This window comes from Lemur catta, chromosome 5 (assembly GCF_020740605.2).
Source record: "Lemur catta isolate mLemCat1 chromosome 5, mLemCat1.pri, whole genome shotgun sequence".
Classification (NCBI taxonomy): domain Eukaryota; kingdom Metazoa; phylum Chordata; class Mammalia; order Primates; family Lemuridae; genus Lemur; species Lemur catta.
In genome coordinates this window covers 52,464,932-52,537,020 of record NC_059132.1, presented here as the reverse complement: position 1 = coordinate 52,537,020, position 72,089 = coordinate 52,464,932, and the positions used below count along the sequence as shown (strand labels likewise).

Sequence of the window (72,089 nt, the reverse complement as noted above, 5' to 3'; positions counted from 1 at the left end):
ATCAGGGAACCCTTCAGATAGCATGAGACAGAAGGTGGACAGAGGAAGGCTCTGTGGCAAAGGCAGGTGATGAGGCTGTGGATTCACTGTACTTGCTTCTTTGTATTTATTTGCTGGCGTCCTTAAGAGCAGAATCTGAGACCTGAGCACTGTAGCATGACCTGGTCTAATGGCTAACCTTGGACTCGGAAATGAAACATTGGGATGTCAGTTGGAATTCAAATAGTTTCTCGTTAAACGACCTTGAGAGGGTTGTTCCATTTCTCTGAAAGTCTCATTTTTACAAGTGTAAAACAATGCCTCTAGTAGGAGGATTATGATATTAATATTTATTTGGTAGATACTTATTGAGTGTTATATGCTAAGAACTATTCTAAGTGCTAGAGATATAGGTGTAAATAAAACAGATGAGAATCTATTTTCATTTTCCTCAAAGGTGACATTGTTACCTTTCTCAGCTGAAAGTAATCAACTGATCTGCTTAAATTTAGTCAACATACTCCACAAAATTTAGCCTTTATGCATTGCATGTTCTTGGTAACAGAGCCTTTCACTACGGCAAACTCATTAGCCAAATCAAAAGATCCTTCTCTGGGCTTATCCATTCAACAAGGCACTATTTCTCCAGCCTTATATTACGGGGGCAGTGCTAAAATTAGAAGTCATCATTTCAACACACACTGAAACCCTCCCTACCTTTTTTCCTCCCTTCCTTTTACCTACAACAGTGCCCAGAATAAGCATCTAGAACAGCAACGGGCACATAGTAGGTACAAAATAAATTTTGATTGATTAAATTTCTACAAATATTTGTTGTTCAAATTTTAGGCACTAGAATAGCTTTTGGGTATACAAGGATAAATAAAATGTGATTTCTGTTTTCTAAGATCTCATATCTAGTTAAGACATTGGCATATCAACCAGGAATATGACGAATGCTATGAGAATTATGTGCAGGGGGTGTCTACTTCCATCTCCCCAACTAATATTGCTGTTCCTTCTTTTCCATCTTCTGTTCAACCTACGCCAGACTTCTAAATTGATCTAAAATTGGCAGACCAGATAAGTCAAAACGAATTTGTGTGTATATTTGTTTTTTGGGTGAATCAGAGATTACATTTTCTATCCTTTCAAGAGTGTGTTTGGAAGCAGCATTGGTAAATGTTTTATACTTGTTTGCAAAGCCGGTATAAATATTTCAGGAGACAATTGAGCTTTTCTCATTAAATCCCATTTTCCTGTCTCTGTATGCAGAAGTTTCTAGCTGTAGAGAAAAAGTACTATTTAAAATAATTGTGAAGATCTTAATTCCATAGCAACCGTGACAAATGGACTTTTTCTGCTCTAATAGGTTTTCATGAGCTTATTTTTAGTTAAAACAATGATCATTTTTGTTATTAAAATCCCTTATAACCTAATTTGATCTCTATTTTTAAATTTGTTCCCAGTTAAAGGCTATAGTGGGTTAGACAAATCAGAATCAATTTATTTTTCAAACCAATAGCACAATCTGAATCACTGTTCTCAGACAGATTTGATATTTATAGCAAGGTTGCTAGATATCCTAAATCTTCCTTCTTATATTTCTGCGTATCAGGGAAAACAATGAGTAAACAAAAAGCTTCTTTAGTACTTTCCATAGAATTACATTTAAATGTGCCGTAATGCATGTGTGAAATTTTAATTTCCCCTTAGGTCACTTTTAATGTTCTACCCATAGATGGCAGCAAGTGACCAGGCTGCTAAACCACCAGCTCTTGTCAGTCCTTATCGGGTGATTTGTTGCAAAACCTTAGTAAAGGGAAAAATGGGGAAAAGAACAGATCACCTCACTCTGTTGTTTGAGACGTGGCTCTTCTCTTCAGATCTGGAAAACTTTGTTCTGTTTTGATTCTTCTTTCTGAAGCTTAAGAGAAGAATCCCAGTAGCATCCAAGGAATGGCCAAGGCCGTCCAGGAAGGGCATGAAGAGTAGGGCTTCTGTGGTTTGCCCAGTGCCGTCTGCCTTGGTTCCTTCACCTCTGAGTATTATGAACTGGAAGTTCTCCTGAAAATTCAGCCTTTTCTATTTGGTCCCTGTGGGTCTGGAGTTCCTCTCTTTTTATTTTTCAACCTCCTAGCAAATTGTGTTCTTGGTCAGCCCTTATTTGAGTCCTGCTATGCCCCTTTGGGCCCCATGAAGTTGGAGAGTCAACCTGCAGATGACTTTCAACAGAATAACTTAAGGTAGGCATCAACTGGCTAATAGGTATATACACATTCATTCTGTGCTTATTATTTGTCTAGTGCTGTGCCATACGTCATCTCATTTGTTCCTCACAAGTGCTTTACAAATTAGATTTTATGAATCTCATTTGACCAAGGAAGAAACGAAAGTAACTTAATTTGTTCACAGTCATAAACCCTGTTTAAACTGCTTTGGCTACTTTTAGGAGGCTCCTTCTTAGGATGAGGTATGACTTTGACCTTCTCAACCAGTTTGTACAGATTACTGCCATGTGTATCATGAAAGATACGAATGTTCCTTACCCTTGAAGACTTTATAGTGGGAGGGCCTATGCACATGAAAAAGACATCAAGGCAGCACAATTTGAGAAAGCCCAAATTATGATAATTTGGGGCCTTTGGAAGATACTGGAATAAAAGGGTTGTGATAGAGTTTCTAGGTTTTCATAGGAATCAAAGAAGCCTGGGTAGAAACGGAAGCTAATCGGAGTCCTGTTTGAATTCAAGATGTAATATCCTACTTTTCCAGTTTTCCTTGATTGGTATAATATCACGAACTTGGCTAGTGTCCTCACATTGCAAGGGCCAAGATGTAGTCAACTGGATCTTCAAACTCTCCAGGAAAGCTGGGATCTGGATCTACTCTCAGAGTGTCTCTGGCTCCATAAGGTCTCCTGAAGCACCAGCAATAGATATTTTATAAGAATCCATAGTTTACAAATTGCCTACAGACACATGCAAAAATGCTCAACAGCATTAGTCATTAGGGAAATGCAAATCAAAACCACAATGAGATACTACTTCACACCAACTAGGAAGGCTAGAACCCAAAAATCAGATAACAACAAAATACTGGTAAAGATATGTAAAAACTGGAACCCTCATACACTGCTGGTGAGAATGAAAAGTAATGCAGCCACTTTGGAAAACAGGTTCTTCAAACGATTAAACATAGAGTTACCATAGATGGCTGCAATTCCATTCCTACCTTTATACTCAAGGGAAAAGAAAAAGTATGTCCACACAAAAATTTGTACTTGAATGTTTATAGCAGCATTGTTCTTAATAGCCAAAATGTGGAACCAACCTGAATGCCCATTGACTGATGAATGGGTAGTGACTCATGCTACACATAGATGAACTTTGAAAACATTATGCTAAGTGAAAGAAGCCAGTCACAAGAGACCACATAGTGTATGATTCTATTTATACGACATCTCCAGAGTAGGCAAATCTGTAGGGACAGAAGGTAGATAAGTGTTTGCCTAGAGCTGGGAGTGGGATTAGAGGGATAGGAAGGTGATAGCTTAAGGATATGGGGTTTCTTTCTGAGGTGATAAAAAAGTTCTAAAATTGATTGTGGTGATAGTTGCCCAATTGTGTAAATACACTAAAAACCATTGAGTTACACTCTTAAAAGAGTGAATTATATGACATGTGAATTATATCTCAATATAGCTGTTAAATAAAAAAGAATCCATAATCTGCTACAGGTACTTATGTAGAACTTATTTGCCAGGTACTGTTCTAAGCACTTTGCATATGTTAACTCTTTAAATCTCCCCCACAATCTCACCAGGTAGGCAGTTTAATCTTGCCTGTTTTACAGACATGGAAGCCAAGACAATGGGGCGTGAAGGATCTTGCCCAAGGTTACTTAGCTTACAAGAGAGGCTGCATTAGAATCTCTTGTGTAGAACTGGGAGGCCTCCAGAATTCCTGCTCTTAATTATAGGCCATACTGCCTGTGAGAGAAGAGTTCTTTGTGTGTGATCACCTAGTTAAACCCTCCCTCGTTTTATATATGGGAAAATGAGGCCCACTTAGGGGGGAGCTGGCATAGAGCCAAGCCTACTGCTCCTGATCTGGAACTCTCTCCATGTCACCACATCACCTTGGTGCTAAAGGGTTAGCCAGGACAAACTCGGAGCCATCCATGTGCACAGGAGACAGTTTTTTCTTAGAATTAATTATTATTTTTGAATCTGAGAGATGAGTCAAGTCAAAATACGTAGATGGTAGTGGAGGGGTGTTACAAAGAAGAAAATGAAGGAGCAGATGATAAAATTGGTTGGGGATTTGGGAGTTTATAGAGGTAAAGAGAAATATGCAACCATGTCCATGAAATATTGCCTATTTCATTCTTCATTATGTACCATCAGAAGATTTCAAGGGAACTAAATCTGCAGAAAAATCTTGCTTTAAGTTAGAGTGGTTCTTTTTTATATGAGCAGCTATTGAGTATTCCATATTCCACTTCTGTTTCACTGTTAAGTCTCGTGAGAAAGGAGTGGGATGGCAGGCTATGGAGAAAGGTGGGGAAGCAGAGAAAAACCTGGACATTCTACTAAAGCGACTTAAGGTCACAGAGCATCAAACAAGCCTTCAAAATTAAGCATACGATCAAGTTCTCCACCATTGTTCTTACTTACCTAAATCTGCCTTCTTCAGCAGACCTCCTGTCTCTTTACAGTATTGACAGTTAATTTGCCCCAAGGTCTGCTGAGTTTTTTTTGAGGCTGAGCTATCTTTCTGTTCCCTGGCATTTCAGTCATCCTTCTTGAATTGCTCAATTGCTCTGTTCATTCTCACTGCTATCTCTTAAATGGCTCAAAACGGAGCACAGCTTCAAAGAGCACTCTGATATTTGTAGTCTTACATGTGATTTGTAACCTTGAAGGTTTCCCTCAGAGGAATTTATATGTCCATGGGCAATGTTAGATTACAATATGTTTGAAAGAACATTGCAGTGAACGTGTGAATGCAAGACATTGGGGAAGAGCAAACCCATGCAAAAGTAAATAAAATAAATTTCGGGTGAGAAAGAACAGCAACAATAAAAACTAAGGATACAAGGAGGCCTACTGTGAAGCGGTGATAAAAGATAAATGACAGCTGTAGTCTGGCTAGCAGGAAGTGATAAAGGTTGGGTGACTCAGTTTGAATGAATGAAAGCTCATGGTGATGGGTGGATTGAGAGGAATTTTCCCACAAAGCAGAACGAGGCTCCAGGTCCCATAATCATACATCAGCCCCTATTTCATTTAGCGATCAGTATGACAACAAGGAATAGGGATAGCCTTTCAGCTTAATTTAGGTGAATGTAAGATAAATGTTTTCAGTCACTGTGTGTAAAAATATTCAGGACAATAAAACAAACTACAGCTTAAATCAGGTGGACAGTCTTGGTGTTTTAGATTCAGCCTTGCATCATCATTCCTTTTAATGAGAATAATAATAAAGACAACAGTGGGTTATTATTGTTATGTGACAGGGTTTGGATTAATCTACATAGAACGTCTTTTGTTTATTCCTACTGATTTACTGCCTGTAAGTACCTTGTTGGTATTGAACTAGACAGAGAATAGTAGATAGCACTGTGCAGGAAGTGGGTTGCCTGCCCAACAACCATTTCCCCCTTTTCTTACTCTCAGAACTCCATTTTTTTTTTCAGCCTGGCAGTGTGCCCAGCCCCAAGAGTGATGTGATTGGCTTATGCCAATCATCAGTTCAGAACTTCACTTTGACACTGATTGGCTCAGGGATGAGCATGAGACTCAACTCAGTCTATGGAGACTTTAGCCACGGATGGATTCTGGGGAAAATGTTGCTCCCTGATTAAACAGAGTAGCATGATATGAAATGCATTTTGTCACATTCCATTTCTTCCTGTTTGGATGTAGTTGTGTGAAAATGTGAAGTCTGCAGCCATGCCAGCCATTCTGTGCTTGTGAGTTGGGGTGGGAGAGGTCCTGCCAACTCACCGAGAGAGCAGAGCAGAGAGACAGCAAGAGCCCAGCCTTTGCTGATACCATGAGCTGCTAGAATCGCCTCCAGACGTCATCGTGTGAAATAAATACCTATTATTGAGGCTGCTTTTAGTCAGTTATTTCCTTCCTCGTAGTTAAAAACATCCTACGTGATATGAGTGCTTTAATATTAGGTTATTAAATATGAAATGTCCGATTCCAAATCAAAAGTGTAGTTTATTATATCTCAAACAAGAAGCAGTGCAATGAATCAAAGTATGAGCCTAAATTATCAACACAGTTTTGCCATCTTAACAGTAGCTTGTTTATGCCAGCAGTGAAGAATAAACAAGCTACTGTTAAGATGGCAAAACTTGGAGAGCGAGTGGTGATGAAATTGAGAAAGGCGGTTTCCACAGATTGTTGAAAATTGAGTATTTTTCCTTGCAAGAAGTGGTCCAAAGCCTGGAAGAAGTGGTAGTCAGTTGGTGCAAGGTCTGGTGAATACAGTGGATGACAGAGAGTTGTTGTTTGTGCAACATGTGGTTGAGCATTGTCTTGCAAGAGGATTGGCCTGTCTTTATTGATCAATCTCTGCTGCTTAATCATAAGCATCATCATCATTTCATCCAGTTGGTTGCAGTAGACATCCACTGTAATTGACCAGGTTTCGTGAAGTTGTAGTGGATAATATCAGTGCTGGACCACCAAACAGACACCATTAGCTTTGTTTGATGAATATTCAGTTTTGGACTGTGTTTCAGCACTTCATCTTTATCCAACCATTGTGCCAAATGCTTGCAATTGTCAAAAAGAATCCATTTTTCATGACACATAACAATACGGTATAGAAATGGTTCGCCTTTATGTCACGACAGCAAAGAAAGGCAAACTTCGAGACGATTTCTCTTCTGACGCTCATTGAATTCATTCAGAACCCATCTATCCAGCTTCTTTACCTTGCCCATTTGTTTCAAATGGTCCAATATTGTTGGAATAGTAATGTCAAACCTTGCTGTTAAGCCACGCATAGGTCAAGATGGATTCACTTCTACTACAGCTTTTAGCTCATCATTATCAACCTTGGTCTCAGGTTGCCCACATGGCTCATTTTCAAGATTAAAATTACCAGAATGGAACTTCTCAAACCATCAGTGTACTGTGCATTCATTAGCCACATCCTTCCTGAACACTTCGTTGATATTTTGAGTTATCTGCATTGTATTGGTTCCATGACAGAGCTCATATTTGAAGATAACACCAATTTTTGACTTACCCATAGTTTCACAAAAATTGCTCTTAAAAAATTTGAATGATAATCACAAGCCAAATCACGCATTTGAGAGACTGAAGATGTACCTTCACAATAAAAATAAAACAAGAAGTGTCAAAGTGAAATGTCAGAGATATCAACTGTCAAACTTAGTACTTAAGGAAATCAGACATTTCATACTTAACAACCTAATACTTTAACATTTGTTGCCACGAATGTGAAAACAGCCAATACGTCCATCTGGGGTGTATGCAGTGCGTTTGTCCCAACATCCCCTGAGGCTGAGCTGGCTGGCTTTCTGCTCCCTGGCATTTCAATCATTTTAATCATCTGATTTTGTGCACATGCATTACAGTTTTACAAATAAAGTCCCTGAAGAGAAAAACAAAACCAAATTAAAAGTTTGCTTAAACAAATTGGTCCTGTAAAATCCTTTTGGAGTAAAAGCTGATGAAACAAATGTTTCTCTAGTGCTAGGGTGTTCAGGACTGTTAAACAGGGCAAAAGTCCAAGAAAGGAAAAAAAACTTCCAACAAAAGCAGCACACGTAAGTGATTAGAGACTCGGGAAAGGAAGCTCAGAGTGCAACTCCAAAGCTATGCTTTTGTGCCAATAAGAGTGCCTTCAGAGCAAAGAGGCAAGTTAATTTCCAGGCCACATTTTACAAATTGGCACCTCTTCAGTTTGCCTTCACCCAAAACCCCAAACAACCAACCACCACCTCCTACACAAAATAGAAAGACAAAACAAACCTTTGATACACACTCTCACTTAGCTAAACATAACGCCACAGCAGTGACCCTGATGGAAGTCACATTGGGATGGGAGTTCTCTGTGGGACGAAATACTTGACGAATTAATTCACCAAACTAACTGCCAAGGGAAGGCAAGGCACCACGCTAGGGACTGCATGGGATTCAAATATAAGGCACCAAACTTTGTGGTGTAGAAATTTTTATTCTTGAGGTATGCAAATTCCACTCGGGCACAAATTGTAAGGTTATAAGCGCTACAAGAAAGATACAAGATTATGTGCTGTGGGAAATACCAGATGAGAGACATTCTGTCTCACCCAAAGAATGAGAGATTGTTTCGTGAAAATGTGGGCGTCTGAAGTGAGCTTTGAAGAGTGGATAGTACTTGAACCTGAGCAAGTCAGAGAAAAAGGATGCTCCAAGCAGAATAAACATGTTGCTACTGAAGAATACTGTATTTTAATTTAGCCAAGGCATGAAGACAATGTAGTGGATGTTACCATGGGAAAAACAGAAAGAGCAAAAGAGTTGGGTAAGGTTGTCATTCTATAGGCAGTGGGGAGTCATGGAGTGTTTAAGAGCAGGGCATGACATGTTCAAAGCTGTACTTTAGGAAGATCAAACAGCAACAGTGAGAGGTCTGTCCAAAAGTGGGGACAGACTGAAAACCACATGACCAGTTGAGAAACTGTTATGATAGTTCAGATAAAATAAAGTCCTTACTAGGATTATGGAAATGAAAGCAAGTAGGAGAGTGGATCTGAAACCTAAAAATAGAGTTAATAGGATACAGCAAATGGCCAGAACAGGGAGAAAAAAATTCACCCAGCCTTTTGTCTCTAATGTGAGTTTCTGAAAGGATAGAGTACCCTCCCAGTCTAAAGGTTTTGTTTTCGTTAAAATCAAACTGTTCTAGTGAATATCTTTCCCATTAAATAAAGTTAACTGAAGCCCCTTTGTGAGTCTAAGATCTTCGTCAGCCAACTCAACAGGCAGCTTTGGGGGATTCCTGGCCCACTGCCTCTCCCTGGCAAGCTGTCACTGATGAGGCTAACAGTGGCGCTGGTCTTGGCGAAACTGTATATCCGTCCGTGGGAACCAGGCCTGGGACCAGCAGCCCTCTTAACTTCCAATGCACTTCATTATTAATCACATTCAGCTTTAATATTTGCTAAGCTTCTTCGAAGGCAGTCTCATAAAGAATGTCAAAGAGCATTTGAGAAAGGGTGGGTGCGTGTGTGTGTGGTCACCTAGGGAATAAAGTCCCAGCTCTTCAGCTCAAAGGACAAGAGGTCCCTGAGGCAAGCTCAGGAATGGCAGCCCAAGTATTGAGAACTTCCAAGGGGAAGTAAAATCTAGGAGGAAGCAGAGTCATGTTATGGTTGCCAGTGAAGTATTTTTCCAGGGCTAGATTTTTCTATCCTGGGTTTTAATCCTACTAAGGGAAATGACTTTTCCTCACCCAGGTCCACACAATCTGGGTCCTTGCTACCGGCCTGATACCATTTCCTTCCATCAGCCCCTGGGCTCCCTGGACTCTGGCCCTGTGGAATTGAGCCTCTGAACTTGATATGCTGGCTTGGATCTCCACGCCTCGCATCTGTTGAGAAGGAATGACCTTCTCCCTCCCTTTGTTGCCTCAAAAGCCAGTTTGAACAGTACCTCCTCAATGCCCTGTAGGGCCCCAAGAGTGAGCTGCCACTGCCACAGGGCACTTACCACCTGCCACAACTGTTACCCTTACCTTCTCTGCAGACTGTCTTCCCTCGGGGCCAGGGGCTGCTCCTTATTCATCTCTGGATCTCTGGCCCAGCCCAGAGATTGTATACAAAAGGGAGGCAACACTGACAGCATGAAGGAATACAATCTTTGAATTGGCTAATGATCATCAACAGGTAGTAGGCTAGTAACTTACATGGTGGATTTTCCTTCTCCAGATGTATCTGTTCTAACATTTACAAACCTGTGGCTCTTGTTATTAGAGGCTGACCTAGTTGATATATTCCCTGGCCTTCATCCAGCCCTTCTGCTGACTTAGATTCCTACGTGTGCTCTGGTTCAGCCCTTTTGTTGGTAAGGAAAAGAAACCACTCAAAAAAGATCAAGGAAAATAAAAAGTTATTTTAAGGACATGGCTATTTTATAGCATCCAAGGGCAGGAACAATAGACAGCTGCCTCTCTGTGAACTAGAACTAGAAACTGGGAAGCCATCCGTGTACCCCCTCACCAGGTGTTTACTGAGTGCCCATTGCACCTGGTGCTGCTCTAGAGGCTGAGGAGTCAGCACAAAAACGCCACGCAAGTCCCCAAATCTGGTAGCTCATGTTCTAGATGGTGTGGCTGTGGACAAGGACAACATACATGTAAGTGAATGACAATGTCAGAAGATGCTAAGTATTGTGAAAACTACAAAAGAGGGTAATGTGATAATGAGAAACTGTGTGCTGTTATAGACTGGGTGGTCAGAAAAGTTCTCTTTGAGTTGGTGACATTTGAGTGCAGAGCTGAGAGGCCCAAGAGAGACAGTCTTGTGAAGATCTTCGGGGAAGACCATTTTAGGTTAGGGAATGGAGGGGCAGGAGACTCAGAAGGGAATGTATCTGATGTGTTCCAAGAACAGAAAGCCCGTGAGGCCACCCTTGCAGACTCTGAGCGGCCATAGAGCTCTGGTCTCTGTTTCTCTCTTTGTAGTTGCTTATCTTCCCCCAGCCCAGGGATCAGCGGGCAGTCAGCCTTCATATCATGACATCTCAGCCATATCCACTTCTGCCAACCTACAGTCTCGCCTTCTAGGAACGATCATCGATCATCAAATCTGCTCAGCTTTTTCGCTTCACACACAGTCCTTCGGCAGGCCAGAAACCCGAGAGGGATTCTTGCCACTTTCCTCTGCCTTCTGTCCTGGAGGAAGCCCCTTATCATGACCTCTCCATTCTTCTTCCAAAATGCTGCTTCTGTCTTCCTATTTCTCTCTACCTTCACTGTCCCCCACGCCAACCCATTATTATCTCTCGCCTGATCTATTGAACTTGTCTATTCGTGGGTCTCCCTGTTTTCATCTTGCTCCCCATGAATACACTCTCCATAAAATAAAATGGTCAAATTGCTAATTGAAAGGATGGCCGTGGTGGTGGTGCATATTTGGGGTGGATTTTTTAGATTCTACCTCCTTGTTGGGAAATTTGATACACCTCTGGGGACATATAAAGTGTTATGTTACTGATTGGAGAGTTTGCATCTGTGAATAGCGTGGAGGCAGAAACCTCCCTTCCTAGCCCATTGTTTTGGGACTCATTGTCCATTTGCTCCTGCTAGCATGGCCTTGATCTTGTGCCAGTTCTAGAGCGGGAGACGAAGAGTACAGTTACTAGACCTTTGCTGACCACTTATCTGCACTACTATTATTAGCCACCTACTATTGTGTTGATCTTGTTATGCTCACTAGGACAGGTACTTCCTAGGATCTGCATCTACATCTGTTGAAATCCGCACTGAGCTCCCTGTCAAGCGTTGCTCGATTTAGCAAATAACACAGGATGCCCCAGTTAAATTTGAATTTCAGATAAACACAAAAAATAAGTGTTTTAGTATTTATATGTCCCAAATATTGCATGTTCTGTATTTTATCCGGCAACTCTACCCTATCTCTGGCTAGAGTCCCCCCACCCCACTGAGCAGAGCTTATTCCAGATCTTCACTCTGGCCTAGTTTGCCATGTCTGGCTGCAGTTCACGAGCCCATGTCTGGGTATTTCCTGTGATCTATGCCTATCTAGCAAAGCAAGGTACACTCTCAACCGGATGGGAGGTGTCAGTGGAAAATGCTGCCGCATATCTTTCCCTTGACACACTGAGTGCCTCATCCCCAAAGAGTCTCTCTGGTCCCAACACCCTTGGCTTGCCTTTGATGGTGTAGAATTCTTCATTTATAATGTTCAAAAGATATAGTCACAAAGGGGCCTTTAAAATAGCTTTACTATGATAATGATGTGTACAGCGTACAATTTCCTTTTGATAGCCCTTCTAGTCTCGCACTCCAGTAGTTTACAGCATTAGAGTCTCATAGAGCCTTTGATCAATGAGCTTTACTGAACAATCTCATTCAAATTTATGAAATCTTTACTGGAGATAAGGACAGGCCTCAACACCCTCATTTTATAGATGAGGAAACTAGAAACAAATCCTTTCCATTCTGCTAAGAGCTAATTTGCCGCTGTGTCGGGGATCAACAAGTAAATACACAGATAATGAAATTTAAAATAGATAATATTGAAACTAGTTCATATTCCGACACGTTTCTGCCACTGAGATGAGACAAGCTGTGAGTGTGAGGAAGGTCAGCTGCAGAGGGGCTGGGAAAGGAGATGTGAGCCTCTACGTAATGACCCAAGGAAAGGAAACGATATCTTTACACTAACTTTCTGAATACAACATTTTTCAAGACTGCCAAAGTTATTTCTTTTTTTTTTTTTTTTTGAGACAGAATCTCACTCTGTTGCCCAGGCTACAGTGCCGTGGCGTCAGCCTAGCTCACAGCAACCTCAAACTCTTGGGCTTAAGCAATCCTCCTGCCTCAGCCTCCCAAGTAGCTGGGACTACAGCCATGTGCCACCATGCCCGGCTAATTTTTTCAATATATATTTTTAGTTGTCTGGTTAATTTCTTTCTATTTTTAGTAGAGACGGGGTCTCGTTCTTGCTCAGGCTGGTCTCGAACTTCTGACCTTGAGTGATCCTCCCACCTCAGCCTCCCAGAGTGCTAGGATTACAGGTGTGAGCCACTGAGCCCTGCCCTAAAGTTAATTTCTTTAAAACAAAAATTTTCTTAAGCCAGATTAAAGTATGTCAAAAGTTTACTTGACTGCAATCTGATCAATATCAAATTATACTTTCAGCTCAGATGTTATGTTGGATGTCTCCATAGGGAGCTCTTGGTGGAGAACTGTAATGTATTAGTTTCTTTAACTCTGTTTCCATGCCATTTTCCCCAATGGCAGATAATATATATTTTTAAATGGGCTGCACAACAAACACAGGGAACAATAAATGATGAATAAGACAGTGCTTCTCAATTCCATTTACTTTTGGCTATATTTTCCAGGATTCTTAGGGGATAATTGTGGCAACTTTTCTCACACTCAGATTGGTGGGCCAGATAGCTTAGTAGTTCAATGTATCTCCACTACCAATTATTGACAATATTTTTCACAACTGGTTTAGTAGCAAGGATATTTCAAAATCATCTTATCTTTGTGGAATGGATTGCAGAGAGAAGGTAGTCTCCTTCAGTTCTGTACACAATTATGGGGCTGTGTAGCATTGTTAAGAAAGCCAGATGTCCTTTAGTTTCTTTATTGCTAACGCCATTAAGGTAGACCATAGTCTTTTATAAATTAACACATCATACATAGAACTCATTTCAAATTAGGTAAAATTCTTGTGAGTTGGATGAATCTTATTTCTCTAAGAAATTCACTATGATGAAGGAATTGAGAATGTCAATTGGGTACCTCTTGGAGCCTTTGAAACAAATATGATTTAAACTCCCCTCTATGGTCACAGGTTCAAGGGTCCAACATACCTCCTTCGAACAAGGATGCCCAAACCCCTTAGGAATAGTATGTGAAGAAGTGCATTTTTCTCCACTTGCAGGGATATGATAGTCAATATTTGCCTTTCAGAGCAGATTTGCCTGTGCCCTAGGGGGGCTATTGAGAAGAGAGGAAATTGTGAGTTCTGAATTTCCAGCTTCTATAGACTCAGCTGAGAATGTGATTTTCATTTTCAACCCTTCCAAATGGCTGAGGATGGGTTTTTTCCAGTCAAATTCAAAAACTATTCATGAAGAAAACTAATTTTAAGACATAAACAAGTAATTTAAGATAAAATCTAAGACATAAACAAGTATTTTTTAATGTGTTTTTTGCATGTGTTGCTATCACCTCATTAAACAATGTCAGAACATGGCCAGAAGGCAAGGGTCGAAGGAGTCGCTGCTTAATGAGATTGTAATGAGGGAACATTGAAGCTTGCTTTTTCCCTCTGCCTATTCCAAAATTCATGACTTAATGGGATAAAGCATATTGGAGTTCAAGCTCTCAAATAATTTAAAGATATTTCTTAGGATATTTGCTTTTCCTGTTAATGTTTGGTTGTGTCAAGACATAAAAGTTAATAAATGTTCTTCTCCCTTTTAGTGAAGCTGTAGTGTGTAGTGGTTAAGAGTTTGGTAATTCTGCTGCTAAATAACTGTGCGACCTTGGACACAGTGTGCAATACATATCAGCTATAATTATGATTTACAACTGAGAAAAATACAAGGATTTGGATAGACAAATTCCAAAGTATAGAATAGGAAAATTTTTATATAAACGCTTCAGTAGGGATGTCTTATTTACTTTACATATTAGGGATTTGACTGTAATAAACTGATTGTAACCCACTTGAGGATATTTGCTGCATTTTGTTAAACCTGGAAAATTTAATATTTATCAGGATGAAATTACTGTAAGTGTTGACCTGATAATTTAATTTTTTGATTAGTGTGTATGTGTATATGTATATGTATATATACACTAAGCTGAATTGAAGGTTAATAAAATAAGTGAGAGATCCAACACAGTATAATAATAAAAACAATAGTTTAAATTTATTCATCATTGTCTATTATGAGGCATCCTCTTAGAGCTTTACGTGCATTCATCTACATTTTTACAACTCAATGAAATACTATTACAATCCCTATTTTACAGATAAGGAAACTGAGGAACAGATGTGCTAAATTGCTTGCTGAGGTCATGTAGTTGATAAACAGTAGCACTAGGATTCAGGCCCAGGGAAAGATATTTGATAGGTATTGCCAAATTGTTTAATGGCCTGTCAGAAAGACCTTGTCTTTTGATATCATCTGGAAGTACCAATATTCCCATTACAGGAAAGTGACCAGTCTTTCTAAGGAACAAGCTATTTTCATTTTTCTCCATAAAATAGATCTTATATTTTCATTAGTTAATAATGTGGCTTCAATTGGTAACAACATCGTTCTGCTTTGTGGCTTCTCAAATAGGTCTCAGAAAACATCAGGTACCCAGAATTTTATTATAAGTTATTGACATTCCTTTGGTGATACACAAATTCCAGAAAACAAATGCCATGAGCCCCAGGGTTTAAAGAAAGACACTGTCCATTCTGGATTCAGTAACTGATGTTTCAAGAAAACATAGCACGGAGTGATGACACTCACCCCATGGTCCCTGCCCTCTAGCTCTGTCCTTCAGAGGAAGCACGACCAAGGGTCTGCTAGTACTTTTCCCAACCTCTCTAAGAATTTCCTCAGGAGAGGATGCTATAATAGCACGTGCCAAGGTTAGCCTCCCTTTCTCCTTTCCTGGGTGGTATGGCCTGCAGTACAGGGTCGGTCCTTGGCACAGTCACTCAGCGCTCTTGGTAGGTGCCAGGAGCTGCGCAGTGTGGCAACCGCTGAGATTCACACTGCAGCCTGAAAGTTGTGTTTCAGCCTGTGAGGTTACAAGTGTATCCTGTGTTTATAATCAGAAATAAAGCCCCCTTTCCCCTCTCACCTACAGGATCCCTCAACAAGACAGAAAAAACGATTTCGGTGGACTGAGACCAGATCCCATGGAGGGAGGAGGAGGAGGAGGGACGTGTCCCTTGGCAGCTCTGTGCATGCTGCGGCAGAGGCAACAGGAGCAGCGAGTGAGTACCAGTTGCTCAACACTTTATCACTTTGCCTTGCTCTTTCTTCTCCCTTAAGTGAATTTCCATTCCGGGAGTGCAGCTCCACAGACGACAGGTGCGGTGGTGGTGCGTGCGGGGAAGCGGGGAGGTTTGGAATGTCCAGTGTGGGAAAGCACAGAAGTGCCTACTAGGATGGAAATAAAAACTGGCCCCGGGCCGGCTTCTCTCTGCTAGCCTGCCCCTCTTGCTGAGGAGAGGTTTGTGCGGGAGACTGAGAGGGGTGTATGTTTGTGCTGGGGGCGGCTCACAGGGGGTCCTTGTCCCCTTGCAACACCCAGACTGCTGAGGAGAAGCGCGAGGGGCCCGGGCGGCGGCGGCGGCCCGGCCAGGTCCCGGACCCTTGGTGCCGGGGATTTGGGGGGCGGGGTCCCCCCTCGGCCCCGGCCCCCGGCGGTTGCCATGGTGACGCAGGGTCGGCGGCTCAGCGCGGCGGAGACAAAGCCGCCCGCCCGCCAGCCCGCTCGCTCCTCGCCCGAGCTCCTCCTCCGCGGGCGCCTCCCTCCCCTCCCAGGAGCCGCCGCCGCCGCCGCCGGAGCGGCTCCCGGGCCCTCGGCCGCCGCGGGCCAGGTAAGGCGAGCGCGCCCGCGGCCGGGCAGGGGTCGGCGGGACGCCGGGGAGGCGGGGGTCCGCCCGGCGAGGGGAGGGAGGGGCGCCCGCGCCAGGCTGCGCCCGAGTCTCCGGGGCGCGCGTCCCCACCGGGAGACGGCGAGTGTCTGCCCCCGACGCCGCCGCGGCCTCCCCCGCGGCGCTGGACGGCGCCGGGCCGCCCGGGCGCGCGAGCACAGGGGCGGCAAACTTTGGGCCGCGCGGCGTCGGGGTGGGCGCGCGGGACCGTCTCCCGGCTCCAACTTGAGGGGCTGCGCGGCGGGGGCCGCTCCCGAGCGGCGGCTCTGGGGCGCCTACTTCCGAGAGCCGCTGCCCTCCCTCTCTCCCTTTTTCTCTTTTTTGGCATCGAGGCTTTTAGGGAAAAAAAAAAAAAAAGGTATGAAAATATTTACCTTTGGACTTTCATATTTTATGGTTTATTCTCTTTGAGGAGGGAATGGAGGGTAGTAGGGGGAACAAACGAGAGATTTTTCCAAATCTCTGAAAAGTGAGCCTGCTCTTATTCCTGTGGCCGAAGCATTTTGAGGAGGCTTCTGAAGTTCGTTTGGATTTTGACTCTAACGACCTTTACCTTGGGGGGGTGGTGTTGCACCTGTAACTAGATGGGAAAGGTAGCCCGGGTTTCCCGACATCCAGCAATAGCAGAGTTTATTGCAGGACCGAGACTTTGTCGATGAGATGCTTGGCACCAGTGTCATTGCTTTTGTTTCTGGGAGGTCTTGTGTTCATGCTTTGAACTGGAAAATGCCTCGTGTTTTTATGTGTAAGGAAGCAATCCAGAGCGCCTCTGAGGGCAGGCAGCTGGGCGGTGTTGGCATCAGTGTTTGGGAGTGTGATGACGGGGGTCACGATGCAGTTGCCAAGGGCATTCGGGTACTGGATAGGGAATTGCTCAAGTTATGGGTACCCTTGTGTTTCCTCAGTGGCCCCAAGCCATGCAATCATTTTGTGATATTTAGTTTGTTGCAGACACAAATAGTAAATTAAAATTGTGATTGTGAAGACTTGTTTTTGGATACTTAGATATTATCTTATGGGCAATAATGTGAAAGAAAGCATTCATTTTCAGAAATACAGCTGATCAGTTCAGAAGGAAATTGTGTATATGTTAATATGATTTGTTTTAAATCGTATATAAACAATATGAGGTGGCATATTGATAACTGGAAAATGGCCAACTAATTGAATTGTATAACCAACTTAGTAAAATAATGTGTAAGTCAGAATAGGTCATTTAGAGAACATTCTATGGAATGAAAAATTGTATTTTTGCTAGAAAGTAATTAATGAAAAGAAACTGGCGCTGATTGTTTTGAAATGCAGTTAGGTTGACTGGAATTCTGGATATTACAGCTACTTGAGGTGTCAGGCATAGACTGATTATCTAATATTCCTCTTCCCTCTTCTGGGATTTCAGCACCTTGTTAGCCTGATTACGAGATTTCTCAGGCTGTTCATATTCGCTAGCAATTTTAAGTAAAGTCACTTCATTAGAAGATTGTATTGGAAACTAAAGGGTTTAAGTTGCAATAATGATTTGCAGATTATTTCACAATTGGGTTTGTTTTTAAACTGAATTTTACCTGCTGAGGATTCACAGATGCTCTGCTAAATACTATTTGATGATAGTAATGAAATGGTGCATTGATTAAAATGAAGTAGATCAGTTTTGGGAAGATAACCAGGAGAGAAAATAAATATTTTCTCATTTAAGCATGAAAGGCAAACAGGATATTGAAGCCTAGGCACATAGTATAGACACCGAATATAGTTTCATGTTTTGTACTAAAAGTAAGTTATTTTTGTGTTCTTTCTGAGGTACCAAGAGTGCAGCTTTCTTCAGATCTTTGTTAGCAAATCTAACGTTCAAGTGCAAGGACTCTGTACATGCTTTCAGCCGGATGAAACCCACTCTCTGAGTTCTAGCATACATATTTGTGTTGTGGCCCATAGGCTGAGTGTTGAAGCATGGAGATGTCCTTTGTTAATTTAGCACAGTAAAGCCTGATGTTTTGCCTTTGCTGCTAGCTCACACAGGCACAAGATTCAGTATAGTTTGGCATCTTCAAAACTATCATTTTCTGCCAGAAAATAAAGTCATTAAACAGAAACCAACAGTCGTGTATTGCATGCACTGCTTTGTTGTAGTGGTTTATTTGTAAAAGCTCTGAAGCATGCAATGAAGCTTGTGTCAGTGGAGTGAAAAACAAGAATCTGGCATGTTTATTTGTGTTACTAGTGTTTTGAGGGATATGCATAACCGGATAATGAAGGAAAAAATACTATAATGTCCACAGTATCTCCTTAGGAAATATAAGTGGAAAGTGTGCTTTATGTGCATGGTTTAGATTAGCCACCTGGTGGAAGCAGGCAATAGCACTACACATCCTCAAGTATAAAATACTAGTCATCACTTGCTGATTCACAGAAGCGTGAGTCTTTTCCTGAATTTCTAGCCTTAAGAGTCTTAATTTGCTGAAGTAAAACTGATTCTTATTTTTGGTATAAGTTTTAAAATATGGTCTGATATGATAATTGTCACCATAGTCATGTTCTACCTGAAGAATTCTGTAATTTAACTTATGAAGCATATCTAAAGATATAAAACGAGCCAAAAATGTCGTTTATGTTAGGATTAACCTTAAATTGTGCCATTGTAAATCGGCTGTTTGTAACTATATAAGCCTACTTGGGCAGCCTAAAGCCACGGAAGCCGTTATTGGCGGTTTCTGGGTCAACATTCTCTTGCAATTTCTAGTTGCACTGTGATAACATGATTACTGGTTGGTAATTTAGCATCTAGTATAATGTGTTGTAGCATTTATAAAAGCACATTTGTGAAGGATGGTAGTTTTTTTAGTGATTTCTTTATTACCAGAACACTTAGGTTTAGATTTGTGACTGGGAAAAATAATGTGGCCCTGAGACCTCAAGGAAAAATGCTGTAAATATAAGGTATTGTTAACTGACCTGCTGTGCATGGTAGGTATTGATCATAACTGCTGTGCTGAGAAAAGGCATGGGAGACACATGGCCATGGTGACAGGAAGTGGTGTTTAGTGACATGTATTATTAATAGTGATTGATAGAGGTTGAAAAACTTTTGTGGGCATGTGTTTTGTTTTTATGCTCTCAATTAAAATGAACATAAGATGAAGCCATTTTGCAAACCACAAGTACTTGGGGAAAATGTATATATTTATACTGTCTGGTACATAATTTGAGTGATATAGCATAGCGGAAGGTAAAGTATTGATTTCCTATGTGCCAATTATTTTGTAGTAGTTATATAATATAGTTTTGGACATCAGTCAACAGATGTTTTTCAAGTATTTCCTTCTATATATTTCATATTGCTCCATGAAAGTTATCTCTCAACCGTAAGAGTCAACCTCTTATGGTTGAAGAATTACTTGATTTCCAACTGTTATGCTTATTTCTTTCATTTTATGTGTAACTCTTTACATACTGTACCCAAATATTCTCCTTTGGCCTAGTTTTCAGCCTGCTTTTTTTTCAGGGGAAAAGTTACCAATTAGTTTTGTAATGGTTTAAAAAGATTTTTGTATACCCAGAGCTTGTTTTAATAATATGATTTGGTTAATTTGTAATTCAACCAGAAAAATATTAGAAATTTAGATAGTTTATAATAGTGTACATTAAAAAAACACAATAATCGTTATATTTTACATTTTGGACATTTATAGAGGTGGTATGTTGGATAGGAAAATTTGGGATCATGTTAGGTGATTCCTAATTTCCCTAAGTGTCTTGAACTCCATCCCTGCTTCTTTACCTTATAACCAGTTGAAGTGAAAACCAAAGGACTAGGAGGTGGAGGTGGCAGAGAATGAAAAGGTGTTTAAAAGGGAGATTGGTACATACCAAGAGGCTGCAGGCTCAGTAGGTTGGGGGAGAGACTGTGATGGCTCTAATAATCTCTTTGACACTTTATGGTCCAGATCCTAAAGCAAAGTACCTGAGGTCTGTTTACCTAGTAACAGTTTCCAGAGGCTGGCCAGTCATGCCGCAGTGATGCTGGTCCTGCTCACTCATCCCCACTTTTCCTCCCAATTAACTAAAAAGTGACTCCCTTGAACTGTGGCTTAAGTGCACTTTGAACTTTGTAAACCACAAATTAAGGCCCAAGAATAAAGGTTTTCCGCGTTGGTAATCTAATTGGTCATGTACATGATTTAGATAATTAAGACAGTAATGGAACTATAAAATAAAACTGTATGTCTGATATATTTGAATGAGAAGTTATGTTTCTGAGTATGTCTATTGTGAAACAATTTCCCTCTCTTTGTAACTATGGTCATTCAAAGCAGATATGGTGTTCTACACAATTTGATCACTATGTGATGTGTCAGGCACAGTTATATTGAAGAATTGTTGTTTACTCAGACTCTTGAATTGTGAATCTGTAATAGGTTTCTCTGTGGTCTTATTTGGCATTTTCTCTTGTTATATATTGATTTTCTGAGACCCTTTTTAGTATGATTGCAGTAATTTTGATTTCCATTTCTTTTTTATCAGATTCTTACTAGTGCTTCCTGTGAGCTAGGTGCTGTTCTAAGCACTTCACAAATATTAACTCATTTAATCCTCACAAGAACCCTATGAGGTAGGTACTATTATCACTATTGTATATGAGGACACTGATGAGATCTCTCTCTGTTACATTAACCTAAAGGTACAAAAAATATGTCAGAATCCTAACTTCATGTCAAGGAATGCAGCAAACTTTATTTTCTATTCACTGATATGTACTAAGTGTAGAAATAATGGCACTAATTATTAGGCTTTTTTCTCTTATCTTATTTTCTCTGTCTTTTTAAATAAAAAGAAACAAAACCTAAAGTGATAAAACAAGAAGCATTTCTTCATAGCATATTGTGACATGTACCAGTATTCTTTTCTATACATAGAATCTGGAATAGATTAATTTACAAAAAAGATACTTTCTGAAGGTAGTTCTTTGATTGATTATTTTTATTCATATATTAAAAGAATACAGTCAGCCCTGCATATCTATGGGTTTCACATCTGCAGATTCAACTGACCATGGATTGGAAATATTTGAGAAAAAAACAATAAAAAATAACAGTATAGCAATAAAAAATAATGCAAATTAAAAAACACAGTCTAATAACTATTATAGCATTTACATTGCATCAGGTATTATTAGTAATCTAGACATGATTTAAAGTATATGGGAAGATATGAATTGGTTATATGCAAATACTGTACCATTTTATATGAGGGACTCGAGCATCCTGGGATTTTGGTATCTGAGGGGGTTCTGGAACCAATCTGCCGTGGGTACTGAGGGATGACTACATATTTTCTGTGGTGTTGGCCTTGCTGTATACATGTAAATCTATCTTGGAAATATTTATCCATTTACATTGCCTCATGGGGTTATCCTCAATCTGGGCTCACCTGTTCTTTCCTTGGCTACCTCTTACCTGTGCAAAGGGCTAAATGATACTACTTTCTCACTCTCTTTCTCCCAATAGAATTCTGTGTGTCGCACCTCCCCCCGCAGTGTAACACATGTTCTCACTATCTCTGTAAAAGAATGATTAAACATTTTAATTCCAAGGTCCTTTCTTATTTAAGCTATGTGAAAAGTAGGATTAAATAAGAGACAGGTGTCCATAAAAACAAGTAATTAAACATGATTTTGTAGATTCTTTTAATAATAAATATTGTGATAGCTACCATTTATTAAGCATTTACTTGGTGCCAGGCACTTTATTAGGGATGCTATACAAGCTGTCTCTTTTGATCATCATTATAACTTGTCTCTTCATCTATAAAAGGCTAATAAATAGCTTATCCAAAATTGCAGAGTTGGTAAATTTAAAAACATGATTTGAATGGGTACACCACAATCTGAATTTAACTATGATTGCTTTGTTAATTACTAGCAGACAATGCCTTCCTGAGGCAGTGAAGATGTTTTTGAGATTATGTCTGCTTTGGAAACAGAGGCAGTGGAGGACTGCCTGGTGGGGCAGATTCAGAACAGCAGGTATGATCAGCTTAGAAGGGGAGGAAATTCTCGGGAGGTAGCCAAGAAAAAGACATCCTTGTTTATGCTTATTGCTGCAGACTTCAGGTGGGGTTTTGGAGTAGAAGGAGGGAGAGAACCTTTATCCTCAAATCTATTTTTAGAATTAAAACCAAAATTAAATGGAATTATCTTCTATCTCTTGAATTTATTTTGTTTTATTAATATTTTAAACTGTCTCCTGGATTGATTGGGAATGAATATGGAAAAGGGCTACATGAGGTGGTATAGGATGAAATGAAATGGAAAGTAACTCAGTAAATGTCATATACCCTAGGCTGGAATTCTGTGAGGGTCAGAGCAACATGTTCTTTGTTACAGTGGGAGAGTTCCTTGTCTTAGGATGCTGGAGGTCTGGGGTGTGGGGTCAAGGATGAAGTTAGAAATCTGGAAAGCTGTTTTTGTTTGTGTCATTCCCCTGTACAACATGGGGTTTTCCTGGAATTTCTGGCGCAAACCTTTCTTGATAACTATTAGGGAAAAAAGGAACAAGAGACTTAGTTAAAATCTTAACAGCATGTAAAAACTCGCTTTTATGCATACCTAATTATTTCTGTCAAGTGTGCTTTTCTTCATGTTCAAGGGCAATATGGGAAGTCAGACAGCCTGGATTTGAATTTTGACTCTGCCACTTTTTAGCTGTTTGACCCTGGGGAAGCCACTTCATCTCTCTGTGCTGTCACTTCATTACCACAATGGACTGAATGTTTAGTGCCCACCCACCCCCAATTCATATGTTGAAATCCTAACCCTCAAGGTTTCAGGAGGTGGGGCCTTTGGGAGGTGATTATAATAGATCATGAGGGTGGAGCCCTTATGAATGGGATTAGTGCCCTTATAAAAGAGGCCCAGAGAGCTCACTGGCTCCTCCTGCCTTGTGAAGACAGTGAGAAGGCACCAGCTATGAACCAGGAAGTGATCTCTTACCAGATACCTAATCTTACTGGTGTCTTGATCTTAGACTTTCTAGCCCACAGAACTGTGAGAAATAAGTTTCTGTTGTTTATAAGCCACTCAGTTTGTGATATTTTGCTATAGCAATCTGAACAGACTAAGACAATTACCTGTAAAATGGGGAGAATAATATTACTGTCAATGGAAAAGAACCTAAATTCTGTGAAATAATTTAAAGACGTTTATTCTGAGCTGACTATGTGCAACCACGTCCCAGAGAGCCACGCCCAAGAAGCCTTGAGCAAGTGGTCTTGCAGTGGTTGGGTTATAGTTTGGTTTTATACATTTCAGGAAGACAGGAATTACATGTAAAGTCATAAATCAATACATGGAAGTGTACATTGGTTTGGCCTGAAAAGGCGGGACATCTTGAAGTGGAGTATTGTAAGTTATAGGTGGGTTTAAAGATTCTTCAATTTGTGATTGGCTAAAGAAATGAAGCTTTGTTTAAAGGCTTGGAATGTTTTAAGTTAAGGAAGTCTGTCCAGTATATGTCCAGTGGCTTGTCTCTGATTAACATAGACTCAAGTGATCTGTTAACTAAATTGATGACCTGCAGGTGAGATTTAAGCTTTGTCTTGTGTAGCTTTAGGCCTGTTAATGAGTTACAAAGGATGTCTCCAAGAAGGAAGGGAGGCATGAGGAGGCATGTCTGACCTCCCTTCTCATGGCCAGCAACTCAGCTTTGGGAGGGGGTCCAATTAAAAGTCAGCTGGGGGCTTAAGATTTTATTTTAGTTCACATGATTTACTTCACTTGGTAGTTGTGAGGGTTAAATGAATTAATATTTATAAAGGACTTAATTATTAGTTATTAAGGGTTTTATGTGGGAAAAGGAAAATTAGTATTTAATTTATTTCAGGTAAAAATAAAAATCCAATTTTCTTTGGCCCTTTAAGTTCAACTTACCTATCTTATTATTCTGTTTATATAGCTGGTGAATGTGAGCAATCACCTTCACTTTTTCTGTGACTAAATTTTAATTCAAATGGAACAGATTGAATTCCTTAAATTATCAGTGTCATTTATAAACTTAGTTAAATTTAAACCCTGAAGTATTTTAAATTGCATGTATAACTTTAATGTATTTGATTTTCTATTTAAACAAATCAGATGCTTATTGGTCAAATTTATGACCCAAATAAGTAAAACTTTCCCAAATAATTAGCAGAAGTTCCTTTGAATATTCTGTCACCTACAAAATTAATATTATATAGATATAATCAAATACTCTTAAACATTTCAATCAAAATAAATCACATGTCTAAAATCTATCACACATTTTAAACTAGAATCACAGGCTAATGTGTCAGTTTGATGTCAGATTCTTTTAAAAATTAAAAACATGACAACCGTGCACAGACTATTCTATTAATATAAAACATATTTCTAAACTTTTTTAAAAAGTATTAATATGAGTCTAGTATTCTTCATCATCTCTATGTTTAGTTCTAAACCTTCTCTAGATTGGAGGTCACTAACCACTAGAAGGAAGTTTTTCACCTCAGGTAAACTGGAGGTACCATTCCAGGTGAACTTTTGTTATCATACTATCCCAAATTGATTTGAAGTTGCTGCTTGACCATTTTTTCAATTAAAAAATTGTTGCTTATTGATCACAGATTTAAGGCATGCATACTGCACCTCTCTTGGATAATTCTTCCCGTGATATTGATGGACAGGCTTGGCCTGTCAGCCTAACAACAGGAGGCTCCAAACCCTGCTTTTCAGATAAGATTGGATTTTTAATCCTCAGGCCAGTGCTGTCCAATAGGTAGTTTTAAGTTTTGGGTAGAGATGTTAAAAAAGTAAAAAGTAATTAATTTTAACAATAGATGTTATTTAACCCAATATAGCTAAACTGTCATCATAATTTCAACATGTAATAAATATAAAAATTCTTAATAAGATATTCAACATTTTCATTTTGCACAAAGTCTTCAAAATCTAGTATACATTTTACACTTAAAAAAAAATCTCAATTTGGAGCTAAATTTTCAGCTGTTAAAATGAAATGTAGTCCTACCAAAGAGTAAAGTTGTATTTGAAAGAAAAATATTTTACATTGTTTCAGTTTCTAACTTTAAATTAATTGAAATTAAATAAAATTAAAACTTTAATTCATTAGTTGCACCCGCCACATTTCAAGTGCCCAGTAGCCAAATGTGGCTGGTGGCTGTGGTATTGAGTAGTGTGGCCCTATGCTCTGGATTCGGATCCACTCCTCATTCACTTCCTCCTTCAGCCTTGATCTGTGCCCCACTGATGCTTCAGATTTCTTCTTTCACTCAGGTGGATCCTGCATTTTTTTAGCTCACAGTTCTGTGGAAGTTTTAATGACATCTGATTGGTCTGAAAGGCATTTTAATATAATATCACTAGATCCAAATATTCTGTACTCTTGCCTATTTTTCTGAGTGACTTTCCCAGCAATTTCTTTGTCCGTTTACAGCAGTTGTAGTAGTTCCAAAGGAGGTACAGTGGGGTAAGCTTATGCCATCTCTGTTTCATCATAAGTAGTTTGCCATTTAGATGGGATTGTGAAGACTTAAATGTGACCCACATGTGAGCTGACTGTGCTGCCTGGCTGTCCTGCTCCTTTTTTCCTGGTCTGTTTGTTATCCTGCCATCCTAGAGATCCATTTCTGTCCTCTTTTCTCCCTTCAAACCTGTACCGCCTCATCCCCCTGCCCCCTCTGCAGATGACCTTGCTTCTCCACTGGCTTCCACCACTGCATCTGCCACCCCACCTGCTCTGAACCCGCACACACCACCATCTCTCAGGGATCCTAAGTGGCCGAGCTCCTCTCTGATGCTACCTTGTCCACTTGGACATTGTGTACCTCCCCTTCTTGCCCACTCACAAATAATGGTCTTTGTGTATCATTAATTTTTCTCCACTATTAGATCATTTCCATGAGTTTCATAACTGTAACATTACAAGCTGTAATATTGCTCTTCTTAAAAAGAAACAAACCTTTGTTGAACCTTACATTGTTCTTCAGCTCCTGCACCATTTCTCTGCTCTCCTTTATAGCAAAACTTCCTAAAAGAGTTGTCTTCACTGCTCTTTCCTATTTCTCTCCTCCCGTTCTTGAACCTGTTCCAGTTAGGCATTCATACCCACTACTCTGTTGAAAAGTGCTTCAGAGTGACCTCTTCCTTGCCATCTCCAGGGTTAGTTCTCAATCTTCATCTTTTCCAACCTATCAGTATCACAGTGACATTTGACAAATGTTACTTCTTGAAAGATTTTCTTCATTTAGTGTGTATATTAGCTATTGACTTAGTAATGCTACATTGGAAATCACCGTAACACTTAGCAGCTCACATCTAATCCTTTGCTTGTGGGTATGGTTGGCCAGCTGCATTTCAGCTGATCTAGGATGAGCTTAGCTGGGTGGTTCTGCTCCAAGCCATGGCTTGGCTGGGATTGATTCCAGGCTGTGGACTAGGTTTAGACCTGCTTCTTCTATATTTGTTCTGGGATTCAGGCTGAAGGGACTGCAGCCACCCAGGGTATGCTCTGGTTGTGGCAGGTTATTGGAGTAAAAGAGTAAAGTCAAACCACCTAAGCATGCTGGAGATCTCTTCTTTCATCTCATCCACTAACATTTCCATTGGCCCAAGAAATTTGCTTAGCTGGGCCTAACATCAATGGGGAAGAGAAGCGTACCCCATCTACAATTGGGAAAGGAAAGGGAGTGAATATTTGTTGAACAATAATCCAACGCATCACACTTGGCCTCTGTCTTTCTTGATTCTCTCCCCACCTTGCTGGAAGCTTCCATGCTTAGTGTCCTTTGCTGATTTCTACATTTTTCTTCACACATGGCAAACTCCAGTCTTTGAATGCTTTCCTTTCTTTGACTGCACCCAATTCGTAGGTAGTTTCATCTTGTCTCATAACTTTAATATCATCTTACCTGCTGATGAATCTCAAATTCATATCTCCAATTGAAAACTCTTCCCTTAATCCCACACTCATTTGGTCTACTGGGATGTCTAAATAAGCACTTCATACTCAACATATCAACAAATGAACTCCTGATACCTTCCCTCTACTGACACCTTCCCAACCTATCCTCCCAGTTTTTCCCAATTCAATAAATAGCAACCTCATTCTTTCAGTTGATTAGGCCATACCTTTGGAGTCATCCTGGACTTTTCCCCATTGCCCCTTGCCCTCATCTGAACATACTCAGCCTGCTCTGGCCTCTGGACCTTAGCACCGCTGTTCCCTTTGCTTGGACTGCTCTTCTTCCAAATATTTGTATGACTCACTCCCTCATTTTTTTCATGGCCTAAACTCAGATCTTATCAGAGTGGCCTTCCCTAAGCACTCTATAAAAATGCAAATGCTAATCTTTTTGTCTCCTGTGCTCTCTATCCCCCTTACCTTGTTTTGTCCGTAATACTATTACTACCTGGCACATGATGTAAATAAAGAAAAAATATATATACATATATGTTTGCCTTCCCCTTTTCTCTATCGTGTAAAATCCACAAAGAGACTGGCTCTATTTTTTCACTCCTATATTCTCAGCCTCTAGAACAAAGCCTGGAACATAGTAACTGTTTAATAAATATTTCTTGAATGAATAAAAGAATTTTATATGATGCCTGTTTCTAGCATAGGGGATTAGTCTTAGAAAAACTCCAGAATGTTATAGTAGAGCTTTTGGTTTCCATTGTCAAGCCTCTGTCTATTTGCTCTTGTCAAGTGACTGTCTCTTTAGCTTATTAAATGATCCCAGAGAAGAGCCCAAAAAATGCTATCCTCTATTCTGGCAAGCACGTAAGAATTATTTATTTGGTAACACTGAAGACATCTATAATCACTGAGACATGACCATTTCCATGGCAGAGACTTCCAAATAGGTGAGGGTTTTTAATAAAAAATGTACTGTGTGGTTCCCATCTTTTCTCAAGGCTTTGTAAAAATGGATATGAGCCACTTGAAGATAATTTTTGAGGCCTTGCTAATGTTAACATGAATTGGAATTTTTTATGTGTAATTTTAGGGCTAAAAAATAAAAGGAAAACACCTAAAACCTGCTTCTCTATCAGCTTGAATTAGCAGTTTGCTTGCAGATACTCCAGTACTAATAATGATAACAAATACTTCTAAAAATATGGTGTTCTAAGAGCCAGAGGCTGCAAAATCAGTTATGTTCAATAGTTCTTTGATTATCTGCAAATGTATTCTGGGGGAAGAGATTGGAAAGCTGTACTTTGTCAAAGCTTTTTGTTATCTCTTAATCACCAAAATATGAATGAGACTGTAGAAAATATAAAATACATCTCTGTATTTAGCCTATGAATTAAAAAAAATTCTGCTATTTATTGTACCCTGTGGATATGTATCATTTATAACCTTTTTCTTTTTGACTTAGTTCCTTTTCCTCCTGGGAAAGTGAACAGACTTACTGAAATCAGTAGGTACTAAAAGATGTAAATGAAATCAAGAGTTATTCACTGGCGACTGCCCCGACTGGCTGGTTTGCCATGGCTGTATTGCATGCATGGGAAGAGTTTGGGCTTCCTAGTAGTTGGGTCTGGGTCCCCATCCTGGGTTTGCCCCTTATTAAACTGTGGGACCTTTGGCAAGTTAACCTAAATACCCTAACAAGCTGTACTTTTTTCATCACAAAGTGGGGTACTAAAGTACCTATCATAGTGCGTTGTCTGAAGGGTTAAAGGATTGATTGAGGTATTATATGTATTTATTATCATCTTATTTATTATGTTTGTTATTAGCTATGTAATATTAGCTTGAGAAGGTTATAATATAAATGGATAGCAGTGGTTGTATTTTTATATGGAAAGAGGGCATGACCTTGGACATAAACTTTTCTAGTATTGGGAACTGATTTGTGTTGATTAAAAGTGTTTTTGTCATTTAGCTCCCACAAAAGTGATGGCAATTTTATTGGGGTTAGGGTGTATGAGAATTAGAGTGCATGTTCTTGCTACTGATACCAGTCTGTATGTGGGAAGAAATCAGATTTAGCTCTACCTCTGAAGACAGAGGCTGATATTGAATAAGTTGGAGGATGTTGAGAACAAATAAATCCGTTAGGATAATGTAGGAAGTTCTTCCTCCTACAAATGATGATGGTGTGAAGTTTTAAAGACCAGGTTAACAACTCTTTCTGTTAAAGCTGTTATATGTATAGTTGAAGGTGTCAATCATGTACTTAGGCTGTGAATTTTTTGGTTTTAAAAGATAATACATTTATTTATATAGTATATTACACAGGTACAATAAATGGCACACTTACAAGGAAGAGACCAGGTATTGATGGGCACTAAACTGTACGGTGGTATAAAACTATGATTTTGTAGGGTTATTGTTAGGATAAATGATGGTTGGGTAGATGGATATAAAGTGTAGAGGATATACGATGAATAAAAAACACTTAGTAAATGGTAATTCTCTGCCATTTGGCTTCTTTTTCCTCTGTTGCATGATGTCTTGTTTCATCCTTTCCCCCCTAAGAAACAGACTTATACTGAAGATTATTTTTAATCATTCCTTTTTAAAAAATAATTCTGACATTTTACCTTTTTCTTCAACTTCTCTATCTTTTTTTCTTTTTCTTTTTCTTTTTCTTGTTCTTTTTTTTTGAGACAGAGTCTCACTCTCTTGCCTGGGCTAGAGTGCCGTGGCATCAGCCTAGCTCACAGCAACCTCAAACTCCTGGGCTCAAGCGATCCTCCTGCCTCAGCCTCCCAAGTAGCTGGGACTACAGGCATGCGCCACCATGCCCGGCTAATTTTTCTCTAAATTTTTCAGCTGTCCATATAATTTGTTTCTATTTTTAGTAGACACGGGGTCTTGCTCTTGCTCAGGCTGGTCTCGAACTCCTGAGCTCAAACAATCCGCCCACCTCGGCCTCCCAGAGTGCTAGGATTACAGGCGTGAGCCACCGCGCCCGGCCTGTAAATGTATTTTAATAGCTGCGTGAGGTTATTGTTAAATCCAACATCTGGGGAGACTCGGAGACAGTTTTTATTGATGGTTTTTTCCCCCTGAGTATGGGTCATACTTTCTTGTTTCTTTCATGTCTTACTTTTTGTTGTTGTTGAATACTAGACATTTTGAGTAATATGTCTTAGCAACTATGGATTGTGATTTATTTCCCCTTGAGCTGGTGTAATTTGCAGTTGTTTTGTTTGTGTTTAGTAACTTAATTAGCCTAAATTTTTGAAGTCTGTCTCCCCCGTAATATGCAGCTGCTGGTGTCTCTGCTCAGTTCTTTTCCTCATTTAAAAAATTTCTAAGCCCAACTTCCTAGGGCTCTTTACTATGTCTGCATAGCTTATGGATTAGCTGAAGATTGGTTAAAGGTTATGTTCAAATACCTCGAGTCAGTAAGGTTTCCACTTTGTGGATGTGTTCTGCCTGTGTGCTATGGAGTCCATTCAAAGTTCAGGCTACTTTCAGGTCTGCCCCAGTTTTTACTCATTGGGTACTCTTATGTCTTCTCTATGCATGTGTTCAGGCTCTGCTGGCCGTGCATGTGTAAATGGCTTAGACTCACTCTTGTCTTTGCTGTATATGTGCTCAGCCTCTGGTCAACCGTCCCTAAATGGAAAGCTTTTCAAGCCTCCTTACACAGTCTTAACATCTGGAGCACACGGTTTCATATCCAGCTAGTCTGTGACTTGCCTTAAGCAGGATTGTAATCTTAGGATAGTGGAGCTTGTGAGTGACATCACCAAACAGAGCCTCATACCAAGTGAGCCTCCTTGACAGTGGCAGTGAAGCTGCTGGTGTTCAGTCTGCTATGCCCTGATTGAATCATAACACTGAAGGTGACTGGGTGGGAGGTATGGAGTGATGGGAGCAGCCCCAGGCAAGAGCACTGCCACCTTGTGTTACTCTTACCCAAGTTCAGTAGTTTTCATGAGTAAATGCTTCTTAGTTTGTCATCTACTGAAATTTCCAGAGTGCTGAAATAATTGTTTTTGACAGTTTAGCTTTATAGTTGCTGTGTGTGGAGTGGCTTTGTGAACTTCCTCACTCCATCATGCCAAAGTAAATCTGTTCTAGTTTTTGTATTTTTGAGTTCTACAAGTTTTATTTGATTCTTTCTTTTTTCTTTCAAAAATAAGTTCTGATTCTCTGGTGAAATTTGTAACTTGTCATCTACTTTCTTGAACATATGAATCATATTTCCTTTGGTGTCCATGTCTGATAACTTCAGTAACTGGATCACCAGGGGGTCATTTTCTTTTGTTGTGTCACCTTCTCCCCCAGTTTTTCATTTTTTGGCCTTGTCCCTTAGCATGTGTGGTATATGTTTGATAGAATGCCAGACTGAACATTTGAAAAAATTGCAGAGGCTGTGGATGATGCTGTCTTTCTTCAGAGTGCACTTAATGTTCTTCTGAAAGACAAACAATGGCAGCTCCTTTTGATTCAGTCAAGGACTGAAAAGATTTGATTTTGGGTTTCATTCTTTGGAGGAATATTTACTTTTGGTTTTTCTTTATTTCTAGGGCAGACCCTTTTAGCCATCACAGCTGAAAACCTGTTTATAGGTTCAGCTTCCTCCTCGGTGAACCTGAACTCCACTTTCTATGTCCTCAGCCCTGTAAACCTACCAGAAGCTCTGCTTAGTGTTTTAACGTCACATATGCCACCTTGTCTTTGGTTTTCAAGCTTTTCGTGTTGTGCCACTTAGGAATCTTGATGGGAAATGTTATGTAGAATGTTGATCTTTTTCCACACTTAGCTTTTCCTTGGGATCTTGGCTCCTCCAGGTCTAGCTGCTTTGGCAAATCTGAATTCAAAGTTTTGAGTGTGTAGCACAGTCAGCCAAAATACTGACACTGCTGCTATCTTCTTGGCCTCTCAGTCCCCCCAGGCATGCGTAGAAATTGGCAAATTCTTTGCGAACAAAGTGGCAGAGAGTGTGAAGCTCATTTTGACGCATTCCCCTTCTCTTCAGGGTCTTAGCTTCCAAGTCATAGTTGCTTTGGTTGCTGTCCAATGTCTTGAACAGTTTTTGCTTTTGCAAATTTTATCCAACTTTGCTTTGTGGAAAGGTTGCTCTGATACAAGCTACTTCATTGTAGCTGGATGTAGAACTCCAAACACATTCTTTAGTGTCGTTACTTTATTTGACCTAGGTTTGACAAAGAGATGGTTAATCATGCTATTTTTTTTTCTCTTTATTAGTCACCTATCTTGGAATAAACAAGGAGTCTCTTCAAGATACAATGACTAGACAGGAAAGGTTAAAAAATTACTTTGCAAAATTTGAACTAGGGAAAATCTACTCAATATATATTAATAGCTAAGTGACCAAACCGTTCTGTATAAAAGGACTTACCAGCAGTGTTATTATAATATTAGTCTTTGAAATGTTTTTTTCTTGAACCATTTAGTCCTTTATTATTTCTTATAGTAAAACAAATATATAAGGCAATTTCATGAAAATCCAATAATGACTTTTAGTGTAGGTCTTTCTTTTTAATTTGTGGAATATTGAGACTAACTTTATTTGAGTTTATTGTTACGAAAACAAAATATTTAACTTAATTCAATAATGTCAAGTTATTCCTGTAAGGCTGGTGGCGGGCGCCCCTCTCCTCCCTAATGGAAAAAGAAGAAGCCCACGAGACCTGCCAAGGACAATGCCTGCAAGGCCCAGCTAAGGACGACCACACCTGGATGGTTACCCTGATAACAATCTCAGTTCCTGGTGTCCACACATACCACTGGCCCCTCCTATTTCTCAATACCCGCCCTAAAACTGCAAGGGACAATTCTTTGTTCTCCCCACCATAAATCTTCCTGCCAAAGAAACCCCTACCCCCATCCCTAAAAACGTATATAAACCCACTCAGACTAATGGACAATGCGACTTTTCGGGTCTCTCTCTCTCTCTCTCCCCCGGGACCCAAAAATCTCATCCGGGTCCCTCTCTTGGGACTCGTTACCCTCACCCAGGAGCGCCCCAATAAAGCCTCTTTACTTATCCCTTTCAACTCTGCTCATTTTTCTTTCTCTGGCGCCGGCCAATCCAAAAAACCTTACAATTCCTAAGTTTTTAGGGAAATAGCACAGAATGTTTAATTTTTCATGCTAATTTCTTTAGAGTTTAATACTTTTTAATATAATATGAAAAGTATAAAGCAGATTTGAAAATAGTTCTTAAGAATTATTAGATCCATGGAAATCATGCTGGTGCATTCTGATATACCAGTGTTACTCTGATTTTCTGCTAGATAAATAAAGACCTTTAATCATGAATCCTAAGCTATTATATGTTAGGTGCTTTTTTCTATATGCCACCATAGTGAGTGACCAATATTATGATGAACTGTAATGACCTTGAGTGTTTTTGATAGACATGGATATTGAATTAATATAAGCTTACAAATTGAGCTTAGAACATTTTGAAATAAATGTTTTTTAAAGATATTTAGTTTATGCATACGTATTTAGTACACTGAAGAATTCAAAAGGGAAAATCAGTTGTTTTCTAGGAACATAGGAGAGAAAACCCTGCCCTATTCTTTGTCTTTTTCTGAAATTTTTGTTTGATAGATTAGTAGATATAAACAGCTTTGATAGAGCTATTATTATTTAGTTACACGTAGGGAATACTAAGAGCTATCTTATAGGTTATCTAAATAGTGAAAGTAATTTCTAAAGTGTTATATACTTTTATTCATTTAAATAAGATAGTATATCTAATAACATGATACATATCAAAACCCTTGATAAAAATGTATGGAATGTAAGGCATTATTGCCAGGCACATAGATCTTGTTCCTGCTTTGAAGTCCATGATTTTTTGATGGAGATGTAGAAATAGATCTTTTTACAGCAAATCAGTTATGCCACTGGGCAAATGAATATTGAAATGCCAGTAGAACTTTGTACTATTGGCACTTATCTCACTGCTTTATAACAGCTTTATTTTGCATATATACCTGCCCCCTTATTGGACTGTGAACTCTTTGAGGAAGGTGACAATGTCTTGGTTATTGTTATGTATGGACCTAGAACATGGGCAGTATTCAATAAATGTTTGCTAAGTGAATAATGCCGAAGAAAAATTTTGCACCATACGCTTGTTAAAGATGGCAAGGCAGATTTTATTCAGTACTACTGCAGCAGGGAGAGAGACCTCAGTATAACCAGAGCTTAACTGTATAAAACAAAAGGCAAGAGTCCTTTTAAATGCTGGGGTGTGCTAAACAAAAGGTACTAAAGGGTGTTAAGTGGGATTGGTCTATGTGGTTAGGTAATTTGGTTCTGTTAATTGGTGTTTATCCAGGAAAAAAACAAACTCCTCTTTAGGACAGGAGGTAGTTTTCCAAATTGGAGCAAGATGCTCACCAAAGTTAGGCTCTTTTTTTTTAAAATTTGTTTTTAAATTTCAGAATATTATGGGGGTACAAACACTTTGATTACATATATTGCCTTTGCACCGCCCAACTCAGAGCTGCAAGTATCTGCATCCTACCCCACCCATGGTGTGCTCTGCACCCTGTTAGGTGTGAATTTACCCATCCCCTCCATCCTCCTCCCACCTGCCTGACACCCAATGAATGTTACTTCCATATGTGCACGTAAGTGTTGATCAGTTAGTACCAATTTGATGGTGAGTACATGTGGTGCTTGTTTTTCCATTCTTGTGATACTTACAAAGTTAGGCTTTTACTGTCCCACAAGAACTGGGCCACTGGAGAGGTAGCTCTCTGCATGTTTGCATTTCAAAGAGGTGGCTCCCAGGTCCTTGGGGAGATATTGCTGGGTGGTAGAAGATTTACATCTCAAAGGCACAGGGAAAGGATGAATAATTGCAAGCTTTTAAAAGTAAATGCTCTAGAAAAGGGTGGGCAGGGGGCCTATTATCAGGTGTTGGCTGCAATAAACAGTAAATTATTTTAGTTTGAGCTTTCTTAGGCAGGCATTTTAAGGGGGCTGGGGTAGATGGCAGGGTCTTGAGCTGACAGAATCTATGCTAGTGTTTGTTCAAGTCTTAGTGTGGAAGGTAGACAAATGCTTTGTGCTGAAAGTTGCAGTTCTTACAGGCCAAAGCTGAGACCTGGTTGAGAAGAGGGCTCAGAGAAGCCTGACTAGAGTTTGGCCAAGAAGAGAGTCTTTGTCATTAATACACAGCAAGCAAAGGTATTTTATGAATGGAAATCCAGGATGAAACTAGAAATGCGGTAGAAAACAGGCACACCTATCAGAATTTAATGTCCAGAACTGGCTAGGGGACAGGGAACTAGTGTCTGGTTAATCAGGCATGCTGTATCTGTTGTTTTTGATTAATCCTTCCGATAGACCTGTGAGGTCTGTACTATCTCCATGTTATAATCAAGAGATACAGGCTCAGATGTTTTAAATCACATGTTTGAGCGTATATAGTCAGTGATTGGTGGAGCTGGGATTCAAATCCAGATTTTTTTGAGTTCAAATTGCCATTCTCTGATCATCAGCATGTATTTTAATATATAGGAATTTGCTTTTCTTTGAAGTAATTTGCATTAGTCTCAGTTAACATTGATAAGGTGCTTACTATATGCCAGATCCCAAGAAGAACATTTAGCCAGACTTAGTAAACATTGAGCAGTGAGAACATACGAGTGTTACGAGAGCTTTGCTTGGTCAGGGTGGAAATGCTCTCAGTTGTCACTTTAATTACTGCTAACACTCTAATACATATGGAAAGGCTGCTCTTAATTATAGAACCCTGTAATGTTGGAGCTGAAAGGTCTTTAGCCATCAAGCCCCAAATCTTAATTTCTGAGATGAAAAACCCATGACCTAGAAAGGTTAAGTGATTTACTCAAGATCCCAGAGCCTATTCATTAGAGAGAGCTGGGATTGGTTAAACAAACATGGCTATGGCCCAATGTGAGTACTTCAGATGTCATCACAAAATGTATTTGTCAAATGTCAAATGTTAAACTGCCACAGTGTCGCCAGTGCATTCTTTTAGAAAATAACCTTAAAAGTTGGAATTGCCCTTAGAGAGAGATGATGGTAACTCACCAGTGCTGCCCCTTGGAGCCCAATTGGGTGATTTAGCAGAGCTCTGTCTGAATCCACCAAATCTTTTCTGGGTGACCTCATAATGTAGCTTAGGCAAAAATAAAATAACAGCAACATAACAACAACAAAACAACTGATATGGATAAAACAAATAAACCTTTTAAAATTTTTTGTCTAAAATTTGCCAGTACAGTATTTTAAAAATTCAGAGTTTGATCTATACCACTTCTCTTACTTATGTTAAGACCTATGAGTTTATCCTGTTTGGGGTGTTTAAGGATAAGCTCTATTTTCTCCTTGTTGCATTCCCTCTGTTACTGCTGTGCCTGAATTTCATCTTGACAGTTTTCCTCTGCCTTTTTGGCATCCCATTTATTTGATTGCACTGGTAGATCCCTTGGTGTGGAAATAGTGTGTGGCTCTTCACTCCATTCAGTCACACGATGGACAGGTGAGTCACTAGTGAAGATGTAGAACAAAGGTGTTAGTACTGCACTGGGTATGTGCTTGTGTGTGTGTGTATGGGGAGGGGCCAGTAACAAGTAGAGAGCAGGAACTCAGCAGGAGCTCACTGAGTGAAGATGGGCATTTGGGGGCTGTCAGAGTAGTTACCATAGAAGTCAGAGGTGTATGGGGAGTAGGCTGGATGCAGAATCCAGTGTTTCACTATCATGAAGTTCTGCAATAGGCAACGGGAAGCCTCTGGTTTATAAGACGGGGTCAGTCAGGGCCACTTAAGTGAGAGGAATTCTCTTCCTTACGAGAGAAGTAGAAAATCAGGAAAGATTAGCTATCCTACAAAAGAATATTAAGGAGTGGGAATGAGGAACATGGGAAAGTATAGCTGCCCCTCTCCACATTGCCTGAGCACCCTTTGGAGCCTGTTCTTGCAACACTGACCATCGAGTGCTGTAATAGCTGAGTTACCTATTGGACTCCCCCCCTAGACTACACATTTCTTGAAGGTAAGGCCATCGCCAGCATCTAGCCCAGGGCTCATGATATAGTAAGTGTTCAATAAATATTTGGCTAATGTACAAATACACATGGTGGATGGGCAGGGGGAGAAACAAAGCATCCGTGAACGCAGATGTTGGAGAGTAGAGAGAGAAAGCTTTGCTAATGGTTTTTATTTTTATCTTTTTTATTATGGAAAAATTTGAAACATATTCAAAAGTAGAGGAAATAGTATAATGAATCCCTTTTTGCTAATCACTCAGCCTCAACAGTGATCAACATATGGCTAATCTTGCTTCATTTATCTGCCCCCTCCCCATTGGATTATTTTGAAACAAAGCCCAGATGTCATATTATTTCATCTGTACAAACCCCATTATGCATCTTTAAAACAATGAAGAGACTTGCCTTTTTAAAAAAATATAACCACAACAGCATTATCACACCAGAAAACAATGCAGTAATTCCTTATTGTCATGGAATATATGATTGGTATTCAGATTTCCCTTATTGTCTTGGAAATTTTTTCCCCTAGTTGGTGAGTTAGAATTAGAATCCAATCAAGGACTACAGTGCATTTAGTTGATAAATCTCCTAGGCCTCTTTTAGTCTATAGGGTCACTCTTCTTTTTTTTTCCTTGCTATTTATTTATTGAAGAAACTAGATCCTTTGTTCTGTGGAATTTCCCATAGCCTGAATTTTAATTAATTATGTCCCCATGGTGTAGTTTAATTTGTTTTTCTGTCCCCTGTATTTACTATAGACAGGTAATTATAACCTGAGGTTTGATAAGTTTTCAGTTTTTTGGCAGGAAGACCTACGAAGGTGAATAGAGGGTACTTCCCATTGCATGGTCTCGGGAGGCACATGGTACCTTGTCCCTTTCTTTGTCATATGATGCTCTATCAGTGAGCACATGTGTTGTGAGCCTGACCATATATTATCCACCTCCCCATCTGCTTTTTGCCTAGAGGTTTTAGCAACCATTGGTAATTATTGTCTAGATCAGGGGTTGGTAAACTTTTCCTGTAAAGGGCCAGATAGTAAATATTTTTGACTTTGAGGGCCAAGTCATTGTAATAGGAAAGCAGCCTTAGGCAGTATGTAAGTGAATGCGTGTGACTCTGAATGCCTATAAAACTTTATTTACCAGGCCAGATTGGGCCCACTGGGAATTATTTGCCAACTCCTGATTTAGGTCAATTATTTTACTAAGGGTTACAAAATAATAGTATAATTCTATTATTCTTTACTTATTAATTGAAATGCTTCTATTAATATAAAGAAGAAGTTTACCTTATCAATTATTTGGTTACCCTAAAGGTATAATAGAAAGGAAGCTAGTTATAAAGGAAAGGCAGAATAAATGCTGTCTTTCCCTTGATTTAACCGTTTTCAGCATGAGTTGGTTTCCCAGCATCTGCCAAAGGTGATCAGTTTTTTTTAAGTACTATCATGAACTTGCTTTCTGACATATTTGATGTTTCAGTCTCCCTAGACTTAGGCCCTCTAGGTACATGGGAGGAGACCTGTGATTGGTGCCTGTACAGTCACACTACAGCCACATGCCACTTCTGAGGCATCGTGTGTTCCCAGGAAGAGTGGTTTCCATGTTTCAGTTGTACTATTATTATAAAATATTATATTATATATTATAATAACTATTATTATAAAATATATCAGTGGTCTCTGCAGCTTTAAAATCCACAATACTACAGTTTTCAAAGTTTTATTAGGTGAGAAAATTACATGTTTTTCAAGTTCAGAAATTTGATTCTTTCCTACAGTTTTACATAATTTTTAAAATCTGTGTTATTAATAACATACTTGTTTTTATCATGCCTAGATCACTGTTGTTAAGCAAAATTGACATTTAACAATTTATAATGCAATATTATTTAGTTAGCCTACAGTCTGAAATTTGATTAATACCCTTTGGTTTTTCATTAGTGCCAAGTGGGAAAAAAATGGACGTATTTAAAGAGTCCAAGTTTAACATTATTGGATGGGTCAAATTGCTCTCTTCTGACTTATCATCCATATATCACTTAAATCAACTGACTCTCCTAACACTCCTCCTTATTTATTTTCTCTGTTATTTTAGGTGTTCAAATTCATCATCCACATTTTCTCCCTGCCCCTGCCAAACTCTCACCCCAAATCCATTGCTTGCAGTCTGACTTCCTCTCTGACGTTTTGAGGTTATGTGTGGCCTCTTTCAAGTGTTTATATTATTGACCTGCTTGCTGCTTTTGACACCTCTTGGTCACCCTTTCTTTTTGGATTCAGGGATGACCTTTTTATTTCTTATCCTCTTCTAGATTCCTTTTCTCTCTTCTTTTTTCCCCAACACATTAACCGTGTTCCCTGAGTATTATTTTATGTTCTCAGCATTTCTTACTGTCTTTCTCTCTAAGCTTCTCTAGCCTTCCTGGGAAGCTCATCATTTGGCAGTTTTACTTTCATGATTTCAGTTGTCACCCACATGCAGATGCCTTTTAGAGTTCTACCTCTAATTCTGAGCTCTCGTGTTTCTGTTTCCATATTGTCAAATATAAGATGTGTAAAGTTTGATTTGTTTTTACAACTGGAAATAAAATCCAAGAGAAGAGAGTGTGTCATTTTCTTGAGGTACCTTTTAAATGTATTCATGTTATGCATGGGGTCCTGGTCTTGATCAATGAAAAAATTTTGAAGGTGAATTTAAAGCCTTCTAAAAGTTATCTCCCAGCAGCTATCTATTTTTTAAAATTCTAACTTTATGTAATTTATTACTTGTTTTTCTTCTATTTTAGTTGATGTGTAATAATTATACATATTTATGGAATATAGAGTGATATTTCCATATGTGTTTAATGTGTAATGATCAAATCAGGGTGATCAGCGTATCCATCACCTCAAACATTTATCATTTCTTAGTGTTGTGAACATTCAAAATCCTCTCCTCAAGCTTTTTCAGAATGTACAATAAATTATAGTTAATCATACTCACTCTGCAGTGCTGCAGAACACCAGAACTCATGCCTTCTATCAAGCTATAATTTTGTATCCATTAACCAGCCTCTCCCCAGTCTGCCCTCTCCCCTACCCATCCCAGCCTCTAGTACCTACAAGTCTACTCTATATTTTCATAGGCTTAATTTTTTTTTTTTTAGCACCCACATATGAGTGAGAACATGTGGTATTTATCTTTCTGTGCCTGGCTTATTTTGCTTTACATAACATCCTCCAGGCTCATCCATGTTGCTGTGAATGACAGGATTTCATTGTTTTATGTGGCTGAAAAGTATTTAATGTGTGTATATACACCACATTTTAAAAAATCCACTTATCTGTTGATGGACATTTAAGTTGATTCTTTTTATCTTCTGCTCTGCACCCTGTCTCCGCTTTGGCCTACTATTTCTTGGCTGTCCTTTGCTGTAGACTGCTCTATGACATTCTTTCTCTACTTAATGTATCTTGGCTCACTACAAGTTTCCGGAGTTTCGCTTCTTTCCATGATGATTTTCCAGACTAATTATGACCATCTTCAAGGATATCAACAGCTGAACTCTTTTCCTCTCAAATACAAGAAGAGTTTTTTTCATAATTTAAAAGCTTCCCCCGAACCCATCCTTTCTTGAGCTGAGAAGAAAGGAAGTAATGTTCTTCTGAGTTTGCCTACTGGGAGTAGAGTGTTAGTATGTCTGTCACACAATAAAATCACTTACCCTTAATACGTAATTAATATAAAAGTATCTTTCCTATCTTCTTATTTTATAAAAGTATCATTTTTATCTCATTAAAAAACATTGCAGCTTTTTAGTTTATCCTAATTATCACAGTTGAATATACGTCAACCAATAATGCCACATTATGCAGCTGTGTTGGAGAGTGACACATTCATTAAGATTGACTCTAAAAAGGCTGTTGAGAGAAGCCATTCAGGGCAAATAAATTCAATAAAATTTAATCTATATTTCTTTTTCTTCTTGTCAAGCTTGGATTAAGGCAGAAAGTCATTTATTTCCTTTAAAAACCTTTTTGTACATTATTAATTGAAACATTTCGTTAATTGGATTGGTCACATTTTGCTGAGTCAGAATACAGTTGGACCTTGGTAAATAGAAATATATTCCATTTCATGAGGCATTGTAGCCATTTTCATTAAGGCTGTAGAAGAGATGATATATTCTTTAGAATTATGGGAAGTGAGCAAAACATTTTCAGGAATGATAAAATGGAAAAACATTTTGGTTTGTGACTTTGTTTTGATTTTACGATAATATTATAAAAATAATATCTTTCTAGCTTTTAGTATGTTTATAATTTTGAGAATGCTGTGAATATTGACATATAGTGATAACTATTTTGTTTAGCATAATACATAAGGAAATACTTAGAGAAAATGTAAAAGCCTTAAGGACAAAGTATGTCTCCTCACGTCGATGTCTGGACATTTACAGAGAAACAATCCTATGGAAATTTTATCCTGTAAAATTTATGAATAGATACCTTTGATAAGCCTAAACCTAAAGCTGATTGTGGAAAATATTTATCAAATTGGGGATTTTAAATGATGAAGATAAACAATGGAATTTAATCATTTGGTCAACATGTATTGAGGGCTTCCTTGATGTTATGACTTACGAATCTTTTTTACGTATTTTATATTAATGATTTCTTGGGAAGTTTAGCTGATTCAATATTTCTTTATGGAAATTTTTAAGTATTAAATTAAAAATCTAAATTATAAATTATATAGCTTCCAATAATATTTATCAAGACAAAGAGCTGCTTCACCACACTTAGAAGGGTGTGGTGAACCATCCCAGGCTGGTGGGTGTGGGAGGTGTCTTGGAGACATTTCAATATATTTATTTACATGGCAAGTATTTACTGAGTATCTACTCTGAGCTGGCTTATGACAGGTGCTTTTTCTGCAATGGTAACCAACATGTCAGTGGTTCTTGTATTCTTTGAATTTACATTCCAGTAGTGGAAATTGACAACAAAAAGTGATTTCAGTTGGGCTTGTGGAAGTTTGTTGAAGGAGGTAAACAGGGTGCTGTAAGAGAAAATAAAGGGTAAGGGATTTTGAAAATGAGGTAATTAGGGAAGTCTTCCTTGAGGACTTTATATTTGAGATCTGCTATGGTTTGGATGTTTGTCCCCTCCAAGCTCATGTTGAAATTTGATCCCTAATGTTGGAGGTGGGGCCTAATGGGAGGTGTTTGTGTCATGGGGGCAGATCCCTAATGAGTATATTAATACCCTCCCTTGGAGATAAGTGAGTTGTCACTCTGTTAGTTCCCTCCAGAGCTGGTTGTTAAAAAGAGGCTAGCACCTTCTCCCCACCCTTTTCCTTCTCTCTTGCCATGAGATCTCTGCACAGGCCAGCTGCCCTTCACCTTCCGCCATGAGTGGAGGCAGCCGCAGCCTGAGGCCCTCACCGATGCAGATGCCCAGTCTTAAACTTTCTAGCCACCCAGAATTGTGAGCCAGATAAACAATTTTTCTTTATAAATCCCCCAGCCCTCAGATATTCTTTTATAGCAACACAAATGGACTGAGACAAGATCTATAAGAAGGAATGAACTTGGTATGACATTTTACATTGAGGAAACAGCCCGAAGCATGAGAGTTTGAATTGTTCATGGAACTTAACAAGGCCAATGTGGCAGGAAGTCAGTGTGGACAGTGGTTCAAGCTGGGGTTGGAGGGAAGGCGGAGGCTAGTTCATATAATACCTTGCTGTACAGAGTTTGGATTTTAATCTCTATGTAACAGAAAACTATTGAAGTGTAATAAGCAGATGATAGATAAAATCCAATTTATATTTTTTGAAGCTCAATTTTGGCTATTACAAAGAAAATAGTTTATAGTGGGATAAGATTAGAAGCAGGAAGATAAAATTAGGCAGTTTTGTAATGAGCAAGGTCAAAGTATGGATTAGGATGTTGGTAATGGAGATGGAGTGAAGTTGGAAGAATGGGGGCATACATTGGAGGTAGAATTGGCTGACTTGCCAATGGATTGGATGTGAGGAATGTAGTATAATATAGAATCAAAGGTGACTCCTGGTTTTTGGCCTGAAAAACTGAGAGAACGGTGGTGCCATTTATTAAGATGGGGAAAACTGTGCAAGAAACAAGTTGGGTGGAGGTGAGAGGTGAGGATCAAAACTTAAGTCTGAGACATGTTACATTGGAAATGTTTGTGGTAATAGTAGTGGAGGTGCCCAGTAGGCACTCTGGAACTCGGGAAAGGATGGGCTGCAGATACAACTTGGGGTAGTCATCATTTGATGGTATTCAAAGCTATTGGAGTGGTTGAAACAATTCAAGGGAAAGAGTGCAAACAGAGAAGGAACAGTTGCTGGAGATCAAGGGCTAGGGTCCTCCAACATTGCAAAATCTTATAGAAGAGGAGCTAGCAGAGAAGATTAAGAGTGGTCACTGAGATAGGAGGAAAACTGGGAGAGTGTGACATTGTGGAAGCTGTGAGAATAGATAATTTCAGGAGGATGGCATAGTTACTGGGAAGGCAATGGATAAGTGCAACAAGGTGAGGACAGAAAAGGATCCATTTGCCTTTACAATCAATCTCTGCCTTCAGGAACCTTGTCTTGATTGCCTTGGCATTCCCAGCACCTTGCACGTAGACTGATACATAATAGGCAGTAAGTAAATATTGTTAAGTAATTAAATGAGCGGTAGTATCAAAAGAGGGCTACATTGTGAGTCCATCAAGAATTAAACCCTAACTATTCTATGTTTAAGTAAAGATGACTTTTGTATCAATCACTAATATATTGATGAAGGACAGCCTGTGATTTTCAGCCATGGCTACAGGAGTATAATCAGGTCCTTTTTTACCAATAAATCAGTTACCTCTGTCTTCCAAAAGAAAGACAGTAACAGTAGTTATGGTGGTTTGGAGGAAGAGAAAATGTGTGTGTGTAGTGTGGATGTGCATGTGGTATACAGTATTAGTTTCATTTAGTGAAACAGGCATCAAAATAATTAACATACTTCTACTGGAGTTTGAAATGATAGAAATGGCACAAATAACCTATGTTAATTTTTAGTTTAGACATTTTATTTTTTCTTGATAAGGTTAGACAGTTTTGTTAAACTTTGGCCAAGGGAAATTATGACAGAAGGAATTAATAGGAAAGAGATATTAGTCTAATGGGAGAGGATTCAGTCATTTTTAATAATGTAATTCTCAAGGCATATTCCTGTTAAACTATGAGCTTCTTAAAATATATCTTTGTTTGCCTCTCCAAATAAAGGGTAAGGTTCTAAGCAAATAATTTAAACTTAAAGGACTTACACATTATTTGTTCGTGTCCCATAGATAGTATAAGCAAAAGAAAAATAATAACATTTCTCTCTCATCAGGTGGTAGAAATTATTATAGTATTGCAAAATTGGTAGATATATGCTCTACTTTTACTGTCTGCTCTTCTGATACTGTGTTCAATGCATATTCTATCTACTATCACTGTAGAATGCTGAAATACATTAAAGATATCAATGAATAAATAATTTCTCAATTTTTAGTAGCATGCATATAGTGTTTATTTATGCACAATATTTACACCTAAATGATTTCATTGAATCCTCACAATTTTGTGAGGGAGGTGTTATCTCTTAGTCCAAGATCATGTAACCAGTCAAAGTCAGAGCCAAATCCAAATCTAGGTCTCCTGACTTTGGACCCTATGTGCTTCCATTTCAAGACTACCTGCAGGTGGTGGTCACACTCCTGGCTCCACACCCAGAGTCCTGCGGAAAGCAGATGAGGACACCTTGACATAGAGTGGGGAGTACCTATTTTTGCTTCCTCATTTCTGGACATTTATTGGTTTAAAATTGCTGGCAAACAGCGCATCATAAATCACTACTCCACATATATAAATAGTGGCCTCTCTTCCAAAATTAATAACGTAACATTTCTAGATCATTGACTTGGCTGTATCCTAATAAATAGATTATGATTCCCCATCAAATTAAATTGTGTGGTCTTGGAGGAGGGTGAAGTAAGAGTTTTAATCTTTGAGGGAGGCTTTCTGGAATTGCTCCTTATGCTGCCAAGCAACATTAGGAATCATTGGTATTGCAGGTTAAATTCTTTTAGCGTCAGCTGTTGGTTCTTCAAGAATGAGTGCTTGGCATCTGTTGAGCCTCTTCTTTTAGGGTTTTCTGAGTTGGAATCTTCTATTATAGCAAAGATTGTTTTTAATGAAAAGGCATAGCAAAACCCTCAATTCTGAGATCATCAATTATACAAAATTCAAATATTGTTCATGTTCCTTAAGGGAGAACTGTGATAATTGGGACTGAGACTAGCATATTATTAGTAGTAACAGTAACATGGTTTTTTAGACTATAACTGGAAGTCAATTTCTGAATCTCTAGGTGAAAAAACTGGGCTTTCTTGGAGGTAGATGCCACATGTGTGGTTTGAGCTTAATTTGAGATTCAGGCGCCATAAATAATAAGATTAGGAGCATAGAGTTTTGTGAATGAGCATTTTGGCATCAGAAAGATGACAAGTGTATAATTTATCATTAGCTGAGCTTAGAAACCAATGTTCTGCCTTGATAGTCACAAAGAAGAGTGATGCTACAAGTGCCAGAATCTCTCATATGTTTTTGGGGATAGAGTTATTAGTCAAAGAATTTAGGACATCATAAAAACTGATGATAAGGAGATCAAAATGTCTGAATGCTTCATTTTGCACAAAAAGAAATTGAACATAGAAGCAAGTATTTAGCACCATCTCTAAAAACAGAAACCATAGAGAATGAATATGATAATACCTTAACTTGTATCAGTTTTCTTGTTAGAGAATCCTTTAAAGTATATTGTCTTATCATCTAGAGAACAATGTTTATAATATTTATTTTCCAGGATGGGAGGAGTATCCAGGAAATGAGAGCTGAAACTTGACAGTTATCTTTTTAAAAGGGGAAGAATATAACCTGTCCTGTTAATGCCAAATTAAAATGGTTGATGGATTCTGTGAACACGATTCAGGCTAAATGAAACCTATATGTGAAATATTTTGAAGAAATTAAACTCATCCTAAGACCTATAAAATTAATTCATATGGACAGTGGAATATTACACAGGATAGAGAATAAATCCCTGGGTAAGCAAACAATAGGATCACGGTGACAGCTCTATTTTTTTGAGCTCTATTATATTTTAATTTTTTTGTCTTGACTTCTTATGTAATCTTGGGAAAGATGCTTAACTTTCATGGATGTTCATATAGCTGTGAAGTGGGAATTATAATTGCCCCTTACTATGATAAAGGTTATGCAATATTTCTAAAATTCATGAACTTTTTAAGGAGACTCTCTTAATTAACAGAAGTTATTATAAAAATTAAAATTTTATGCATGGAAGAATATACAGAAATTTTGACCAATACTTTCTAAAACAGGCAAAAATTGTAAGTGCTATAGGGTCAAGTAGCTTCAAAGTTCATAAGAAAATCTTCTAGGTAGGAATGATACTTATTGATAAATGAAGGAAATAATATCTTTGGACAGAGATTAGCTTTGGGTTAGTTTGGAAAGAGATGGTTTAGCAAGATATTTTGGTTATCTATTGTTTCAAAGCTTAGTAGCTTTAAACAACAGCCATTTTATTTGCTTGTAAGTCTGGATCAGCGTTTTCGGGGCTCAGTGCAACTGACTCTCCTGCTGGTCTGTCTCAGAGTCACTCATTCAAATGGGTGCTGTCCTACGTGGTTCAGTTGAATCTGGATGGTCTATGATGGACTCATTCACTTGACGGGTGTTGCTGCTGGATTTTCTCTGGGCTTCTCTCTCTCTTTCTGGTTTTTCATCTTCAGGGAGACCAGCCTGGGCTGCTTCACACGGTGATCTCAGGGGTCCAAGAGAGCGAGAGCAGGAGAGCAGAAGCTGCAAGGCACCTTGAGGGCATGAAGTTGAAGCAACTTCTTTCTGTTGGTCAAAGCAAGTCACAAAGCCAGGATTTAAGGGGTGGCGAAACAGATTCCTCCACCTGTTGATGGGATGAAAAGAAAGTCACAATGCAAACGCTGTTTGTACAGGACTGTGGAGAATCATTATAGCCACATTTGCAAACAACTTACCACACAGGATAGGGGCTAGGGCAAAAGATATTTAGGTAATACAGTCTGCTAGTAAATTTTAAAATTTAAAATAGAAGAATTATGTCATGAAAAATTAGGGAGGAAGACCCGAAACAGTTCAAGATCCAAATAGGAAAGACTCAAGAAAGTCTAAGTCTAAAAAAAATATATGTGCATGTTTTTGAAGTAGAAAAATATGAAGAATTCTTATCTAATCGCTGTTTGATATAACTAGTATGTAGAAATATACTGTGAATTAAAAGGTAGAATTTAGGAAAGATAGCCAAGGGAAAAATAAAATGATTCTTATACCCTGGGGTATCCAGTTTATGGATTCTTGGGGTCAGATGGTTTGCTATAGAGGACAGAAAACAAAAGAACGTACAAAAGGGAGAATTCTAATATGTGAATTTTAAAAATAGTTATGAACTTAGAGATTAATATCAGTTTGATATGCATCTTTATGTAATAGTCACTGGACATTAGTATTGCCAATGTTTTCCACAATTTAAACTTTTATCACAAATTCCCATGTTTCCCATCTGGATAAATATTTGGGAAAAAAATGTGGAATTATAGTTGGTGAGGATTCTGGGAAGATAGCAAGCTAAAGTAGCTTGCACTCCTGCTCCCCTCAGGTCTACTCTCTCTTCCTCTCTCCTGACCCAAACCACTGCTGGAATTCTGCATGAAGGTGAAACTCCAAGCTTTGTGGAAGTTGAGGATGGAGAGTGGGGAGCAGATGGGAACTTTCTTTCTTCCTGGGCTGGGCTGGGCTGGCACTGAGGGCTGGCATCAGGTGAGTCCTATGGGAGGATCAGAATGCATTGGATACTCTGATGAGCTTCACCTCCAGAGGCTGGGGAACTCCTGGGGGGAAAACTGAAAATTGACGTCACCCCATTGTGTGTGTGTTCCACAAGAGACCAAGGAGAAAATCAGCAGTTGGATTGAGTCCTTCCTGTCTCTGAGGCTGTGGAGCAGAAAGTCTTCTGTTGCCCTGGCAGGGCCCTAGCAGCCTGCCTGCTGTTGCACTGCTGGGTCACAGGAGCAGAGAGCAAGGTGCTCGCCACCACTCATGGAACTGCAGTCGCATGGGTGCTCAGCAGTGAGACCTGAACCCCCATGATGTAACAAAGAAAGATGATGGCACCACAGCCGGAGACGACAGTCCGTAAGAACAGATAGAACCCATCCTTAATGCCATCAAGCAGCAGCCAGAGACAGATGACAACCTGACAAAAAATAGAAAGAGCACATAAGGAGACGTAAATGCAGTATAAGAAGACTTTCTAGGGATAAAATGCATAATTTTCCAATCAAACATTTTAGTAAATGAAGGAAATGATGAACATTCTTGAGACTTGAATTGGTAACCTAGTTGGTCAAGTGGAAGACTCTGAAAGCACGGAACAAAAATATAAAGGGATGGAAATCATGAGACAAAATAGATCAAGGAAAAATGTAACATGTGAGTAATGGGAGAGCCAGAAGGGGGAAAAGGAACAGATGGAGGAAAGACAATAATAATTAAATAAATATAAGAAACAAATTTTCTGAGCTTAAAAATCAGGACTGGAATCTGTAAATTCAAATAGCCCATCAAGTTCCAGGCAAGATTTGTGAAAAAAAGATACCTGGGCAAATATTGGAAAAGTTCTTGAACTCTGAAGTATAAGAGGTAAAAATCTTATAAGCTTCCAGACAGAGAGAGCAAATTACATACCATGAAGAAGTATTAGACTGGCAGCAAATTTCTCATCTGTGACACCAGAAACTGAAGATAGTGGAATAACTTCTGTAGACCATGCAGAGGAAAAACCAGCAGCCTGGAAACCCCATGCTTAGCCAAACTACCATTGCCCTGTCAAGGTGAAAGAAATTTATTACTGTGTAATTCAGAGATATCATCACCCATTTCCTGATAAAAATACTCAAGAAAATGGTATCAAACAAAAAGTAACTGAACAAAAAGTTAACTAGAAACACAGATCTCGAGATGAGGGAAGATAATAGGAGGGAAATGATTGATTGATTTATTGACAGAGTATTGATCTGTAACCCTGGGTAGAGTGCAGTGCCATCATCATAGCTCACTGCAACCTCACACTCCTGAGCTCAAGTGATCCTCCTGCCTCAGTGTCCCAAGTAGCTGGGACTATAGGTATGTGCCATGACACCCGGCTAATTTTTCTATTTTTGGTAAAGATTGGGTCTTGCTCTTGCTCAAGCTGGTCTTGAACTTCTGAGCTCAAGCAATCCTCCTGCCTTGGCCTCCCAGAGTGCTAGGATTACAGGTGTGAGCCACTGTACCTGGCTGGAAGTTTTTAAATTTAATCAGTTAACTCAAGTGAGAAGGAAAGAATGATTTCCAAATAAAAGTCTTTATATTAAATGTGAACAAACTGAGAAAATTCACAAATTAAAAAAATTCAATAAATATTTTAATGGGATAATTGTCAGACTGAGTTAAAAAGCAAAACCCAGTAATATGTTGTTTACAAGGAACACTTGAAACAAAGTGATTGAAGATGAAAACAAAAGGAAAGACAGTCATCCCAAGGCAAATTCAGAGAGTTAGTAGAACTAGCAATGTTAGGTTTAGACAAGGTGGTATTTAAGTTAAAGGCATAAATAGCTTAAAAATCAGGACTTGAATCTGTAAATTCAAATAGCCCATCAAGTTATAGGCAAGATTTGTGAACAAAAGATACCTGCACGAATATTGGAAAAGTTCTTGAACTCTGAAGTATAAGAGGTAAAAATCTTAGAAGCTTCTAGACAGAGAGAGCAAATTACCTACCATGAAAAAACATGTATTAAAAAGAGACAGAATTTTTGAAGATAAAGCTGTATATGTAAAATACCATAGCCACTAAATCTGTAAAACAAAACTGTTAGAAATGAAAATATAGTGAGATACTTTAATAAACCTCTCACACTTGTTTCAACCTGTTATAACCTTGCACATACCTTGAAGATAGAGAAATGGAATAAATAAAAAAGTCAATTTAATAAGTATGCTAGAACATTACATCTTGAATACAGAATATTCTTTTTGGGCTACTTAGAAAAATTGATCATATAAAGAGCACCTTAGTAAATTCGAAGGAAAAGAGATATTTATAGATTTTGGTTCTCTGATCATAATCCATTAACATTAGAAATAAATAACAGAAGGTAATAAGAAAGAAATTTTATTATTTAGAAATCAAAAGTCAAGTTGCAAACTATCTAGAAACCAATAACAGAAGCACAATCTATTCTACAAGCTATGAGGCAGAGTGAAAGCTGTAGCCAGGGGAAAGTTTACAGCCTGTAGATATTTTCATTGTTTAAGGATAATAACAAAGTGTATTCTTAATATGAAATGGGGAAAAACAAAACAAAAAGAACTAAATTAGAAAGAAGGAATAATAAAGGTAAAAGTTGAACTTAATGAAATAAAAAATGATAGAAAGGATAAATATATATAATAGCTGGTTCTTTGAAAAGTGCAATAAAATAGATATAAGGATTTGTGTGTCTGATTAGGAAATTATTATAATAAAGAGTAAAAAACGTGAAAGACTAGGATTGAGAAAAGGGTCATAATCAGAGATACAGGGATGATGCAAAGAAGATAACAAAGATAGAATTCATTCAGCTGTATGGCAATGAATTTGAAAAACCAAAAGAAATGGACTTTTTTCTTTGCTGAATGTAAATGTCAAATTTGACTAAGGGAGAAATGGAAAATTTGAGTAGGACAGTGACCACAAAAGAGATGGAAAAGTGACTAAAGACTTAGCACTGAAAATGGCAATGGGATCATATGGAATTATAGCTGAGTATCATGTAGCTTTTAAAGAACAAATAATTTTATCATTATTTAAACTGTTCTAGAAGAAGATGAAAAGCTCCTGATTCATTTACAAAATAAACATACATTTAATACCAAAACCTGACACAGCACAAAAAAGTCTAGAAACCAATTTAATTTTTAATATGGATATAAAAATTCTAGGGAAAATGTTAGCAGATAGAACCCATCAGTGTATTTGAGGACACAACTATGACCAGGTAGGGTTTGTTTCAAGAATACAGAAGTGGAGATCTATCAGTGCAGTCTATTATGTGATCAAATTAAAGGTAGAAAACCATATGATCACATCAGTAGATACTGAAATTAATAAAAGGTATAAATACTGCTCATGAAAACTATAAGAGGAGAAAAAATGGAAAGAAACCCCTTAGACGGGCAGACTGGCAAAAACTTAAAAGTTCAATAACTATTGATGTTAGGGGGAGGAAAAATACTCATTACCGGTTGAAGTATGTATTATAGCCATTTTGGAAAGCAATCTGGCAACATAGGTTAGAAACAATATCTATTTGATCCAGGAATTCTACTCTTTGTTCTCTTAAAGAAATAAAATCCACGTGTAAGGATATGTATTACGAGTTTGTGTTTTACAGTATTGTTTGTGTCAAGGAAATACAGAGACAAATGAATGCCCACCCGGAGAGGAATGGTTGGATATGTTACAATATATCCAAATGGTGAAATCTGTAGCCCTTGTAAAAGGAATTCAGGGCTATATCAGTTGAATTGAGAGACTTTAATGAGCCATTATGGAGTAGGAAAAGCAAGATGCAGAAAACTGGGTATGATAAACTACTTAATAAAAAAAAATAGAAAAAGATTGTTTATTTGTGTCTTTACAATTAAATGAACATGGAGAAATATAGATGTTCTTTGATTTATGATGGGGGTTATGTCCTGAAACCTATTGGAAGTTGAAAATACTGTAAGTTGAAAATACATTTAATACACCTAACCTGCTGAATATCATAGCATAGCCTAGTCTGCTTTACCTGTGCTTGGGACGCTTACATTAGCTTATGGTTGGGCAAAATCATCTAACAATCTAAAGCGTTGAATATCTCATTAACTTACGGAATATTGAAAGTGAAAAACAGTGGTTTTATAGGTACTTGAAATACAGATTCTACTGGATTCCTACTGTTGTGAAGTGGAAAAATCATAAACTGAAACATTGTAAGTTGGGGACTATCTGTATGTAGAAGAAAACATACCAGGTAGTTAATAGGGGTTCCTGGGGCAGGGGGCAAGCGAGAGGGGTGGCATTCGGGCTGATACCGGTGGCAGAGAAAAGAATCAAATGAAAAAGAACACACACGCAGATCACTAATAAATAATATGTATGATGACTTCTGTATATTTATGTACATGAATGAGTGTGAATGTGTGCATGTTCATGCATGTGCATGCATACACGTGCAAGTGGAATCTTAAAGGTAGGGAATGCCTATTGCCTTTTGTTCAATTATTTATTTATAATTTCTGTAGTACTAAGTAAAAACAATAAATTCTCAAAGCCTGTGGTGTGGTAACTGTATTAGGGCTCTTTGGGTTGTAATAACAGAAATCCAGTCAAAAACCAGCAGAAGCAAAAAAGGGAATTTATTGGCTCACAGAAGGCTTCACAAACCACTGGATCCAGAAATCGGTTAAGGTTTCATCAGCATGTCTCTGTTTTTTTGCCTCTGCCTGCATTTTTGCCTCCCGCTTTCCTTTCCTTCTCTTTATATTTTTGGCTTTATTCTCTCTCTTGGTGGCATGGCAGTTCCTTGATACACCCTTTTCTGGTTCTGTGCCCTCTCCCCTGGTCCATGGCCTGTCCTGTCTTCCCCTAACTTCAAATAAAAAAAGTTCTAGGCAGGAGCTTTGAGAGGACTGGTTTGGGTCACATGCCCATCAGACTAATCCTTGTGAGCAGGGCAGTAGTGGAGTGCTGTCATCAGCCCAGCCTGGGTCCCAAGTCCACAGCTTGGGACAGAAGGGAGGTACTGCATTAGCACAGCCCAACTGCAATTGCGCAACTTGCGTGAGTAGGGAGCAGGGCCCAGGAAGCAGGGGCAGTTGGGAGGGGGAGCAGTGTGATCTAAAGGAGATAAAAAGATCCTAGGTAGACAGAAACAACAGATGTTCACTGGGGCGACTTTGCTTCAAAATACGAGCCAAGTTTGCATCTTCACTGTCAAGGGAATTAAGTAGCGGAGTAAGGGGATTTGAGTCAAATAGTAAGTGGTGTACATTTAGGGCCGTGAACATAATCATTTGATAGTCCAGGAGCTTAAGGTGATTTATGAGAATTGCAGTGGGTAATTATCCATGTGTGTAGTCTTATCCCCAGATGATTTATAAAAGAATTAAAGACTGTGAAGTGATTAGTAAGGAATACCAGCTTCATATATGTACTTTTGTAGGAAAAGAAACCCATTTATATTTATTTTTAAGGTAATTTTAGTGTACCAGATTCTTTCCCCAGTGCCTGGTGAGACATACTTTTAACACCTCTTGTTCTCATCAAGGTATCCTCCAGGCTTGATCATGCCAGAGATTCCATCCATCTTTTCCCTTTTATTGATATGTAATAATTTACATATTTATGAGGTACACGTGAGTGTTTGTTACATGCAAAAGAATGAGTAATAATCAAGTCAGGGTAATTGGGTTATCCATCACCTTAAGTGTTTATTGTTTTTATGTGTTGATATCATTTCAAGTCCTCTCGTCTAGTTACTTTGAAACATATATGTTAATAGTATTTTTGCTAAGTATCAGCACCCTAGTCTGCTGTCAAACATTAGAACTTATTTCTTCTATCTAACTATGTGTTTGTACCCATAACCAACCTTTCTTCACCACCTGTTTCCCCCCACACCCTTCCCAGACTCTGGTATCTATCATTCTGTTCTCTATGTCCATGAGATCAAGTTTTTTAGCTCTTGTGTGTGAGTGAGAACACGCAGTATTTGTCTTTCTGTGCCCGACTTATTTCACCTAATATAATGTCCTCTGTTTGTATCCAAGTTGTTGGAAATGACATTATTTAATTCTTTTTTATGGCCAAATAGTATTTCATTGTGTATATACACCACATTTTCTTTATCCATTTGTTTGTTGATGGGCATTTAGGTTGATTCTGTATCTTGGCTATTGTGAATAGTGCTGCTATAAACATGCGAGTGCAGGTATCTGTTTAATATACTGATTTCTTTTCCTTTGGAAATCCCAGTAGTGGGATTTCTGGGTCATATTGTATTTCCATTTTTAGTTTTTTAAGAAATCTCTGTATTGTTTTCCATAGTGGTTGTACTAATTTACGTACCTACCAAAAGTATTGATTTATAGTAATGCCTTGATATTAAGATGCTAGATAAGTGACTGATATTTTGACTCTGAAAAAATATTAATGGACTTACCTAGAGATTGTATAGAAAAAGTAAGCTGATTTAAAATACCCATGGGTAGAAAAATCTGTAAATTTTGTATGTAGAAAAATCTGTATCTGTAAAAATAGCCAAGGCCGGGTGCAGTGACTCACTCCTGTAATCTTAGCACTCTGGGAGGCCGAGGCGGGAGGATTGCTCGAGGTCAGGAGTTCGAGACCAGCCTGAGCAAAAGCAAGACCCTGTCTCTACAGAAAAATAGAAAGAAATTAACCGGACAACTAAAAATATATAGAAAAAATTAGTTGGGCATGGTGGCGCATGCCTGTAGTCCCAGCTACTCAGGAGGCAGGAGGATTGCTTGAGCCCAGGAGTTTGGGGTTGCTGTGAGCTAGGCTGATGCCACGGCACTCTAGCCTGGGCAACAGAATGAGACTCTTTCTCAAAAAAAAAAAAAAAAAAGCCAAAATATTTAGTCATAGATTTCTTTTTTTCTTTTGTAGCTTTTTTACTGTGAAAGATAACACTAGAGTAGAAAACTGTACTGTCCGATGGTAGACCACAAAGTGAACACTCATAAGGACCCCCCAGCTCAAGACAAGGAACGTTGTCAGCTCTTCCGCAGGCTGCGTGGAGCTGTGCCAGCCCTGCCCCTCCGTCCCCTCGAAGGCATCTGCTGTCCTGACTTGTAAGCTAATTACTTCCAGGCTTTTCTTCACAGCTTCACCACCTACGCTTGCATCCCTAAACAGTGTCGCTTAGCTTTGCCTGCTTTTTGAAATTCATATAAATGGGCTCATATTGTGTGTGCTCTTTTGGGTCTGGCCTCTTTCACTCAGCGTCATGATGGCTGTCCACAGCTTTTGACAGTAGTGAAGGCAGGGTGGGAATGGGCCGGAATGAATATCTCTTAGAGGACCAAATAAAACTCCAACTACTTGTAGCCCTGTAAAGTTATAAATTTTAAGTTATTATTCAGGTTCTTTGAGCAACCTTAGAGTCATAATGAGACAGATAAAAACAAAATTTTTTGTAAGGACTCTGGTAGTTGGTAGCCTGGCTTCTCAAAAGGAACAATCGCTATGCTGTTTTGTGCCATTCCAGAAAGAAATACTTGTGCTGGTTGCATTTTCAGGGATGTTTCCAGAGCTCAAGGCTGTTCGCTGGTTCTGCCCAGAAATGCCACTCCTAGAGGCAGGACTGGATGAAGGGTTTCCAGCTGATGGAGTGGGTTTGCGAGAGTTGGCCTTGGAATTAGAGTAGGTGTCTTTTTTATTGGATATTTCAACATTTATTATTTTCTTTTCGGGTCACCAAAAAGTTCCCTGTATGAATTTTTATAAATACAAACATTATGATCACATTACACTGTGTCTTAACACATTCAAAGGTTTCAGAATATTTCTGTGACAAAAGCTTTGCTTTAAATAATAGCTCAATATTGTCAAGCAAATAATTTAGGTTCACAGAATTATCAGCTAGAAATTGTGGCTGGCCCAACATAGAATGTTCCTGCTACTCTTCTAATGGTTGGAAGCTTGGTGCAGAGAGCGTGAATGTGACCAGCTGACTGTCAGATGCTGACAATATAATGTGTTCTCACACATAAACTTTTTATTGGTGTTTATATGTGTCTATTCTAGCTTTCTGTGCATTTAGATGTAATTTTGCTTAGTTATCCTCACTGGATGTTTTACTTTCTCTTTTCTTGATGTCTTTATGTATGTGTTTACATACTGTCTTTTCCTCTTTCACATGACTCCGCATACCTCAGTCCTTTCTATGGCAATAGGGGGCAATTGCTTCTGCCCATCTGACTATTCTTATCAGCTTCGGTATACCTGGCTTTGGGAGGGCATGAACGCTGGATGGGAAGGTGACTGCAAGCAGAACATGACATGTTCTGTTTGAATGGGCCAGTGGTCTGTATTGGCTCTCAGGAGGGCTGTTGTAAGAGCACTGAGTTCAGCAGGGAATGAATGAGAGCTGCCCAGGGATAGGGACCATTCTGTGAAGGCAGCTAGGACTGGGAGTGGTGGCCAGGATAGAACACCTTCTTGTTCTGTGGCTATCATCCTGACAATGTTCATCCCATAGAAGGGAAGAAATACCAGCTTTGTGGAACTGTGGGCAAGATGCAGTCACGTTTTGCAGTGACGTGGGTGTGTATATCCTGAACAGGTTCAGGGTCAGGATGAAGAAAAGTATTAGGGCACATGGAAGGAAAGCAGTAGAAGAGTTGATGTTTTTGTCTGTAAATCTTTTTGTGTGTGAGAGACTGGATACAGAGAGATTGGTTCATGGGAGCAGTTTTGAAATACAGGCGTTCATGTACAGTAAACTCTATTTTTAAAACTCCTACCTACGCTTCTTGGCTTGTCACCAAAGATTCTATTGATTGACTTCCTTTTGCCCCGGAGTATACATCTTGCCACCAATACCATTATGCATCTTGTAGAATAGGAAGTAAATTAAAAAATTAGTTAAAGTCATAAATAAAAAGGAAGATAATATGTATTGACAGGTCAACTATTCATGATTTTTAAAATTATCCAAGGTTGGCTACCCCCTGTCTTTTCTCTGTTAATGCAGTACAATCCACAGCAAATTGTAATTGCTAACATAGTTCCACTCTGCTTCTCAGAACTGCTGTGACAGCTTTCTGCTATTATTGCTTGGGGGTGTGCTTGGAAAGTCAAATGCATGTTGATATTTATTCTAAGCAAAACACAATTGAAGATGAATCTACTACCCAAAATACCATATATATTATAGCTAAATAAAAATGATTTGTAGATTTATTATATTACTGCTCCCTTCCAATAGTACTGATAATTGAGAACTGTGTGTATAAAATCAACCTTCAGCCATTTGTCTGAAGCTGGTAGTAGCCAATAATAGTAATATTAAGGACTGTGGATTCTATTATACTTTCTGTTTACTACAGAAAGAGAGTTTACATGAAATAAAGTAAGTAAGTAGCGGAACATTGAGTATTTCTTGATAGTCATGCATGAGTGATTGATTCTTCACGTCTGGATATATAACTGTGCATGTGATATGTGTTTACTTCTCTTTCTTGGGAATTAGACTTGTTGATAATGCTTGTATATTGGGTGTCATATGCTTCATTCGTCCTTGAGTGAATGTATATGCACAACAATGGTTTTCAGGATGAGTATTGAAACAAAAAGTTTGAAATTGATAGTCAAACAATAAAGGCATTTATATAACAAATTTCTTTACACTTAGAAGGAGAGAACAGTCTGCATAATTAAATATGCTCTCATCTCTGTCAGAGCTTTCTGAAAACACATTTTTAACATTTATCCTTAAGATTCCCTTCTTTTTTGTGTTCCTAAGCACTATTAAGGGTATTTAGACACCTGATATTTATGCCAGCAGTACTGTGAATTAGTCTGCTATTTCTGATACATGTCCCATTCTATTTTGAAAGAGGCCAGAATTTGTTGCAAGTTTCAGAGTGAAAACCTCTTGTATCTAGACTAAAGCATGCTCTAGAGCACATAGCTAGCTCTATAATGTACTTTACACCCATTGGGATTCTTAATTCCTTCCTCACTGTCATATTTGTGGACTGAAATGGCTAAGGATGAAGATAACACTATGCTGTCCTGGGAGCAGAAATGCGTGAAAAGATGAAGGATATTTAACCTTTTAAGTCCATTGCTTCTAATTCTTGAAGCTCAGAAAATTCCATAAAGCACTTTTCAGAAACACCTTTTCCATGAACTGCTCATTATATTAGATCTCTTTTTTTCTTTACAGACCCTTCCTATGGCCTTTATAAACATGTGTCTGAGACAAGCGTTATATGCAGAAGCCAAAAATGCCTGGAAGATTTCTTGTTCCTCTCACTACTTTTCCAGCCTTTTTGCATCTCTGCCTGATTTGGATGATATGATATTCAGAGGGGCACTTTAATCGAAGCCGTTCCTCAGCGAGACACATCTGGCAGAAGATAGTACATGTAATTCAAGATGGCCAGCCAGTCGCCCGAAGATGCTGCAGAGTCTCAGGTCTCTGACGAGCTCGAGTGCAAGATCTGTTATAACCGATACAATCTGAAACAGAGGAAACCCAAGGTGCTGGAGTGTTGTCATAGGGTTTGTGCCAAATGCCTCTACAAGATCATAGATTTTGGGGACTCCCCACAAGGTGTCATCGTCTGTCCTTTCTGCAGGTTTGAGACATGCCTGCCGGATGATGAAGTTAGCAGCCTGCCCGATGACAACAATATCCTCGTAAACTTGACTTGCGGAGGCAAAGGGAGGAAGTGCCTGCCAGAGAACCCCACTGAGCTGCTGCTGACCCCCAAGAGGCTGGCCTCTCTGGTCAGTCCTTCCCACACGTCCTCCAACTGCCTGGTCATCACCATCATGGAGGTGCAGAGAGAGAGCTCCCCATCCCTGAGCTCCACTCCCGTAGTAGAATTCTATAGGCCTGCAAGTTTCGACTCTGTCACCACTGTGTCACACAACTGGACTGTGTGGAACTGCACGTCCCTGCTATTCCAGACATCTATCCGGGTGTTAGTGTGGTTGCTAGGTCTGCTGTACTTCAGCTCCTTACCCTTGGGGATCTACTTACTGGTGTCTAAGAAAGTCACCCTGGGGGTCGTCTTTGTCAGCCTGGTCCCTTCGAGCCTTGTTATTCTTATGGTGTACGGTTTCTGCCAATGTGTTTGTCATGAATTTCTAGACTGTATGGCCCCTCCTTCTTAATCAAGATGCAAAATAACAACTTTGGCACACATTGCTATGTTTGAAGTTAGGTAATTTATAATTTCTTTTATGTTCTTTATGATTAGTGTCCATGACATGAACAAAGCCCTTGGCCATATGTTTGTGGTCCATTTTCCATCAGAATGTTGACTGGATTGGTTTTCCTGTATGCTGGAAGTAAAAATGTTCATTTTTACTTAGGGCTTAGCAAAGAAGCAAAACTGTGTAAACTCAGCCTTCATGGAGCACTGACAGCTGTGAGTCTTCTCACAGAAAGGGCAAGATGTCACTTGGCACTGGCAGCCAGACTGCAGGGGTGTGGTGTGTGCTGTAGTAGAGGTCTTTGTGGAAAGTTAGGAATGAACTGATTCCTTTTTTTCAGAATCATGGCTGTTCTACGATGGCAGGTGGACATGAGAGGACGGGTGCTCTGAGACACAGCCATGTGCAAAGTGTGCACTCTTGCGCCCCCCCCCCATTAGTCCTAGCGTTGGATCCCCCTGGAACCATCTTTTGGTGTTTTCTCTCTTGAATTAGTGTGTCTCTCTGTGGTCTGCTGTGCCCATTGAAATGCCTGTTCCCTCTGCACATTCTTTCTTGCCAAGGGGAGGCTATTCCCTTGAGTGATATCAGCTGAATATCTGTTTTGCCACGTTACTAGAGATAATGAAAACACTGAGGAGCTTTCATGGCAGAATATGGCCATTTGTCTTTGAGACATATCCTTCCTCATGTTTATTTTCCTCTCTCCTCAGGCTTCTCTGAGAACAACTGAGGAGAATGAACTTCTGGTAGAGCAGTTATCCTTCACGGAAACTTTCAGTTGAACCTTTCCTTAAAACGTTTTAGTTTTTTTTCTTTTTAGCCACATTACTTAATCAGCCCCACCTTTTATCCTGAACGAGGTTCCATTTAAATTCGTTGCTCGAAATTTATGAGGACTTTCTTTTTTTCCCATTGCATTTTTAATTTTGTTAGGGTTTATTTAATTTAATCTTAAAACAGTATGGAGCAAATTGTGGCAAAGGAAACCCAGAAATAATTAACGAGACACTCTAGCTCACAGTTTGAAGTGCTGAGAACCTAAGTATGTTGCTGTACTGTACTGCATTGTACCAAAATATAATGGTTTGGGTTTATGTGCAAGGCTGTGTTTTGTAGTAGTCCAGGCAGAGGGGTGGGCAAGAGACACTCAAGCTGATGCCCTGTGTGAAAAGACCCTTCAAGAAAGTAAAATGAGAGGGCTGAGTGCAGCTTAACATGTTGCTGTCCCTGTTGTCCTTAGGTTAGTTTTGAAATGGATTCAAGTTCTTACATAATTGTTTTCAAATAAAAGCATAAACCAGGTGGCTGGAGTTAATGAACTTCTTTTCATAATTTAGAGGAAGTTGAATGTATATATTTATGAGAAAAATGGTTTAGCAGATTATAGGTTGAGGGAATAGAATGTTCACAGAAACTAAGCAAAAAACAAAAAAAGCATTTTAGTCTCTAAGACCCATTACTGATGATTAACATGAAAATATTTGTAACTTTTAGAAAGGGGCATTACTATGACTACATTAACTTGTTTGTGATGAAATATTTATTGTGCAATATAGTTTCACTGGCCAATTCCAATATCCTTATTCAGGGAAAATTGACACTTAACTAGAACAGCAGTTTGATTTTAATTGTGTAACTATTAACTTGGAGAATATGTATGCCCAAGCTAAGTATGATGAGAAAGTATAGGTGGGATGTGGTCCAATGAATTTAAACCCCAGGATACAGCTAAATACATTTATGGTTTCATAAGATCTAGTTTAGATAGCATCATGAATGCAATTTCCAGAAATCTATTTGTACTTAGAATAAATATAATGTTTAGGAGATGTTTTGTGATTTGGATTTATATATTTATAAGGTTTTTAAAAAATGCTCATTTTGTCTGAAATGTAACATTGAATAAATTGGTGAGTTATATGAGATTTATAGAAAGCTCTGGACATGGGTACTATATATTTTGCTTATTTGTGTAATGTCTGCAGTGCTGAATCTGTCTCTGTGTATTGTGGCAGTCTTTTTTTTTTAAGTTGTGAGTAAGTTAATTTGGTTTTAAAGAGTTATAAATGTATGACAACAAAAAACTCTTAGTGGTGTTGAATGAAAAAGGGACAATGTTTTAATATTTTCTTCACTGTGATAATGTTTTGTTTGTTTATTAAATTGTTATTATTTCCAAACTAGAAGTTTGATTTCTCTGACTCATGGTTGAAATTCAGTTAGTACTTTGGACCTCTGTTAACTTTAGATAACTGCAAAACGTGAACTTTCAGAAACATTGAATAAGCTAATGCCTTTATCATGTGCACAGAGATTTCAGAATTTTTCAGCAAAGGGCACCTGACCTATCACACTTCTAAAAGGCCCTTATACCTTTTCTTTTTAAAGCAAGGGAGAAAAATTAGAGGAGATGAAATAAAAATATTATCTTTATAAATAAATTTTTTGTTTTAATTTGTTTGATTTTATTTCCAGGTTTTGCCTAGCTGCTCAATGAAATGGAATCCATTTTAGCTGGGGAATCATGGTATGGGCAAATTAAAAAAATTACCTGGTATCTAAATGTGACCATTGTTAGGCAAAGTAGAAGTAATTTGGGAATATGTAGTAGTTCTATGTTTGTGATAATTAGGAAATTGGCACCATATGTTAAAAGTAATTGTTTCATTCACTTCTGAAATCTTCACATAGATAAACAAAGAATCAGATAAAAGAAAGCAGTTACATGTGTTAGTCATAACCTACAGTGTGAAGTCATGCTTATCTACTGAGAGACTTGAAAGCCATGAGCATTTGCTCAGTTGTAAACAGATACTGGGCTTCAAAGACACCTTGATGAAAATTCTTAGCAGGTCAACCAGGTAGACCCAAAGCCAAAGAAATCCTGGTATTGATAGGCTGACATAAGTTATAAATATGAGCTCTGTGCGTGCTGGGATACAGATGAGAGGTGCAAACGAGTTAACTTGGGAGTATAATGGAGGGAAGCTATGATTTTTTGTGTTTCTGCATTTTTTGAGATTTGCTCTTTTTGCATACTCTTCTTGGTAAAAAACTAATACTGTTACCTGCCTTGATTCTTTTGAAACACCACGTATTATTCCAGAGCTTCACTCAAAACCAATGAGAGTCTTGGTTAAAGGTAAGCTGCCTGAAAGAGTTTAACCATTTGCTCTTGAAGTTTGAGTTTTGTGTGCTTTACACATCTTTGCCCCTTTGTTACGGGTTTAATGCTCTTCATTTCAATACCCTTTATGAAGTTTTACTCCTCTGTGAGGTATAGGCTTAGTATTGGGTCTTTCCTTACAAGTTTACCTTTGTGTAAAAGAGATTTTAAAAATGTGGATAACTATAATAAGTGTTGAAATTTGAGTAAATTCCAAGTGAATCCTAGAGGCAATACAGTTCAGCCCAATTCCTTATATTATTTAAATCTGTGATATAATCCAAATACTCAGTGTACAGATATTTATGGTTCCGACCTGAAGGTGCTTGAAGCTTTTGAATAAAAAAAACCCAAATTAAATTATGTCCTGAATACTGGGTATACTAAGCAGAGATGTGTGCTAATGTATTTTTAAAAGGTTGAACCTTGATGTAATTAAAACATTCAATTAACTAAAACAATTACTCTGCAAGCATTTTACTTAGGAGTTTATTAGATTTGCAGCATATTAACCCTTTAAATGGAGAGGGTTGGAATGTTGTAAGAGAAAAGAATGTGCTGGGACAGTAGGTCATTTTAGATCATGCTTTTCCCGTGAAGTGTAAAGAAAGAAAGTTTCATTTTATGTTCATCTCATTGACCTCAGATAAGAGGCCTGGCCTGGAGACATAGCTCTGGGAGCCTGGCATTTAGTAGCAACTAAAAGTGATGGAGAAAAAAAAAAAAAAGAAAAGAAAAACAGGGTGATATGAAAAATAAATAAATAAATAAATAAATAAATAAATGAGTAACTGAGACTATTCCTTGTTTTGGTATTCCTTTATGGATTGAGTCAGATCAAGGGATTAATTTTACAGCAGAAATAAACCACTTGCTCGCAAAAAAAAAAAAAAAAAGTGAGGGAGTAGAGAAATGTTGAACCCAGAGAGAAAAGAGGCAAAGGCTGGGCTGTCCGAGGCTGCAGCTTTGACTGCTCAGGGGAGGAGCTGGCAAAGGGACTGCCTTGGAATGCCCAGAAGGGAAGGAAAGGAAACTGGTGACTGTGTGGTCACTGGAGCCAGGGAAAGGAGATGGGTGAGGATTATTGGGTGGATGGAAACAGATTCAGATTGTTTTATGAATAAAAGGTTCCTTAAGCGTTTTTCATGAAGATTTGCAAAGACACAGGAAAGTGGAAAGAATAGAATAATTATCACTTGTGCACTTTCCATGTAGAGTCAACAGTTAACCTTTTGCTCTATTTGTTTTTCTCTATTTCTCTCCCCCCCTTAAAATAAAGGACTTCTTCTAATTTGACTAAAGCATCATTATATTATCTCAGACATTTACAAATACTTTTCTAATATCATTTAATATGTACCTTTCTCAAATTTTTCTATTTGTTACCAAAATATCTTTTATAGCTTAAAAAAAAAACAACAACAATCAGAAGAACAAAAACCAAGCTTCACACATTGCATTTGGTTGTTACACATCTTTATTCTGTTATTCTGGAAAAGTCATCCCACCCTGCTTTGCCCACAACATTGAGCTCTTGAAGAAAGTAGGCCAGTTACCTCGTACAATGTCCCACATTCTGGGTTCATCTGTTTCCTTGTGGTGGTGTGTCACCTGTGTTTTCTGTACACGGAAAGGTCTAGAAGCTGGATTGGATTCAGATTTTGGGCAATAAGTTGTCTTAGTCACCTTTGTTTCATCTGAGGAGACATGAAAGGTTGCTCCACAGCTCAAAATCCACAGTCTGATCACTCAGTTAAGGCAGCATCTTCATTTCACCTGTGCAATTAGCAAGTGGTCTGTGAGGTGCCATTTTGGATCCATGCAAATATCCTCTTCCTTAGCAATTTTCACCTGATGGTTTTAACAGCCAACAATGATCCTTGCCTGAACCAGTTGGAGGTTTCTATTTTTCCAAAGATTTGGAGTATGTGATTCCTTTTTATTATTATTTCAGAATATTATGGGGGTACAAACGTTTTGGTTATGTAAATTGCTTTTGTACCATTTGCGTCAAAGTTATAGGTGTGCCCATCCCCCAGATAGTGTGCATTATACCTGTTAGGTGTGAATTTACCTGTCCTCCCCTCCACCCTAGAGTATGTGATTCTGAGAGAATTAACTTCCCCCTTGCTGGAGGTTTTCAAGTGAGGGTGGTCTCATTACCTCCTGGCAGGTATGTAGAGGAGGAGATGGACTCATAGGGGCCAACACCTGTCTATAAAGCTTCAGTAAATCTTAAGGTAGGAATGCATCATAACAGCCATCCCATTATTGAAGGAATAAACTGAAATGGAAATAAACTTTTATCTCTTGAGGTACTTTCTATAAACTCAGAGAAGAAAGAAATCTAAATTACCTGTGAAATAACTCTTTTTTTAACCTGTAAATAATTCACTGGACTCTAGCCTCGAACTTTCCACTTGTGTTTCTTAACCACTCGTCTCAACCAGGCTCTTGCTTAAGTTGTGCAAATAGCTCTCTAGTTTTCTTCCAAATCGTGCTTGGACTACTTGTCATTTCCTTTCAGACTCCATACTCCTTTTCCTCAGTCTTTATCTGACCTTCTTGAATTCTTCACTTCAGACAGCTCCATTTTCTTGCCATGCTAGTAATTATTAATAGTTGACTCCTCAGTCTGTTTTTCAGCGTGATCCTGCTTGGGCAGAATGACCTCTTGCTTATTGCCTGGCTATGTCATCCCTTCTTAAAATCCCTTCCAAGCAGTGGGCTCTTCCGTAACATTCACTGTATGTTCCCAGTCTTGAACTTTTGGAACTTCTGGAGCTTTTCTCGATGTGCGGTCCCTGGTTTTAGATTTTTTTCATTCTTCGTAGCGGCAAAAGGAATGTATGCAGAGCTTTCTATCAGCTTGCATAATAAATTCTGTAGTCTTCAGATGTTTTAGAACTTTTACTAAGCATTATACTTAAGTAAATGTATGCTGTGTAATTCTAAACATTTCCCCCTAATTCTTGCCATACAATCCCAATTTGGTTGAGCCAATCATGAATTGTCTCTTTGTTAACAGATATATTCTGGACTAAGGTCAGATAATTCTGAGAGCTGGCTTACTGTTAAATCCTTCTTAGTAGTTTAGAATAAGTTAAGCTTTGTATGTTCTATATCTACAGATAAGAAAGCTTATCTTCCAACATAGAATTTTAAATAAAAATAACACTTTAGTATGAAATGTTATTTTTAATGCTAAATAACGTCATTAGTCAAGAAATGAACATCTGTTTTTGTTACATGCTGAGCTGAAACCTCCCGCACTCTTCCTTTTTTCCTGTTTTCTCTAATTTCTTTAATTGTGGTTTATGGAAGAACCTAGTGCACTCACTGCCAGCCTCCTCCACACCTGCGCGCACACACACACATACACAAACACAAACACACACACACACACACACATCGTCACATTTCAGGAAACACAGATCTGTAAAAGAGAACCACATTCGTCTTCCTCCGGTTGGTAATTATGCATTTAAGTACTATTTAAAGGTATTTTTGTGACCGCTAACAACTACATTTATAACTTCTCATAGAATAACGAATTCAGCTGCTTGTCTCAGAGGTAATTATTTCCTCTTCCATGGTATTCGCCATTACCGAACAATGGAGATTATCCTTAGCTAAATGATGGACTGGTTGCTGGCATTGCTTCTGTTTGATGTGATTTTCTTTTCAAGATATTCCAGCCAGAACTATGTACTTCTATGATTAAATTTATTAGCATCACAAATTTTATTTTTGGTTAGCGTTTTTAAAATTACAGAATTATTTCTAGTCTATAATTTGACCAACTTTTAATCACCAGTTAAAAGACAGCAGAGGATGCACCCTAATTTGGTGGGGGTTTTCTGACGCTAGAGTGGAGAGTGAAGTGGAGAAGTGGTATTGGGAGACCAGAGAATGCTAAATTCTGTTCCTGGAAATGCTAATTACTTAACCCTTGCTATGGTTTGGATAGTTGTCCCTGTAAACCTCATGTTAAAGTTTGATCTCAGTGTTGGATGTGGGGCCTCACGGGAAGTGTTTGGGTCATAGGGATGGATCTCATGAATAGCTTAATGCCCTCTCTCAGAAGTGAGTTATCACTCTATTAGTTCCTTTGAGAGCTGCTTGTTTAAAAAAAGCATGACACCTTCCTCTCTCTCTCTTTCTTGCTTCCTCTCTCGCCATGTGATCTCTGTGTACTCCTGCCCCCCCTTCACCCTCCCCATGAGTGGAAGCAGCTCAAGGCCCTCACTAGAAGCTGAGCACATGCCAGCACCAGGCCTCTCATACAGCCTGCAGAACTGTGAGCCAAATAAACCTCTTTTCTTGGTGAATTATCCAGCCTTAGGTATTCCTTTATAGCAACACTAAAATGGACTAAGACAACCCTCTTCCCTACTAACAGCTTTATATCCAAAATGGGAACCCTGCCAGATTTTTTGGTACAAAACCTAAAGATTCATTATTTTAACTCATTATTGACTATTATGCACAATATACAAATATTCCTTGACTTGTTGACATGATATCCATGCATGTCACACCTCATTGGAAAAATACAAAGGTAATCACAGTGCTTGAAAGAAACAGCTCATTAAAATAGTTGTTTCAAAATATATGATATGGAACATGTCCAAGTAGCTAGTCCAAGAAGGAAGGATGTCCTGGCTGTGTACGTTTAAGACACTGTGAGTATGTATCCTCCTTTGAGAGATTCTCATTGAGCATCAGCACAGTAGAGTGTCTGAGAAGTCATGCAGTTAAAGAAACCTGTTTTGCAATGTAATCCAGTGTTTTCCCAAACTTATGTGGCTCCAATGCTTTCCCAACTTACGTGACCATGGAACTCTTTCTCTAAACATCTATTAATATTTTGTGGAATTAGTGTTCTGCGGAGCACATTTTTGTGAAATCTGCACTAGAGAATTGATAGTCATAATATAGAATCTGACTACACATGTAAGTCACTGACCCAGTGCATGAATTAAAAAGATAGTCAAGAAAGTCACAGTTCGGCAGTGGGGCCGAGAGGAATGACAAAGTGCAAAGAGGGAAAGGAACAGGCTGCTGGTAGTGTGGACAGTGAGAGGTTGTGGATAGTTTCACTCGTTCCCAACTTAATTTACATCCTTGTCAGAGTTTTATGGAATGACACATCCAAGTTTTGTCACTAACCCCTATGAAATATCTAAATAGATGAAGAAGGAGGTCTCAAGCGGAATAATTAAGTACTAGTTATTTTTCAAGCCTATGAAACTCCACTGTTAATTCTCAAACAGTGGAACCCAATATTCCAACTTTTGGAAAACATATATCACATTTAAAATTTTGATCCTTGAATGTCAGTGCCAGAAAGATTTTATATATCAGAGTCCAGCTGCCTTATTTTATAGATGATAAAGGCAACACTTAAAGAAATAATTGAAGCAGTCACAGCACAGGGGCTGTGATCGTTTCCAGCAAGGGTCACTGAGGTCTTTGTCAATATCTGTCAACTTATTTTTTCCACATGGGTTACTGAATTATGAGCAACAAAAATATGCAGTTGGACAGAGATTATTTTATCCCTAGAAGCTGTATCTAGCTACAAAAATATGTAATGAAGACATGAAACAATCATCTGAATTGTTCAACATCCCATTTTGTTCTGGAGAAGTAAGGTCAAGGCATTTGAGCACTGAAAACTTATTCATAAACCAGATAGCAAGAGCTTTATCATCCACAAGCAGACAGATGTAGCCATTGGGAAAAGGAAGAGAGCTGAGGGGACAGGTCAATACATGTGTGATAAATGAGTAATTCCTTACCATATGCACCACTCTACTTTAGATGCTCACCTGGATAGTTGCAAGCATCTTTGAGGCAATCTCCTGCATTGTGTGTAGGGACACACTGTGCCGTTCTGCCCTCAGGATCTGGAGTCATGATCACATCCAGGAAGATGCTGTTCTTAGCCTGCTCCCTCGGTTCCCAGACCTCGGGTGACCTGTCCCTCCCTTTGCACCCTTGTTCTCACCACCCACTCATTTTCTTGAGCAGCTCACATGTTGGCTCTTACTACTACAACTGTACTGAAACTGCATTCTCAAAGAGACTAATAAATTTTTTTAAAGTAATTTCTATTTTTATCAAAATTATACATGTTTGTGGTGTTAAAAGTTAAACGGTACTAAGGCATTTAATGAAAAACAGGTGCCTCTGACCCGTCATTCTCTGTCCTCTAAGGGCAACAACTTTCCACTCAAAGTCTTTTTTGTTCCCTCGTATTTCCATATTTCTGAAAATTGTACTTAAATGACAAATTCTCATTTCTTTTCAATTTTAGCCATTATCTATTGATATTCTATTGCAGAAAATGAGGATTTAATTTTCTTACTACCTTCCTTCCACATACACTTCCACTCCTTACATCTTCCTAATGTAGCAGTCTTGGGTAAAATCAACGGAAGGTGCTAAAGCTGTTATGACTATATAATGTTGCTCATAGCTGAGGTTGTAGTGTGTTGTGAACACATTTTCCTTCTTATACAAGTCTTTGTTTTCCCTGGAATTAATTGCTTCATTTTAGAATTTACTTAGATTTCTTTGTACCTATAACTGAAACATCTCCAGAGTCTCTGACTACTGAAAAAATCTTTCATTCCCTGTTCAATGTGATGGAGAAGCTGCCAGTTTACCCGTGTAGGGATGGCCCTCCGGGAGCCCTTCATTCTCTTGATTTAATCCAGATAAGTTGCTCTCTGCACAGCTGCTATCCAGGGGATTCCCATCATCCTGGGAGTTCTCTGATCCCCTTTTCTTGGCTCCCTTGCCATCTTTTCCTGGTTTGTTCATTCGTTGACAAAGCACATTCTCTATCAGCTTTCTGGGAAAAAAAGATGCATGGAAGTAAAAATTTTAAGACCTTGCATGCTTGAAAATATTTTTCTTCTAGCTTTAGGCTTGATGGATGATTTGGGTAGAAATCAGTCTTCCTGGGGCCTGGCACAGTGGCTCATGCCTGTAATCCTAGCATTCTGGGAGGCCGAGGCAGGAGGATCGTTTGAGCTCAGGAGTTCGAGACCAGCCTGAGCAAGAGTGAGACTCCGTCTCTACTAAAAAAATAGAAAGAAATTATCTGGACAACTAAAAATATGTAGAAAAAAATGAGCCGGGCATGGTGTCACCTGCCGGTAGTCCCAGCTACTTGGGAGGCTGAGGCAGGAGGATCGCTTGAGCCCAGGAGTTTGAGGTTGCTGTGAGCTAGGCTGATGCCACAGCACTCTAGCTCAGGCAAGAGAGTGAGACTCTGTCTCAAAAAAAAAAAAAAAAAAGAGAGAAAGAAATCAATCTCCTTGGCTGCATTGCTGCCTCTCATCCCCTGGAGAAGTTCTATAGCATTCTAATCTCTGATTCTTGGATGTCGTCCTTTTTCCACTTTGAAACCCATCAAGATCTTCTTTTTTCCCACAGTGTTCTAAAGTTTCACAATGAAAAATTGTTACGTGGCTTTCCACCCCATTTATTGTATGGGGCACTCAGTAGGTCCTTTCCGTGGAAGTTCATATCCCTCGATTCTAGAAATGTTCTTGTGTTATTTTTTACAAAATAGCTTTCCCTCCATTTTCTCTTGTCTAGTTTCTGGAACACTTGGTTGGCTTTTGAACCTTCTGGATGGATTCTCTGATTTTCTTATCGTTTCCCTCCTATTCCTCATCTCTTTCATATTTGATCTAATTTCTGAGAATTTTCCTCAAATTTATCTATCAACATTTCTCTCTAATTTTATCATGCTTGCCATCAATTTTAATCTCTTAGAGTGCTTTCTTTTCCTCTGAATGTTTCTTTTCTTGTTTTGAATGACATGTTCTTCTTGTTTTCATGAAGAAGGCAGTACCTTCTCCCTTTGCGAGAATGTTAATTCCAGGGTTTTTATGTGTTCTTTTGCTCCCTGCGTCGTCTATTTGCTCTGAGTTCATTCTGTATGTTTATTTTGGCCTCTATCTTTCATAGAGCCCTATCCCTCAAGCATCTAATCTTTAGCTCTCTTTTCAGTTTAGCGAGGAGCTAAACAAGCCGGTTGGAAACTGTCTGTGTGGCCGGGGCTTGTCAAATGACGGGCCTCTGGGGAGGCTCCTCGGGTTTCATTGCCAGATGCTCAGGTCTCACTCCATGTGGGTCTTTCTTTTAAGTTGATGACTTTCCCCATGGAGGATAATCCTGGCTGCCAGGGAAGGAGGGTGTCAGACTTCTTTCTCAATATGCAGCCTGTCATTTAACACCGGGAGGGGGCCTCGTTGCACCCTCAGGTGTGCCTGGTGTCTCTGAGGACAGACCTCCCATCTTCAGCAGGGCAGGGAGGAGCAGTTGCCTGGCTGCATGGAGCTGAGAGGATCTGGGAGGCTAATTTCCTCTGTGCCAACTCTCAACCACCTCGTCCTTCTCAGATTCAGAGGTAGTTGGTACCTCTAATTCCCAGAGCTTTGCCAGAGTTCTTCTGCATAAATTAGCTTGCCTCTTTTTGGTACCCTTCCTTTCTTTCTTTTTTTTTTTTTGGAGACAGAGTCTCACTCTGCTGCCTGGGCTAGAGTGCCATGGTGTCAGCCTAGCCCACAGCAACCTCCAGCTCCTGGGCTCAAGTGATCCTCCTGCCTCAGCCTCCTGAGTAGCTGGGACTACAGGCATGTGCCACCATGCCCAGCTAATTTTTTCTATATATATTTTTAGTTGTCCATATAATTTCTTTCTATTTCTAGTAGAGACAGGGTCTTGCTCTTGCTCAGGCTGGTCTCGAACTCCTGAGCTCAAACAATCCACCTGCCTCAGCCTCCCAGAGTGCTAGGATTACAGGTGTGAGCCACTGCGCCCGGCCTGGTACCCTTCCTTTCTTCCCTGCCTCCACCTGCTCCTACTGCAGGCTGAGGGGCAGCATCAGCAAAATGTATGCTCACTATATTCATTAGCTGTCATGATTCAAAATGAGCTCCCATGAGTTCCAGACATTTTAGAACTATTTCTTATAATGTACATAAACAATGCAACAAGGGTTAATAATGTTCCCAAAGCATACGCAGTGCCACGTACTGATTCCACCTGAAGCACCGATGGGTTCATTTGGAGTTCAGAATGACACATTCCAAGTGGCAATCTCACCAAAGAGAAAGATTCTTTATCAATGAGTCTTAATATCAGTTCACTACATTAGGGTGTGAAAAATGTGCAGGGCAGCCTGGTAGATTCTTTTTCTTTTTTAAACTCACTGTAACATTTTCTACATTTAATGGGGGGATGGAAAAATAGTTGCTGGCTTAGAAATTATTTTTAATAGAATTTGAATAGCCATGAACAGAAATCATTTTCTTTTTTAACTTAAGTCTAATAAACATGCCATGGCCCTGAGGGTATATAATAACTCT

General features: G+C 38.9%; 1 protein-coding gene across 1 annotated transcript; it reads left to right on the top strand.

Moving 5' to 3' along the window:
• The first annotated feature begins 16,192 nt into the window (after nucleotides 1-16,192).
• Nucleotides 16,193-61,928, top strand: RNF182 (ring finger protein 182). Its single transcript, XM_045551803.1, has 2 exons — nucleotides 16,193-16,326; nucleotides 58,531-61,928. Exon 2 carries the CDS (start codon nucleotides 58,743-58,745, stop codon nucleotides 59,484-59,486), a length of 744 nt encoding a protein of 247 aa, XP_045407759.1. The 5' UTR covers nucleotides 16,193-16,326; nucleotides 58,531-58,742; the 3' UTR covers nucleotides 59,487-61,928.
• Nucleotides 61,929-72,089: the final 10,161 nt, after the last annotated feature.

Excerpts from the sequence above, each read along its gene's own strand:
- RNF182 (XM_045551803.1), top strand. The coding sequence starts at position 58,743 with ATGGCCAGCCAGTCGCCCGAAGATGCTGCAGAGTCTCAGGTCTCTGAC.